General features: G+C 49.5%; 1 protein-coding gene and 1 long non-coding RNA gene across 2 annotated transcripts; both read right to left on the bottom strand.

Moving 5' to 3' along the window:
* Positions 1 to 5,327: 5,327 nt before the first annotated feature.
* LOC147000463 (uncharacterized) lies at positions 5,328 to 40,665 on the bottom strand. Its single transcript, XR_015045938.1, has 4 exons — positions 39,596 to 40,665; positions 8,767 to 8,949; positions 6,188 to 6,288; positions 5,328 to 5,624 (listed from the first exon to the last, which is right to left on the bottom strand). It is a non-coding gene; the product is annotated as an uncharacterized LOC147000463 (long non-coding RNA).
* A 2,868-nt stretch (positions 40,666 to 43,533) lies between these two features.
* On the bottom strand, positions 43,534 to 46,442 carry Dusp1 (dual specificity phosphatase 1). The gene is made up of 4 exons (XM_021186417.2): positions 45,894 to 46,442; positions 45,509 to 45,654; positions 44,922 to 45,141; positions 43,534 to 44,582 (listed from the first exon to the last, which is right to left on the bottom strand). The coding sequence occupies exons 1-4, from the start codon at positions 46,258 to 46,260 to the stop codon at positions 44,212 to 44,214; spliced, it is 1,104 nt and encodes a 367-aa protein (XP_021042076.1). The 5' UTR covers positions 46,261 to 46,442; the 3' UTR covers positions 43,534 to 44,211.
* Positions 46,443 to 57,005: the final 10,563 nt, after the last annotated feature.

The following is a 57,005-nucleotide window of genomic DNA, read 5'->3' as shown; positions in this document are numbered from 1 at the left end:
GCTCCATCAGGGATATGCTAGACCACAAGTTCTAGCATATGAAGTTAGGAGCCACACGCAGACCTAGCTCTCACCTACAGAGCCAAACAACTGGGTCCCAGAGCCAGCCCTGGCTTATCTCCTCAGCAATTTCTCTCACAGTAGGACCCTCGCCTCTGTCAAAACAGCCGCCTCCACTTCCAATCCTCTCCTGGCCTGGAGAGGCCCCATCCAGAGTACGTTAAACTGTGGCCATTGCCTGGAAGGCAGCTCCTCCTGGTTCCTGCTCAGGGAGTGTAAATTGCCTCTCTGTCATGCATATCTTCCTCTTCCCTGCCCAGCTTTGCTCCATCCTCTCCTGTTTTGTCTAGCTGCAACAGCCTTGAGTCACAGCGACCATACACCTTCAGCCCACCAGAGGACGCTATAACACGGGAAAGCACCCAGCTGATTTCCTTTCCCATTGCACCCTCTCTGGCAGGTGACAGTCCAAAATCCACAGGCCGCTGGAGAGCCCTGACTGTACTACTGAGTCTGTAGTGCAAGCTGCCCAGTGCAGCTTCCCAGTATGTATGCCTTTTCCATCCCTCCACAAACCCGGGGCATAACGTTTGCAGTTTGACATGTGTCATGATTAGCCCCAAATTCCTTTTCCTCCTTTGAAGCTTCAGGAGCAGATTTCTTCTTGCGGAACCTTAGCAACAACCTCAGACTGTCTTGTCCTCACCGTATATGAGTGTACCTTTTCACCTGAAGGGAGCTCTCCACAGCCCTGTGAGGCTTCCAAGTCGCAGCCTCATCTCGTCCAATTATTAAGTCTGAGAAGGGTCATCTAATGGGAGCACTGGCAGGATGCACAGTTGATCTGAGCACCAAGACCGTTCCTCAGTAACTGGTGAGCATAGCCCACAGCATAGAACTCGGCCAAGAGGTGAGTCTTATCCCAAGTGGTATAGAGTGGGCTAGTGTGAGATTCCAATATGCTGCTCTTGAGTTCCGCTTTCTGAATATAGTAACTGTAAGTGAGGGCTGGAGTCTAATGGAGTTGAAGGGATTCCACAATCAGGAGGAGAAGCTAGGCTCCTGCGGTCTCCTCCTTCAAGGATAAGCATACTTGGTAAATAGAGACCAAGCCATGGCTTGACCCCTCCCGTGCTACCTCCCATCCATGCCCAGAGGACAGCCTGTCCCTCAAGGGGGTGGAAGGATCCATGAAGCCCATGAGAACTGGGCCCCGGACACATCGGGGAAGGAGCATGGTGCTAGCTCAGCAAACATCTGTGGAAAGAGCCAGATGGCAGGGGAGTTCTGATCCCTCCTGTGCCCTGAAGTCCTTACAACCCTCAGCAGTAGGTAGCCTGCTGTTCTTCACATTTGCAGATAAGAAAGCTGAGCCACAGCAGAATCCGGTAGAGCTCCAGGCCTCTACCCATATTTTCTCTGTCTGACCACCAACCCTGGAACCCGGCTTCCTCCATACCAGTGATTCTCCAAGAGTGGTCGCCAGGCAGCAGCAGCAGCAGCAGCAGCAGCAGCAGCAGCAGCAGCAGCAGCAGCAGCAGCAGCAGCAGCAGTGTCTATACTTGACAGAGTCTAGGGCCTAGATGGGCCACACAGTTCATGCTCCAATGTGCAGACAGCCATGTGAGCCTCTGTTCTGTATCAGCCCTCTCTGGGATTTGGGAAATACACTTGTGAGTGGAAAGATTCCAAGGTTCTTAACAAGTCAAGCTGCTGCGGGAAGTTGAGGCTGGTGGCCTTGGATGAACATAGCCCTATGGCTAAAAACTCCATATAAGCATTTCTGTTTCCATGGTAACTTGAGTTTATCAGGCAGCCGGAAGGGCTGGGAAAGACTGGAGGATGCTCAGGTTCACGCCAAAAGGTCAACATCCAGGTACTCAGACCAAACCCCTCACCTCCAGGGTGGGACCTGGGAAGCTGCCGTTTGGACAGAACCTGTTACCACCCAGTGCAAGCTAACACTGGGGACCTCTGTATCCATAGAAGGCTTCAGACTAGGCAGACTCATGGGGGCTGGTTTTGTGACCAGGTACAAAACTTACCCCCACTATACCCTGAGATTCCTCTCTACAGAAGGTAGTCCTGGTAGATGAAGGAGTTGGATTCGGGAATCAGATTAGCTTGGTGCATCTAAAGGGGGAAATCAAGATAGATGCCGGGCAGCAAAGGTTAAGCCATAGACTCCGCAGACCACGGTTTTCAAGCCCTGGGGCAGTAGGGAGCCATGGAGGAAAGGAGCCCCAAACCGGTGCCATCAAGTTTGCATTTTCCAGAATTACAGCCTGAGTGGGGCTGAGCTGAGGAGGAAGAGGGAGAGGCTGTGCTGGTTAGCTCAAGGCTACACTGTGTAGGTTCAAATCCCTGCCCCACCCAATCCCACAGTGGTGGGAGCTCGGACTCTTGGCTTAGCCTGTTGTGTGTTGGTGGTCTAATCTGTAAAAAGGATGTGAAAGTCTGATGATAAGAATTCAAGGACCCATATGAAGCCCGCAGCCTGCGTCAGTGCTCCATCGGCAAAGGTCTTATTGTTCTTCCGTGAGCAGAGAAGCCGGAAGCTACGTACCATGGCCAGTGTAAACACTCTGAGGACCAAGGCAGGTCGCGTGGTCATTGAACACCCTCCGAGTAGCTCTGGAGACAGTATGGCCCTCTGTCACATTAGAACAGAGACTCCCAACCTCTCAGAAGCATAGACCGCCTGCTAGAACTGTAGAGCTGGCGGGAAGCATGCCCCTGTCCCCCATGAGCCCTCAGCCCAGGCCTGCCCACATGACCCAGCTTCCTGTTTGTGATACCAACATTGGAGGGAGGAAATCAACAACCCCACCCAGGGCTAGAGGGCAGGAATGTGGATGTACTGACGTCAAAACTTGTCCCAGTTCTGAGGAGATGGGATGGGAAGGGCTTCCTGCTGAGCCTCTGAGCCAGCCTGCTCTGAGGGAGCTGAGGTGACCTGTGACAGCCCATTCAGCTTTCTCTGTAGGGTGCTGCAGGGGTGAACTCATGTCCTGCCACAACACAGCTGTAGAACCTGGGCAAACACCTTGCAAGTCTCAGTCCCCTTGTGTATAAGAAGGGAACGGCAATGCTAATGGAGCAAGGGTACCCATCAGGTATGGGAGAAGCCCTCCCTCAACCGTGAGCCTTCTCACTGAAAGAGCCACAGGAGAACCTTGTCTTCAAGAAAGATCCAAGCCCCTCCTGGGATGAAGCATGCCCTCGCTTCCTTCAGCTCCTGCCACCACCTACCTGGCTGGCAAGGCAGGGAAGGAAAGGAAGCCAATCACAGAGCATGAAGCATTTCCAGGGGTGGTGAGGAGGAGTTTGTCCAGCATTTATGCTGTGACTCAGGCTGAAGCCTGGACTCAGGCACTTCCTGGTCTAGTGACTCAGTTTCCCTTGTTATACAGAAGCATCACAACACAAGGCCTGCTTTCCAGCTTTGAAGAGGCATTAAGGCAACTATTGAGTGTTGGTAGGGCCCTTCATGCCCTCCATGCTTGGAGGGCCTACTATGTGCCTGAGGATCTATGCACATTTGATCTTGATTCTTTTTTTTTTTTTAAGATTTATTTATTGATTATATGTAAGTACACTGTAGCTGCCTTCAGACACCAGAAGAGGGAGTCAGATCTCGTTACGGATGGTTGTGAGCCACCATGTGGTTGCTGGGATTTGAACTCCGGACCTTTGGAAGAGGAGTCGGGTGCTCTTACCCACTGAGCCATCTCACCAGCCCTTGATCTTGATTCTTGGCTGAGCCTAGAGAAATTAGAAATACTATTGACCACATTGTATGGCGTGATAAGCAGGCCAAGGGAGGAGAAGGGACAGCCTAAGCTCATGGAGCCGGGGACCAGCAGAGTCCAACGGAGCGCGCAGGCCTCACGAGCGTCAGGAATGTGCCTTCCATTGGAAGCATGCCCTAATAGTATTAGGTCATGCCCTTGACCCCAGCAGCTGGCTGTTTCAGGGACCCCTCCCCACCTCTACCCCATAGAAGGTCTCCTGGTCCACTCTCCAGCCTGACCCTCTGGTTTCAAATTTGTCCACATAGGCTGTAGGAACTTAGCTCAAGTCTGGCCTCCTTTCTATAATAGACTGCTTGGAATCCAAAGCTGGAGTCCTGCTGTCCTCTGTCCCACATGCCTGGAAAGGCACTGTCAAGCTTCTTCACCCTATGAGACTGGATTTCCAAGCTTGGTACTGAAGGAGAGCTGGCATGGAGGACTGACACAGGGTTGGCGGGTCCACAAACGCCCCTAGGAAGGCAGAGCCCCCTACAGCAAGCACCTGGGAGGGAAGGAACAGGAGTGGGGCCACCATAGGGCCAGCTGGGTCCTCACTGGGCTGTCTGCCCTCCTCCATTCTCTCTCATTTTCCTCTCGGACATCACTTAGCCCCATTTTGGAGCCTGGATTAGAATCGAGGTTGGCTGCCCCCAAAAACTTGCAACCTGGTCCATACCCATCTTTCCCCTGAGCCTGAGTTTCCCGGTATGCTACAAAATTTGGGAGCCCCCCCCCCCAGTTACTGATGAAGACATCTCATCTTTAAAGACCCTAGTACATCTCACAAAGCATCAATAAACTGGCATCCAGACCCAGGAAAGGGTCCATGAATGACCCTGAGAGCCCCTTCCTTGAGTGTCCAGCAGGTGGCAGCATCAGTCCCTTGTTGGCAAACAGACTTTTGCTCTCAAATGCTTTATAGATTTTGTTAGCAATTCCCCCCACTGGGGTTCCACCCTGAGCTACACCCCCAAGCCCTTACAGAATTTCATGCCATTGGTGGTGAGGAACTAGATTTAGAAGTTGATGCTCCTGGAGAATGTCCTGCCCACTAATCCCATAGGCCCTTGCTCCTCCTAGCAAGGCTGCTGCGGGCCAGCCCTGTGGGAAGAAGCGGAGGGAGCCTTACCCTGGAGACCCCTCCTCCTGCCGCCCTGCCTGCCTCTCCACAGCCCTCTGCATCCAGGGCTCTCTCACTTTCTCCACCCTCTTCCTGCTTTTCTTCCTCTTTGTGTGTATTACAGGAACAGTACACAGGTTCTTTTCTTTTTTAAACAATTTTACTTTCTTTTTAAATTTTATATATGAGTACATGGTAGCTGTCTTCAGACACTCCAGAAGAGGGCATCAGATCTGGTTACAGATGGTTGTGAGCCACCATGTGGTTGCTGGGAATTGAACTCAGGACCTCTGGAAGAACAGCCAATGCTGCTAACCACTGAGCCACCTCTCCAGCCCACACAGGTTCTTTTTCAGGGCCAGTATGCAGCACACAAGAGGAGTCCTTTGGAGTGTTCAAGTGATGGTGGGAAAACAGTCAATAATAAAGGAAGAAAGGAACTTCTTCACAGGCCCTGGCAAGCATCTGTCTGGTGATATGACAGGGTGACCAGTGGGAGGCATGGAGGAGGCAGGGAAGTGGCCAAGGACAAGGGAATCCACACAGAGATGCAATCCTCAAAGGCCCTTGGGCAGCCAGGGATGTCTTGGGAATCCAAGGAGGCTGGTGCCATGCTTTTCCAAGATGCCGACTAAAGGGTGCATCAGCTTGCCGCAGCCCATATAGCCACAAACACAGATAAGCAGTTCCTGGGTTCTCAGAGGAAGAAACTAGGAACCTCAGCCAAATCAGGGACCATGAGCAACCAGGAAAAGAAAGAAAAGACAGAGTTTAGCCTGTGCAGAGTGCAGGTACCCTGTTGTGCCGTAGCGGCTACTTTATGTAGATGAAGGAATGAAATGGGAGTCTCAGAAGGAAGGAACACACCTAGGGTCATGAAGAATAGCAGAGCTGAGCCTTGTACCTGAGGCTTCCCCATGGAGGTAGCTAGCGCCCTGTGCTCTAGATACCTCAGAGCCACCCGGAGGGCCTCTCCTTCCTTGGGCCCTGCAGCCATCCTGCTCCTTAGGGTCCCTTGAGGTCAGCCAGCAAGTCTTATTCTCACACCCCTCCCCTGGCACTCCACGCTCCTGTAGCAACACTCTACCCTCTCCCACCGCTGCCACCACACCACACCACATCACACCAACCCTGTTGCCTCTCCCTGGATGGCTCTCTGTGTGACTAACACCTAAAGTCACCACATTGTGTCTGTCTCCCCCACCAGACTGCACCTGAACCCCAACGAAGGTCTCTAGTCTCATGAATCAACCTTTAAACGGCCCCCACCTACCACACTGATAACACGTATTCGTTGGTACTCAGAGCTGCATGTGTAGAGAAAGAGCTCTGTGGACTGGAGACCTTGGCTTGAGCCTGTGCCAGGACCTTGACCTGCAGGAAGAAGGTCAGGGAAAAAAATGGCAGCTGTGACCTAGGCCAAGTCGTCCGGTGTGGGGCCATCTGGGTCATGAGTAGTGTTAGTGCTGGAGACAGAGCATCAGCAGGCCTAGAGATGTCTCTTGTGCACAAAATAGAGATGAGTGAGCCCTAGAACGTGACCTGGAACACCTAGGGTGTAGGGAGGGTGGAGTCCCTGGAGCTCTGAGCAAGGTGGCAAAGTGTGTGAGGGTCTGACTCAGCCAGGAGCTATTGGGGAACATGGGAAAATGGGGACAGACACCATTCTTGCACAAGCAAGGTTTGGGGCACAACCCAAGGGACTGTCACTTGCTGGGCCATTCTTGAGCCTCACTGTGGTCCTTAAAGCAGGTGGAACTCGGTGTGGGTGAGGAAGCTAACACTTCCAGAAGGAAAGGTACTCACCTAAGAGTCCCTAGCCAGAAAACAGGGGAGCTCTTTTAGGGGACTGGATCAAGATGACCCAGTGACCTGGTCTTCACTTAGTAGCAGGTGCTCATAGCTGGTTCAGGAGTGAGCCAGTGATGCCAGAGACTCTGAGAGGACAGAGGCTTGGGGTGCAGGGCCTATGGAACCAACCCTATACACTCCAGGACTGGTTCTACACACAGCCCACAGAGGCCAAGAATCTTCCCAGACATAAGCTGACATTCCAGGCTGTTCACCGTGACCTTTCAGCAGATTCCATCCTAGACTGACTTGGCCCTGGAGTTCTTCTCTCCTCGTTCCTCCCTCCTCCTTCCTCTCTTCTCCCTTTTCCCTCCTCATTCTTCTGTCTTCCTCCTTCATTCTCCATTCTCCTCCTCAGTCCTCCATCCTCTTCCTCTGTCCTCCATCACCTGTCCCCCATTTCCCATCCCACATCCCACATCCTCCATCCTTTGCAGACCTCTCCAGCCTTGTCTGGTTCCATATCCCCAAGATGAGAGTTTACTGAACCGACAGCATACCTCCCTGCTAAGGTCCACATACCTTTACCCAGGCTGTGCCCTATGTTGCTCTGCCAGGATGACCCCCAGAAGGCTCCTCTAATACTACAAGTGCTACCGCTTTGTGGCCTCTGATGATCCACCCACTAGGAGACAAAGGGCACCCCACTCTGTCCTGTCCATAGGTTCTACTGAATCCCACTCTCTGTGAGTGGTCCTGTTCTCTCTCTTGCCCAGGCTATCAAAGCAGCCTCCTCAATGGCTGCTCGTTAGCCAGCCTCAACTAGACAGTATGTCAGTGCCTGGCTTAGCACCTCCCTCACATAGGTGTCTACAGTGCTGGCAGCATTGAGCTGGCATGTATCGATGAATTAGTTAACCACTTTGGCTCCTAGTGGGCTGTGCACACATGTCTCACCCACCCAAGAGATCTGGAACTGTGGGTAAAACATACACACCACATACACACACGCACACACACACACACACACACACTCACGCAAGCACGACAACTAATTTTGATATAACTTGACTAGCTCTATGGCTGAGTTCTTCTAAACCTCCCCACAGCTAGCACATTCTCCCATTCGACAATTCCTGAGTCAACTTGCTAAATCTATAAATCTTTCATCTCTGCTACCCCAGACCTACTCGGAGGAGTAGCTCCTGGAGCCACTTTCCAGAATTCTAACATGGCGGGGTGCTTTCTTTCCTGCAGCTCTTATGTCTGTTCCTCCTGCTTCCCTGTCAGAGTGATTCTCCCCCTCTCTCCTTCCCTTCATTCCTCGCCCAGGGAATTCTAAAAGCCCTGCCTTTTTCACCCTGCCCAGACATTGTCCATGGGTTCTTTATTGATTGATCAAAAACTACCTAGGGACAGGGACCTTCAGTTTGGACATGCCAATTCCTGATTTGGGGAGCCAAATTAAGACAAAGCATTAGAAGCAATTCCCAACACTGACATCTCTGCCTTTCTTCGTGGAGGGATGGAAGGAACACTTTGTAATCTGCCACACCTGCCGTGGCGTTATTCGACTGAATGGCTGGACAGTGGGACATTCTAGGGAAAAGACCAACACATGAAGCCCAACAGCAAGGCGAGACATCTGCTGTGCAAAACCCAGGAAACTTGGATGTAAGCATCCAGAGCCGAGTATTCCAGGGGCAAGGCCCAAGGTGCAAAGGTCTGGGATAGCAGACTGCAGGCACCCGTAAGGAAGAGAAAGGTGAAGGCCCCCTCACACCACCTCAACTCATACACTAACAGGGTTCACCGTCTGCTGCATATGAACACTGAGAGTGGGCAGCCTCACCCCAGAGGCTCCCACACACCCCCATAGTGCCTATAGAGCATGTGTCTCCTTGCAGGACAGGAGACAGATCCCAGCATCCACATGAGAGGCCCTTGGTAGTTTCTTTTACTGGACAATCTTTTATCCTATGACCATCCTCCAAACTAATGTCTATAAGATTGATTTGAACAGTTTGGGTCACATGGTCACCCCTTACCAATGCCTGTTACCTGTTAACTGGTTCTAGCCAGCAGAGCTGTGGTGTTCCTTCTAGGCCTTCCGAGCTGTGGAGGAGGGTTAGAGGCTGGAAGGTTCCGGTGCCTGCGGCCCCTGTGGTGTTTTAACTCTGTTGCTGCCTCCATTATGTTACTTGGCCCAGGACACTGGACATCTCTGGGTCTCAGTGTCACTGCCTGTAAAATCAAGAACACCCTGTTTCTACCAGAGTGGCCATGAAGACCCCTGCATAAGCCCTCAGGGTAGCATCTAGTCCCACCCTCTGGCTTCCATGGTTCCAAGGCTAGCCCACAATCCTCTCACCTGTGGACCACCTGTGTAGGAAAAGTTGAGATATAAAGGACATTTCCCTTCTGTGGGAGAGGCAGAAGAGCAGGCCATCCCAGCTAAACCAGCAAAGCCACTCTGAGGCAAGAAGGGTGTTTCACCCCACCTTGCCTTATTCAGTGATACATTAGGCCCCATACTCAATCCCTGATCCAGTGCAGACCCCCCTAGAATACCTTCCCAGCTCCTTTTGTGTCTCAGCCTCAGTATTCCACTCTGTAAAATGGACTTTCCAGGTTCTGGAGCCAAGAATTCAAAGTGCATCCAGACTGGAATGCAATTTGGGGCCAGTAATTGACCTCTCTGTATCTTGACCCTTTCCTTCAAAACAAATAATATGTTTCCTGTTTCATGGGTTTGTTGCAAAAATCTAAGTACATCAAATATGTGTAAGGGAGGTGGGTGGTGGAGGGAATGGTGTCTGCGGGGTGTGGTGCCAGGCAGAGGGTCAAAGCCGAAGACTGGTTTACGTCATAGGGCTTTGCTAATCTTTGCACCTACATCTGTGGGACACTTCATTCAGACTTAACCTTTGTTGTTAATTGGGGCAGTGAAGCAAATGAGCCTCAAAAGGATGTGTCACGGCCCCGCCTGGTGGGAAACTGGAATCACATCCCATCCATGAAAATTCAAAAAAAAAAAAAAAAAAAAAAAAAAAAGTTGGGCTGGAGGGTTGGCTCAGTGGTTAGGAGCTGGAGAGATGGTTCAGTGGTTAGGGGCTGGAGAGATGGCTCAGTGGTTAGGGGCTGGAGAGATGGCTCAGTGGTTAGGAGCTGGAGAGATGGCTCAGTGGTTAGGAGCTGGAGGGTTGGTTCAGTGGTTAGGAGCTGGAGAGATGACTCAGTGGTTAGGAGCTGGAGAGATGGCTCAGTGGTTAGGAGCTGGAGAGATGGCTCAGTGGTTAGGGGCTGGAGGGTTGGCTCAGTGGTTAGGGGCTGGAGAGATGGCTCAGTGGTTAGGGGCTGGAGAGATGGCTCAGTGGTTAGGGGCTGGAGAGATGGCTCAGTGGTTAGGGGCTGGAGGGTTGGCTCAGTGGTTAGGGGCTGGAAGGTTGGCTCAGTGGTTAGGGGCTGGAGAGATGGCTCAGTGGTTAGGAGCTGGAGGGTTGGCTCAGTGGTTAGGGGCTGGAGAGATGGCTCAGTGGTTAGGAGCTGGAGAGATGGCTCAGTGGTTAGGAGCTGGAGAGATGACTCAGTGGTTAGGAGCTGGAGGGATGGCTCAGTGGTTAGGGGCACTTGCTGCTTTTGCAGAGGACCTGGGTTCAGTTCCCCTTGCCCACATGATTGTTCGCAACCATCCTAACTCCTGTTTCAAGGGATCTGACAACCTCTTCTCAGCTCCCCAGGCACAAGGCTTGCACATGATCACATATATAAATGCAGGTGAGAAACCTGTGTTATACATAAAATAAATCTTAGATTAATGAGTATAGCTGGTACTCAGGCCTCTGCAGACATGAGCTAATGTGTTCCATAAAGGACCCTGGTGGTGCCGCATGCCTCTAATTCCAGCACCAGGGAAGCAGAGGCAGGCAGATCTCTGTGAGTTCGAGGTCAGAATGAATTCCAGAACAGCCAGGGCTACACAGAGAAGCACTGTCTCCAAAAAACCAAACAAACAAACAACACAAAAACAAAACAAAAAAAAAAAACAAGCAAAAGGAAATTCCTGTTAAGCTGTTTTACGGGCAGGGAACTGAGACACAGTAACCTAAAGTAACTTACAGGTGCATGTTAACTGTGGCGATCCCTTGTCTTCTGTGTGAATACCGTTGACTGCTGACAACTGGGCCGGTGGTTTCATCTCTTCATTAAAGAGTATTACCAGGGGCTGGGGAATGTGGGCTCAGTTGGTAGAGTGCCTGCCTGGTATGCACAGGCCCTGGGTTTGATCCCTAGTGCCACATGAACTGGGAATTGTGACACGAGCTGAAATCTCAGAACTCAGGAAGTGGATGCAGGAAGATCGGGAGTTCCAGGTCAGCCTCAGCTACACAAGGAGACTAAGGCCAGCCTGGGCTAACTATCTACACAGGGGAAGATCAGTAAGGGCAAAGAGGCATTAAAGCCACAGCCTCAACAGCTTGTGTTTCTCCCAAGAAAGAAAGGGTTGCTCACTGAGGAATTTACCATTCTTTAATGAAGAGTCTAAGGTCAGAATGGCCCTGCTCTTGCAGAGCCCACAGTGGGAACCTGAAGCAGAAGCAGCCCCTAGACATAGCAGCAATACTTCCATCCATCCCCCACTTCTAGCACAAGATGTTGTCTCTGTTGAGCAGTAATTCTCACCCTTCCTAATGTTCCAACCTTTTAATACAGTTCCTCATGTGAGGATGTCCCCCTGACCATAGAATTATTTTTGTTGCTACTTTATATCTGTAATTTTGCTACTGTTCCGAATCATAATGTACGCATTTTTGGAGACAGGTTTGTCAAAGGGTTCCCAGCCCAGGGGTTGAGAAGTGCTGCTGTTGATGGCGGTGCGGAGCCCAGAGGGGAATTAAGAAAGGTGTGAAATCCAATCAACAAGGACAGGTCATGTCCCATGCTCTGTCTGTCCATGCAGTACTGGGCCAGGAGGAGGAGTGTCAGAGTCCACTGAGGCAGGCGAAGCTTACTATCACTGTGCAGACAAGCCTTCCATTGTGGTGAAGAAGCATGCAAGCAAAGGGAGCTGAGAAAAGGAAAGATTTAGGTAGCTCATGTTGGTGTGACCCTGTGTTTAGGTTTCCCCATAATGGTGGAGGCTTGTGATAGAGTGTGTGATGGAGCATGTGATGGAATGTGTGATGGAGCAAGTGATGGAGTGCATGATGGAGCACACTGCACACCTCATGGCTATAGCAAGTGCAGAGAGAGAGAGCAAGAGCACAAGGAATCACAGGCCTCTTCAAGAACATGGTACCAGGCTCAGGACCAAACCTCCACTGTGTGGGCACATGTTCAGACCATAATCAGAGGATGGGATCAAATTGGCAATGGTAGCTCACCTGGCCTGTCACTGACCAAAGCATACAACTAAACTACCATGACCACCATGGTACTGTGACTGCTTCATTCATGCTTCAGTCATGAGTCCTGTCAGCACAATCTGACAACACACATACATGCACACACACACACACACACACACAGCCTTCAATCAAAAAGCAACAGAACCAGAAATAAAGTCTGGGAGGTCTCGACTTCAGCATCTTCAGATATGTGAGGGTTCCCTCCCGGCTCTACCTGCAACAATTGCCACCAAGTCTATAACAGCCAGACCTGGGTCTCTAGCTGACATTTCCCCAACACAACACACAAGCCCATCGAGGGGCACAGGGTTTCCGTAGCTGAAGCAGGAAGGGTCTGGAAATGCTAAAACATGAGAGTGGCACAGGCACCATCTAGGCAGCCATGACTCCCTGACAGCCTGAGCTCTGACCCAGAAGCGTAAATGGAAACAAGGCAATGCACTGAACATGTGGAGCTGGGGAGATGGCACAGTGGGTAAAGTTCTTGTCATGTAAGCATGAAGACCTGAGTTCAAATCCCCAAGCCCATGTAAAAGCTGGGTCTGTAATCCCCATGTCCCTACAAGACAATTAATATGTTAATTCATGAAGTCATCCTGAGCAAGACAAAATGGGAAAAGGAGAAGGAGGAAGAACAGAAGGAGGAGAAAGCCTTTCCTTGTGTGTTGTGTTGGGAAAATGTCAGCTAAAGACCCAGGTCTGGCTGTTATAGACTTGGTGGCAATTGTTGCAGGTAGAGCCGGGAGGGAACCTTCACATATCTGAAGATGCTGAAGTCGTGACCTCCCAGACTTTATTTCTGGTTCTGTTGCTTTTTGATTGAGGGCTGTGTGTGTGTGTGTGTGTGTGTGTGCATGTATGTGTGTTGTCAGATTGTGCTGGAGACAACAGCACTGCTGGAAGCTTGTGAGCTAGGTAGCCTGAGGAATGCAGCATCAAACAAGAAAGAAGACCCCGTCTCAAACAAGGTGGAAGTCAAGATCAGCCTTCACACACACTCCGTGGTGTGCACTCACCTGCACTCACGAACATGAACACACACACACATTAATATGTTAATTCATGAAGTCATCCTGAGCAAGACAAAATGGGAAAAGGAGAAGGAGGAAGAACAGAAGGAGGAGAAAGCCTTTCCTTGCAGAGAAATGCCAGAGGTGTGCAGGAAATGAAAACACAGAGATCATTATCAGCACAGAATCGATTCACCTTCAGCCATCAGGTCAGAGTCACGGTTAGAGCACAGCCGTCCGTATCTATATGAACCCTGAGAACACATGAAGGCATCCTCACTTCACAATGGATAAAGCAGGCTGGTCCAGCCTGTCCCAGAGCTTGGGCTGGAGGTCTCCAGGGTCTCCGCACCCCAAATATAGAACCTGGCCAAGCCAGACTGAAGACCATGCTACACACAGTGTGCCTGTTCACTGAGACAAGTTCATTAATGGAAGCAGCTATTATAGGTTAAACAGAGAGAAGGCATATGACAAGTGAAAGCCATCTGACCCCAGCCTGGTCCCAGTGCCAGAGTGAAAAATGTATAAAAGGCTGTCCCACTATGTCAGGGTGAGAGCATCACTGTGGCTGAGCTGGGGCACAGGAATATGGAGAGGTGAACAGTCATCATGTCTATAACTTTTCTCAAAGGTTGTGAAATACCTGTACAGAGGCTTCTCTTACTGGGAGGCAGTTAGAAATCAAGATCTGGCTGTTAGATCCCAAGGGCTGGGAGATGAGGGCCAGAATATGCACAGAAACCAGGCAGTTGTGGTAGCTGCCTGGAATCCCAGCAAGCTCTGAGAAGGCAACCAAAACCATAGCAGACAGTGACAGAGGAAGACGCCCAGGGTAAGCTACGGGCTTCCACACACACATGTATACACAGATGTATACACACCCCATACACATATGCAAGTGACCACTTATGTGTGAACACACACACCTATACCACACACACACACACACACACATCTGGGCATACATATGATACGTGTGTGTGTGTGTGTGTGTGTGTGTGTATGAGGAACAGAGAGACAGAGACAGAGAGACCTAGAAAGACACATATGGGACAGAGACAGAAAGAGATAAAGAGACAATGAGAGAGACACAGAAACACAGAGAGATAAGAGAAGGAGACACAGACGTGGACACAGAATACACAGAAAGACAGAGACACAGAGAGATGAGAGATAAACAGATATGGAGACAGGGAGAGAGAGAGACAGAGACAGAGACAGAGAGAGACACAGAGAGAGAGAGAGACAGAGACAGAGAGAGACAGAGAGACAGAGAGAGAGACAGAGACAGAGAGACAGAGAGACAAAGAGAAGAGACATGAGCAAAGCCAAAGGAGACAGCGGCAGAGATAAGTGTGGCTGTTCTCACTTTGGCCCAGACAGTCCTCTGATGTGGGACTGATTGCTTGCCTTGCCTCTATTCACTGGATGCAGCCACACCTCTGACTATAACACTTCAAATGCCCCGACCATGCCCTGAAGGGACCCAGCTGAGTGCCAGAGTCTAGGCAAAGGGCAGAAGCATACATCTATTGATTGAGTCTTGAAACTTTTAAGATTAATCCAAATACAAATTTAAGAATCCACTCCACCCCACAGGAAGTGGTGCTAAGTAATGGGTGACTGACAGCAGGGGGCTCCTCCCCCAGTGAGTTTAACATGCCTGTGGCTATCTAGAGGGCTGTTGGGCATGCTAACTGCAGCCACATATGTTGGTGTTGGGCAAGTTAGCAACACCTGTATCTACACCTGGGCTCAATTAATGGACCACCACATGGAACATGTCACCAACTGACATGCCAACATCAAGAGTCAGCCAGGATGGAGAAGAAAACAGAAGGCCAGCCCTGATGGGCAGTGTGGGCAAGGTGGCTTAGGTCTGAATAGAGAGGTGGCAAGGTAGTTCAGAGCCAAGAGGCCATGGACCATCGTGTAAACTGGAGAGTGAGGGAGCTCACCCAGGAAACTGGGTGCTCTTTAAGTACCACCATTAGATGGTGTTTCAGCACAGATGAGCAAAGCTGACAGAGTAGCCAGCCATGTCTGGAAATGATCATTGAGGCAGAGACCTGCCAGTGGGAAGTGTCAAAGCAGGACCTTACCAGGAAAGCCAGGGGTGGGGTGGGGTGGCCTGAGAGGATGAGCAAGGGACCATGGTAGGAGACAAAGCAGGGATGTGTTTCTGTGGTAGGAGACAAAAGCAGAGCAAGTGTTTCTACCAGAAGCCGCATAGGACTCCCCCCGCCCCCCGACTCCTGCCCCGACTGTGACTGAAACACAGAAGCACGGCAGTAGGAGAAGGAAGCGTTGCACTGAGAGCCAGGCCAGGAAGTGGCTCCTGCAGCATGGTGGCTCTGAGCAGGGCTGACTTGGGAGAGAAAGGGTCGATTTGGATAATATTTGAAAGCCAGGTGTACTGGCCAGTCTTATGTCAGCTTGACATAGCTAGAGTGATCCGAACTGAGGTAACTTCACTTGAGAAAATACTTCCCTAAGACCTGGGTGTAAGGCATTTTCTTAATTAGTGATTGATGGGAGGCCCAGGCCACTGTAGGTGGGGCCACCCCTGAGCTAGTGGTCCTGGGTTCTTTAAGAAAGTGGGACGAGCCAAGTCATAGCGAGCAAGCCAGTAAGCAGCACCCCTCCATGGCTTCTGCATCAGCTCCTGCTTCTAGGTTCCTGCCCTGTTTGAGTTCCTGTCCTGACTTCCTTCAATGATGAACAGTGCTGTGGAAGTGTAAAGCCAAATAAACCCTTTTCTCCCCAACTTGCTTTTTGGTCATGGTGTTTTAGAAAACAGTGATAGAAACCCTAAGACACCAAACCAGGTAATCCTCCATTCCCAGGGACAGATCACATTTGGGTGTGAGAGACAGAGGCATCAAGAATGCCTCTGAGGTCCCCATCTGAGTTACACTAGAACAGTCAGATGTTCTCGGAGAGAAAAACCAAGGCCAAGACAGTGAAATAGCCTGCCCACAGTTACATGCCACTTGTTGATTTGAATCCAGAGCTCTGGCTTTGAAATCTCCTTGTTCCTACAGCTGCTCCCTAATCTAATCTGTGTGGTTTGTTTTGTTTTGTTTTGTTTTGTTTTGTTTTGTTTTGTTTTGTTTTGTTTTGTTTTGTTTTGTGATGGGATCTCACTATGTAGCCCAGACTAGCCTAGGACTCAGAAATCCATCCTCCTGCCCAGCCACGTAAGTACCAGCCTGTCCTACTACATATTTCACTAAACTTCAAAAGGAATATTTATATGGTATGGCCAGAATCGCAGCTAATCCCCTGCCTGACCTGGTGTGGTTTCTAGGCCAGGAGGAAGGTGAGACTATGGAACATGCAGCCCTGGACTTATACAGTACTCATTACCCACCAGTCCACCAGCCCTGGAACATCCCTGGTCGAGCTCACGCAAGAGTCAGGGGAGGTGACAGGACCCAGGCTGGTTCCACATGACCCATGCGCTCCTACTAGTCACCTCGTAAGACCAGAGCTGACACCCCTGTCCCACTGATAAGGACCCTAGTCAGACAGGCCCCCAAGTCAAAGCCAGACATGCTAGGGACTGGAGCAGAATACACAGCCTTCGAGTCTGAGTCTTAACTGCTCCAGTAGGTGCTGAGAACAGGACAGCCAGCAGTATTCAGGATCCCTCACTCCAGGAGTGCCTCTCCCTCCCCCACTGCCCCACTGTGGCCTGGCCACCTCCTTTGACTTGGTGTTGTAGGCTTCACTAGGTCAGACTCTTTCCTCAGTATCTCAGGGATGGTGACGGTACCTCAGGATGTCTAACACAGATCTGCTCCCTCGCCCCCATCCAGCTTGGAACGCTGTTGCCATGGAGAGACATCAACAGGCCTGCACAATATTTGGGCAACACAAACTGGAAGATTGCTCTTCTTCCCGGAGCCCAGGCCCAGACATGCCAGGGTGTGGGCTGGGGGTGGGGCAGGGAAATTCTGGGGCACCACATGACAGTCCCAGACTAGAGTCAAGCCAGTCAGCTCTCCCTGCACATAGTCTCTGCTCTCATTCACTGCAATGGATAGTCTGGATTCACTGCTGGGGAAACTGAGGCCAGTGCTCTTGCCTCTGCCACAGTCTCTGCTAAGCCCAACAAACGGCTGGGTGTCTCAACCACAGATCTTCTCCCACTACTTCCCGAAAAACCTAAAGGCTCCTCATTGATTTCACCCTAGGACCTTAGTCAGGCCACTGGCCGGGCTGCTCACTAGCAGTGAGGTCCTGTCTCTTTGAGCACCAGCTAGTCTGTCCCTGTAAAGTGAGGTTGTGACCACACCTCCTTTCCATGTTGAGTGGGTACAAGCAACCATGGAGTTAGGGGGCAGCATATGTTTAACCAGCCTCCCAGGGGATTCTGAGGTATGCGTGGATCTGGGCATCATTATACAACATCCACCAAACCATGCCACGTCCCTGCCTTAAGGTCCTCCATAGCTCCCCATCCCCTCTGGGTGAAGTTCAAGAGGCTTGTGTGGGTAGCCTGTTTCTTCTACTTTTGTGTGTCCATACATTGCAGTATAAAATTATTAGCATGCTAATTTATGGGAGTACCTCACTGTGTATGGGTAAGAAATGAGTTTTCCTCTAAAATCGGATAAACCCAGACTTCTGAAGCCCTGTCCCCAGGAGTTTGCCAGGACCCAGTGTGAGCACTTTGCACAGGTGATCTTGTGCCATCCTCACAGCTACCCAGACGCATGGCCGCCCTCCCTGGAGACTGGAGGACACAGGGGTTCGGTGGGTTTGGGGTTCACACAGCCAGAGGCCAGTCTTTGAGCCTCTGACCGTCAGAGCATTCTGCACCATCTACCCTGACTGCTTGCCTGGAGGGGTGCCAGACAACAGACCCAAGGCATGCATCACAGCTGTGTCTGATGGGGAAACTGACTGATAGCTCACAACACACAGGGCCAAAGGAGAAGGCCCACAAAGCCTGTCAGGACCCTCCAACTTCATCCCGGAAGTATTGAGAATACCCAAGATTGAACATAGAACACCAGGCTCACTTTAGAGTTCCTGAGTCAGTTGGGCTTGAGTACGGCCCTTGGTGGTGGTGTGGAGACTCTACTGTGAGAACTGGTACCAAGGAAGGACCACACAGTGGTGAGGAGCAGTGGTGGGGAGCAGGAGCAGGGAGCAGGGTTGGGTACCTGGGTTGTCTATGGCAGTAAGGGCTACCTCAGCTAGGAGCCTGGGGACCAAGGACCTCGGGTTCTGTCCCCTGTAAGCTTCATTGAGTGAATCAAACAGGCCCTGAATCCATGGGACAGACAGGTGCTCCTCACCCCTGCTAGGAACAGCCTGCCCTCATTCTCTGTCCCCACAGGAGACGAGAGTGCCTGACAGGAAAGGGTTGTCAGAACAAGGCCAGGGTCCTGTTTCTGGCAATCCCATGCCCCAAAGGCTGTGTCAGGAAGAGGGTCTATTTTCCCTCTGGGTCCAAGTTCTCAGCAGGCTTGTCCCAACAACCCATTAGAAGGGCCCATTCTGGAACGTACCCTTCCCTCTGCATCCTTCAGAAAGGAACAACACTGCAGGTCCAAGGGAACTGTCCAGTGAAGGAAGGGGCTTTGACCTCCATTGACCACAAAACGCTCCACACGTCTGTCCCAGAGACTCTATCCCTCAAGGGCAGACAGATAGAAATCTCCAAATGGCCTAATGCCTAGAAAATCATCTCTGGCAACCAAAGGGCCTGGAGCTCAGGATGGTCTATCTTCAGTAGCCCAGGATGGCCTATCTTCAGTTTCCACCTAGCCAAATCTCTCCATTTCCCTCTCTCCCTCCCCTCTTCTTCCATTCTCCTTCCATGACTCCCTTCCTTTGCCTCCCTCCTTCCTTCTCTCATGGCTTACAATTTATAGGGAAGGGCAGTAACTCACACTTTATATATAATTGGTTTACATATTTTACAAACAAGTTATAAAATTATTTCAGGTGTCAGGAAGCATGCTGAGGCGAAACTAAGGAGAAATGGGGCTAAAGAGGAGACTTAGGGTGAAGAGGAAGCTGTGGGGCAGGCCACTCTAAGGCACTGATCTCTGAGTAATGACCTAGAAGAGGAAGTACCTGGCCCTGGGAGCAACTTGGGAAGGGCAAGAATCAGGAGCCTCTGCACCCTGCCCAGAGGTGGGCAGGAAAGCCTGAGAGAGTGGCCAAGGAGTGTTAGAGGGCTGGAGAGCCCAGGGTCCCAGCTGGGCGAGGCAGTGGTGGGGATGTAGCAAGCATCCTCTGGTGGGGAGGGGAGAGCAGGGAGTGAGGATGGCTCATGGGTTGGGACTGAGGGCTGAAGGAAGCCCTCAGTGAGGTTCTGATAGGGAGATGGAGGGGAGAAGCTCTGGGGGCCAAGACTAAGAGGTAAGCGTGGACTCCAGACACACAGAGCACCAGATCCCAGAAGCAAGACTCAGCCCTGCTCCTGGGCAGGTCCTAGGAAAACAGAGCAGTTCCTGGTGAGGCTGGAGCAGGGAATTCTGGGACAAGTGATGCATGTCCCTCTAAGGAGCCTCCTGTTGGAGTAGCCTCTCTCTTATTAAGTTGCTTCTTATTAGAGCTCTGACTCAGTTTCTTTAATGTTTTTTACTCTGAAAGTTTTTGCTGTGTACCAAGTACCAAGTTCATTTCTGTACATAGTGACAAATATGGTCAGTCGCTCACACACATGTATGTTGTACACACCCACCCACATATGCATGCACTCAGGCATGATAAAGGAGCCTGGGATCCAGAGCCAACCTCATTTTACCTCCAGTTCTGAATTCTATTGTTCTCTGGATTAGGAGGGGCCAGCACAATGAGGAGGTGCCTGGGAACCTGGGCCAGGCAGAACACGTCGTACCAGCACACAGAATGTCCTGACTGCTCTTGATCCCGTGAGGCCTGAAAAGAGTCACCCTCTGTCCCCAGCCTTCCTTTTTACCGCCCTATAGTGGCGACAATGACATCACCTGTGGGAACTGTCACAGAGGCTCCATGAGACTCTTCACAGGATCCATCCATAATTGCTGCCTTCTCCATGTTGAAGGGGACATGTTCCACCACTACTCATGGAGCAAAACTCCTTCCCAGGCTGGGGTGGCAGTTTCAAGTACCTGGTGATGACTGAACTCTGGCAAGTTCTTTTGCATCTCAGAGATGCTGGGGAAAGAGGGCCGGCAGTAGGCTAAGTATGAGCGGCTTCGCACCCCAACCCAACCACAGTCACTGCAGAGGTCCCAGGCCACACAGATTTCCCACTGTCACTTGACATAGCAGATCTAGTTCCTGTCTTAGAATCTGTGCAGGGGTGGGCAGCCCCACCTTCCTCCTGCCAGAGCTCACACATCTGCTCCTCCGTTCGTTCGTACCCAGGCCAGAAAGCAAGCAGGTTCTGGGCTCAGCCCATCCGCTGGAAGCCTCCCTGACACTGGCTTTACCACAGCCCAGTAGGGTGAGGGAGGCTTCTCCCAGGCAGAAGGTATGTTCCAGAGCCGCTTCCTCCTATTGAGCCCCTGCCCCTTCCCACAGCATTATGCATCCACAGACAACCGCATCTCCTAGAGAAAAGCATGACATAACAGACATCGGGGATAATTCCATAGAGACACTGCAGTGTGCAGCAGCTCCTGCCTCAAGCTAGCTGTGTTTAGATTTATTTTCATAAATTTCCTCCATTGGAGATGAACTACTATCAAATCACAAGGAAGGAAGACCCAGGTTTAATTATTTAAAGTTAGTTGTTTTCTTGAGACAAGTTCTCACTATGTAACCCTGGCTGTCCAGGAGCTCACTATGTACACGAGGGTGGTCTTGAATTCAGGAGTCCTGCCTGCCTCGGCTTCCTTCGTGCTAGAACTAAAGGTATGTGTCCCAACACCTGATCTTAAAATACCTTAGTTTTAATATTGAAAAGCAAAAGTATTTATATAAATTTGCACACGTAATCTAGGTGGAACAGAACATGACTTGTGACTAAGAATCACCCACATGTGTGTGTGTGAAGCACCTGGATTCAAATAAGAAATCATGAGTAAGCCGGAATGACATAGAAAGGCTCCCAATTGTCCCAATTCATCCAAAGATACAGTACCTCAGATTCTCTCAGTGGACTGTCCTGAGAGACCAGGAAGCTTGTGTGTCCTTGTGTAAAGAGTTGGAATTTGCTGGGTGTGGTGGCGCACGCCTTTAATCCTAGCACTCGGGAGGCAGAGGCAGGTGGATTTCTGAGTTCGAGGCCAGCCTGGTCTACAAAGTGAGTTCCAGGACAGCCAGGGCTATACAGAGAAACCCTGCCTCGAAAAAACAAACAAACAAACAAACAAAAAAGAGTTGCAATTTGAGAAAGAACACATGTTTCAGAACGGGTACATAAACACTCCCTTTAAAGATAAAGATGCCCCTGCAACTGTGAGCAGAGAGCATGCTGGGAGTAGCTGAGCAGTGTGCCCCACGTGTGTGTTAACACAGAGCTGCATTCCCATACAGGACCCTTAGGGTGTCTCTGGTGCCCATGATACCTGCTCTGAGTTGCCAATGGCACTGTGGTCTGCCTGCCAGGTCAAGGTTGATAGAACTTTGTTCATGTCTGCAATCTAGGCTTCAAGCTCTACTAGGACAGAACTCGGGAGGACCATGGGACTATGGGAAATAGTGAGAAAGGACAGTGGGCACAGGGCTTTTTATTCCTGGAATGAGAGAAGTCCTCAGTATATAAAAGAGAAGAGGAGGAAACTCCAAGAATGGGCCCTGAAGGTTCAAGGTCCCCCTGAAGAGACAGTCTTTTCCCTACTGTCACCCTTGTCCTGGGAATGAGAGACATCACATATGAGGTATCTCAATAAGGAAATGTCCAGAGTAAGGGGAAAGGATGTCACTGCTTCCTTCAGAGTTATAACAAGGGTCTCATGTCTGACTTCTCCTCTAGACTGAACTTCTGATGTGCGGGGTGACTAGGGCTTCTCCATCTGTGTCTAGGACACCCAAACAACACCTAAGTACCTGAGGCAGCCTACCGCACCTGTGGGTGAATGAAGGAGTGAAGGAGAGAGATTTGCTGTCAGGACATTTCTACCCTGGACCTTTCACTGAGAACACCAGAATGAACATCTGGACCTCTGTTCACTGAGCTTCTAGTATGTTCCAGGCCCAGCCGTTGCTTTCACCAAAGTCACGTGTTCTAGCATAACCATGCTGGCGTTTCAATCCACTCAGCCCCGCACAGATTTTGACTGGGGGAGGGGTTCCTTTTAAAAAGAAACTTAAAAGTTGACTCCTAGGTGTACAGGTATACAACCAAGGGAAACGAGAGCACGAAACCACATGAAGACTTGGACATGAACAGTCATGGCAGAGTGATTCATCAGAGCCCAAGTGGAAAGAGCCCAGTCAGAGAGGAACAGTGTGTGCATAGCCACGTAATAGCGTATTACCATTCTATTACTAATAACAAATAATGATTTATCAAGAAAGTGCTGACACATACTACACCATGAAGCTTGGACACAAGAGGAAACCCACCCCCAAGGACCACATATTATTAAGTCTATTTCTATGAAAGGTCCAAAATAGGCAAGCCGCAGAGAGGGAGGGTAGATTCTCCCTGTCTAAGGCCAGGAGCGTGATGTGGACAGGGGTGGCGTGGGAAAAGCATAGTGATCACTAACAGGTGGGTAAGTACAGCTGTGAACACATGGAAAGCCACCACATCTTGCATTTTACATGGGCAAATTATGTGGCATGTGACTGTTTCATTGAAGCTGTTATAAAACCCAAAATAAAGAAATGAGAGAATTCCCCCTCTCCGAGGAGGAGCCCGCCGAGAAGCTGGTTTCACAATCCAGTGGTGGCTCTGGCTTGCCAACGGTATTTCTATTTTTCAACAGTCTTGTGCCTATTCTGCAAAGTAGCTTTTCTCAAGACTCACGCTGTACCCCAGAAGCCCCAAGTTGCTGGTTGCTGCCTGTCTCCAGTCTGGATGAGCCTGTCTCTTGTTCTCGCCCCCTTGTCTATGCCCACCACTGTCTCTCCCTCAGCCCCTCTCTGCTCAGGAAAGTTAGCTCCAAATGCCTGGGCTGCCTCAGGAACCTGGTGACACGGGCCTGTTGTGGTGTGTTTGGGCACAGAGGCCTCCGCTGCCAGTGTTGCCAGGCACAGAGGGTGACTAAGCCAGCCAGTTGTGTTCAGGTTTTAGTGCCAATCCAGGAGCAGGGGGAGCCGAGGGCTGTTCAGCTGCTTGGGGGAACGGGCTTGTTTCTGTTCAGCTATGCATGCTATACTTGGGCTATCCTTACACACACCAGAAAGCCAGACATCCGATGACATAGAAGTGCCCAGAAGAACTCTTGGGAAGGTAGAAAACAAAACAAAACAACTCAAAAAGTGTAGAAGCTCCAGAGAAATAAACATCAAAGTGACTGTCACAGCCCACTAGCTGTACCAATGAGTTCTACATGCATAGGCCCAGCCAATTGTAGATCAAAAATAGAAAAAATTTAAATTGTGTCTGAGTCAAGCAGGTAGCACATACCTGCAGTACCAGCACTAGGGAGGTATAGTCAGGAAGATGACGTTTGAGGCTAGCCTGGGCTACAAGACAGAGGCTGCCTCCAAAAATAATTATGTCTATACTGAACACGTGTGTTTTTCTTACCATCATTCTATGGTAAGAATGGTAAGAATTCTATGGTAAGCTGTCATGCCATGTGCAGTTTGTTAGGAATGATATGTCTTCCAGAGCTGGTTTAAAGAATATGGGGAGGGGAGTTGCCCAAGCTCTATGCAGACACTGTGCTGTATGGGTGGACTTGATCTCTGTACAGTCCTGGAATGATTCTCCTGTCCCCATCCCCAGGACATCTGAACTCAGAACTCCCAGTCTAGCTAGGGGCTAGTGAGAGGGTAGCCTCTGGGACAGGCTTGGAAAATAACTACCCATGTGTCAGTGAGGGTGACCAGCTAGAGGCAAGGCAGATCACCAGAGCAGAGCAGGCTGGAAGTCAGCCTTGGGAAAGTATCTTTAGGGAAGGCTGGATCTTCACGAATATCTGCATACAGAAGTCTTAGGGAGTCACAAGTGGGCAGCAGGATCCACTCTAGCTTCTCTTTCTCAAAGCCTCTGACTGATGAATGGGGAAGAGACAAGTTGAGGGGATCAGGAGAATTCTTTTGTCCTCTGTCTGTGAGAGGCCACTGGTTGGCAAGTCCCTCTTATAGCAAAAGGACATTGAACACTGACCTTTGGTACTTGAAATTTAAATTTAAGCCGGGCGGTGGTGGCGCACGCATTTAATCCTAGCACTCGGGAGGCAGAGGCAGAGGCAGGTGGATTTCTGAATTCGAGGCCAGCCTGGTCTACAGAGTGAGTTCCAGGACATCCAGGGCTACACAGAGAAACCCTGTCTCCAAAAACAAAAACAAAAACAAAAAAACAAAAAAACAAAAAAAAAAAAAAAAAGAAAAAGAAAGAAAAAAAGAAATTTAAATTTACATCAAGCACTAATCATTTCAGTCGATTTACCATTGTAATTAATTCTAATTCAAAGCTTAAGGAAACAAAGCCAGGGGCTGGAGAGATGGCTCTGCAAGTGACTTGTTGATCTTGCAGAGTACCAGCACCTCCATGGCACCTCACAACCACCTGGGAGACAGGGCATTCTTCTGACCTGTTTTGGCATCAGGCATACATGTGGTACACATACATGATACAGACAAAACTCTCAAACACATAAAATCAAATAAGTAGATCTCTCTCTCTCTTTCTCTCTCTTTCTCGCCCGCTCGCTCGCTCGCTTGCTCCTGCTGCTGCTGCTGCTGCTGCTGTTCACATTAGTTTAAAACATAACTAATGTAAAATGTTGGTGGAGCACACCTTTAGTCTGGAGGCAGAGGTAGACAGCTCTCTGAGTTTAAGGCCAGCCTGGTCTACATAGTGAGTTCCAGGACAGCCAGACTTGCATAGTAAGACCTTGTTTTTTTTGTTTTTTTTTTAAGATTTATTTATTTATTATATGTAAGTACACTGTAGCTGTCTTCAGACACTCCAGAAGAGGGCGCCAGATCTCGTTACGGATGGTTGTGAGCCACCATGTGGTTGCTGGGAGTTGAACTCTGGACCTTCGGAAGAGCAGTCGGGTGCTCTTACCCACTGAGCCATCTCACCAGCCCAAGACCTTGTTTTTAATACCAATAATGACGACAATGATAATGATGAAAGTTTTGAAATGAGTAAATGAATATGGACCTAAGATGACAGAGGAACAGTGAAGTATAAATTATTAAAAATTTACCAGGAACACATGGGTTTGTTGTGGTTGGCTGGTTGGTTGGTTTGTTTGCCTTTTGTTTTGTTTTTTTGTTTTTTTTTTTTTTTTTAGTAAACACTCAGTTTTTGAAATTTAACCCCCAAACCAGTTCAAACCCTGCCCTGTGGGTCTGGAAAGCATCTTTCTGGGTCACTGGCCAAGCTGTGAGCTTTCACCTCTTGTCCTCATTTGGTCTATGTTGCTATGACAAACTTGATGGCCAATCACAACTTTGAGAGGAACTGCAGCATGTTGCATCTTACAGCTCACAGGCTATCACAGCAGGAACCTGGAGGCAGGAGCTGAAGCAGGCACCACAGAGGGGAGCCGCTTACTGGCTTGCTCCTCAGGCTTGCTCAGCCTGCTTTCTTACACAACCAGGGCCAGGCACCACCCACAGTGAGTTCACACTGGGTCCTCCCCCACCCATCATTAATCAAGAAAATGCCTCCACAGACTTGCCTACAAGGCAATCTGACAGAGCCAGTTTTTTTCTATCATGGTTACTTCTTCCCAGATGACCCTGGCTTGTGTCCAGTGGCACAGCATACTAATCTGTATTCCTCTGGAAGGTTCTGGAAGGTTCTGTTGCCAACACCAATCACAAGGGCTTACTAAAGCAGTTTTTGTGGAAGGTTGACCAGAAGGAGCTCTCTCTAAGCACGGTCTTCCTTTAAGCATAGGAGGTGCAGTAGAGGGTCAGTAGGGCAATGAGGCTAGCCCCGGGTCTCCTCATTCTCTGGAGCAGGCGATGGAAGCTTAACAGAAAAGAAACCAACTTCTGCAGTTGAAAGAGTGAGCCCGAAGCTTTCTTACCTGTGAACTGGGCCTATGGTTCTCCTATCTATAACACACACCCCGCTCAGAGGTAAAAGGACGAAGGGGAACAATGGCCAGGTATAGGCTAGCAAGAGGGTCTGAGAGTCCATCTCCATGGCTCTGCCCCATCCAACTAGCCAGTGGAAAGGAGCCACCCAGCTGTCACAGGAGCAAATCAACCAGGCCAGTGTAGTGTGTTCTCTCCCAACCCCTTCACACCCCACGCATACCCAGGAGCTCTTCCAGGCAGACTGGCTGAGCCTGACTTCTCACAGAGGGGAAGGCAGAGTGCTCAGGGATCCATATTCATCCTTGGTAAGAACCCTTCTGTCGTTTCTTACCACAACCCCTCTGTCCCCAAGATCACTTGGCCAGCCAGGATGTCTCCACAGGCAGGTCTCAGAGTCCCCGTCCTCCCTAATGCACACCAGAGTGTGTACTGTGAGTTTAAGAGTCTCCAGTGTCTCCACCTTGATAGCTGCCAACCAGCCCTCCTATCCCCCCAACCTTTATCTATACCCATCATTGGGAACCCCTGGTCTCTGGAGACCTTGCCTATGTCACCCCTTTGCCTTTAACAGGCTCCTCTCTCCTCTGGGAAGCCCCTTCCTTAATACTCTTCCTCCCATCAGACCCCTGTCTAGTAAACTCTTACTGAGTCTGTGGAGCCCTGCCCCACTGCCCCTTCCTCTAAGAAGTCTTCCTTGATTCTCATGTCACAGTAACCTTGCACACTGCAGTGTGAATGACTCCCCTTAGAGGAGGGCATAGAACCATCCAGACCGTTGGTGCACCTACTGGGTGGTGGAGCTTGAAGGACACAGGCTTTGTGCTCAGACTCACTCAGTTCAAAGCTTAGTTTTGCAACTGTGAGCTATGCACCCTGAGGGAAGAGGCTTAACCTCTCTGATCCCCTGTACTAAGATGAGAACAAGTCTCCACCCCTAACACTGAGGCAATAGGAAATGCCTAGCATAGCACAGGCTTAAATAACTCTTCATTCACTTCCCTGGACATCAGGAACTCTGGATGCTCTCCCCTACCATCCAGTTGTGTTCACATCAGCACTTGTGTTAACAGGCTAGGCCAAGATCTTTCCTGACTGACTGGCTGTGAACCCTGGTTGTCCTTGCTCCCAGGACCAGCTCCAACCAATATACTAGGACCCTGTGCCTGTAGAAACTCCCTCGTAGGTGCCCACATACACGTGTGAGAATCTGCTCTGAAGCGTGGCAGGTGGAGCCAAGTCCATCAGAAACATTAAGGCCGTTCTGCAAGGACAGGAGCCAGCCGTCCACAGCTGCCCTGGATCAGGGACACACTCAAGTGTCCCAGCAGCCGGTGTGTGTTGTTTATGCTGTATCCCAGGCAGCAGAATCCCGCAGCCCTAGCCAAGAGTTCTAATTTTAAACAGCGGGTTCTGGGCAGGCCGAAATAAAGGTCAGATCCTGAAGGGCTACCCAAAAGATGCACACACTAAAAAAAGATGACCCTCGGCGTAAAAAAAGACGTCCTACCTCTGTCCCACCGTCTACACTGCCTGACATGGCAAGGACACACCTGTCAGGATCACTGGGGAGGCAATAGCCACAGCCAGTTCCCACCTACCCTAAGGCAGGGGTCTCCAAACTGCTGGACTCCAAGAATCCCTCCTGGAAACCCCAGTTCAAAGCAGATGGGCAGCCCCAGACAGAGGATTCTGGGGGCTCTCCTGAAGACTTTCATCTGTTAGGGTCCTTTCAACTGAAGTTGTCACTGCGTCCCTTGCAGTAATCCTGTGGCCCACATCTGATGCCTGCTGACAGCGGCACATCTTTGGGGTGTCATTTCCTGAGGTCCTTTGTCAGGTGGTGGCTCCTGTCTAGTGTTGGGAAATGGAAGGGGCTGATGGATCCAGGTATGACATGGCGAGCTAGCTGAAGGGACGTATCTTGTTTTCCCAGACAAGGCTCAGGGGGCACGCTGCTGTATTTTTTTCTATTGTGAAAGCTGACATGGCTGCTCAAGGCTTCCTCAGGTCCTGGGTTATTAGAACATTGAGCCTTTTGCTTATCATTTTTATACCCTTTTACATTTATAAGCAGGACTGAGTCTAACACACCTCCCTGATCACCATCTAGTTATATACAGTTTACTTACAATGAGGCGCAATGACCTAGGATCCCCCCCCCTTTTTTTTTTTGGTGGGTCACTCCTGTCTCTGGACAGAATCAGGGCACAAAGGCAGATCTCCATGCATCCTGGACCCCACCCTGCCCCCTGCCTGGTCCCTCAGGCAAACCCAGGCGGCGACTCTATTGTTCTGACCTGCTCCGACCTGAGGCTAGTGAGAACTGGAGGTGCCCTGGCCCTTCCTGCCCCAGGCAGGGCCCTCTGGAGGAGCTGTGTTCCAGCTCTGGGTCCAATGTTAGGGCAAGTGGCTGGCTACTGCCTAAGGCAGTAGGGGGACGCTGGGCTGGGGACTGCCCATCCTACTTGCCCTCTGCAAGACACTGAAAGCCACCTGCCAGGGAAACCTCAAGACAACTCCAGGGATCGGATCTCATAGCAAGGTGCTTACCATTCCCAAAGGTGCTGCAGGATACCTTTTATCCACAAGCCGTCAGATGGGTACTTGGCCTTGGTACTAAGTGACTGAATCTAGACTTTCCTAGGACAGAGAGCATTATTTCTCCATAGGGAAAAATGAGGCCCAGGTGCCCAAAAAGCAGGAAATAACAAGCTCCAAGCCTCCCCACAGTGGAGCTCCTCTCTCGACCTCAGTTTCCTTATAAGATGGCGGCTACAGCAACACCTACTACACCAGCTGTGAACATTGGCAAAAAAACTTATCAGTTGATCTTTGTTCCAAAGTAACTTCTAAGACCCAGAGGGACTAAAAGAGAGCCACAGTGGCCAGCCATCCCTACAGGGTTTCCTGAATATGAATCTTTGATGCTAAACCCTGGACAGCCTTGGCATACCAGTGAGATAGTTTCCATCACCAGGCTGATCTGGTAGAGCCCAGGCAGAAAGAGGCCCCAGCCTTTATGCTCAGAGCTACTGTTTCTCCCAGAAGCCCTTGGGCCCTTGATCCTGGTCTCTGCACAGTGTCCTTGCTTAGCCACAGGGAGACCAGACGTTCTTAACACAAAAATTTTCCATATCCTTCAGGGCAATCTCTTGATGCCAGAAATAGTCGTCAGGATTTGGGAGCTAGCCCAGGCCACTAAAAATAGTTCCACTGCCCCCTGGAAGGCCTGCTTCATATGGGCCCCAGATGCCCTGCACCTAATGAGGTGGCTGTCCCTAGCTAGCACCTTAAATGAACAAAGCTCTTCTGGGCTAGCTGGCTGGGTACACATAAGAGGTGAGCCTCACTCAGCTTCCTCAGCTCAAACATGCCACTTTCTCCACTCGGAGAGCAGGGCAGCCACACGAGCTGCACCGCCACAGACCTTCACACACTTACACACACACACACACACACACACACACACACACGTACCAGCCACAGATGCTCACCCATGCCTTTCATCTCAGAGCTGAGCTCTTGCCCTCCAGCCTACATCCCCAACATCCCCAAGGCTGGGTCCCCACCTTTGTCCCTCCCAGTTTCCACCTAGCCTTCAAGAAGATAGTCTTATTTGTTTGTTTGTTTGTTTGATTGTTTGTTTTCGAGACAGGGTTTCTCTGTATAGCCCTGGCTGTCCTGGAACTCACTTTGTAGACCAGGCTGGCCTCGAACTCAGAAATCCACCTGCCTCTGCCTCCCGAGTGCTGGGATTAAAGGCGTGCACCACCACGGCCTGGCAGATAGTCTTATTTTAAATAATTTTATTCTTTTCATGTGTACATGTGAGTGCCTATGTGAGTTTATGTAGACCACATGCATGTAGGTACTCTCAGACACCAGAAGGAGGCGTTATACCCTCTGGAGCTAGAGTACAGGCAGTTGTGAGCTACCTAATGTGCTCGCTGGGCCTCCGTCCTAGGTCCTCAGCAAGAAAAGTAAATGCTCTTAATGGCTTTTTTCTCCTGGCATCAAGGATTGAACTTAGAACCTTAAATATGCTAAGCAAGCACTGTGCCCCTAATCTATAACCCCAACCCCTTTTTTTTTACATTTTGGGTTGAAACATAGTCTCACTAATTTATACAGGATACCCAGGGTGGTGACTCTGGAACTCTAGGTCCCCCAGTGCCTTGTGCTGGCTCTTGTCAGCAAGGGCTCTGCCAGGTGAGGGGCTATGGCTAAGAATGTACCTCAGGTTCCGCCGGGCACCTTCTGGAGCTGGAGCCAGAGTCCTTACACTCCCTAGGGCTGCCTGGTCTCTGAGAAGGAAAAGGCAGAGCGGTAAACTCTAGAAAGAAGTCCCCCCTGGGGCTGGTGAGATGGCTCAGTGGGTAAGAGCACCCGACTGCTCTTCCAAAGGTCCGAAGTTCAAATCCCAGCAACCACATGGTGGCTCACAACCACCCGTAATGAGATCTGATGCCCTCTTCTGGTGCGTCTGAAGACAGACAGCTACAGTGTACTTACATATAATAAATAAATAAATCTTAAAAAAAAAAAAGAAGTCCCCAGGAGCCAGAAGGGAGGGTGTGTGCCTATTGTACTTTCGTCCCAACTCACACAGAAGTGAACACTGATGTGAACTCCAGCTAGCCTCAGAACAAGGCAGCTGTTGTCTCAGGACAGGCTGTGTGCAGATGGAGGCTGGTGTTGCCTCTGAGCAGACAATCATCGCATCCAAATGTTAACCATGACAAGCCCCAGCTGTGACCCTCAGAGCCATGGTCCTGAGGCAGCATTCCATACTCCAGCAAGTGGACTGGACCATCACACCCTCCCATACAGCTTGTTCCAAGGAGAAAGCAACTCACATTTCAAAACTTAGTCTGCAACAAAGTAACAGGGTACTGCTAGCCATCCAGTCAGCACCCCACACGGGTGTCCACCTGGTGAGACCTTACAAGCTTGCCTGCCTGCCCAGCAGCCCAATCCCTTGTCTGGGTGGCACTTCCCTTCCGTGTGCTAATTCTTGGTAAGCTCCTTATTATTACTATTATTAATTTATTCACGTTATATTCCAATCACATCCTCTCCTCCTAGTCTCCCCTCCCACGGCCCCTCCCCCCACTTCCCCCTCCCCTTTCCCTCTGAGAATTAGGAGGTCATCCCTGGGTATCACCTTGCGCATCAAGTCACAGCAGGACTAGGCACATCCTCTCCCACTGAGGCAGACAAGGTAGCACAGTTAGGGGAGCTAAAAGAAAATTAAAATTGAAGGTCCATGACTCATGTGGCTTGCTAGTTAGGAGGGCTTTTTGGGGTCTAGAGCAAAGAAAAAAGGCTGTAAAGTCATCCCAGGAACTGGCTAGCCATAAAGATAGAGAAGACATAGAAGAATGTCCGGACTGGCCTGGCACCAGCCTATCTCCCACCTTTCTGACCTGGGTTAAATGTTAACCAGATGCTCTGCTGTTACCTTGCAGTCTGCACATACAGTTTGCTGATGTTTGAATGAGCCAATCGTGTGAAACCGCGCCAATTCCCCCAAGCTCCCGACCCTTTTCCTATAAAAACCCCTAGCTTTTGAGTCTCGTGGTCAACAACCTCTGTCTCCTGTGTGAGGTACGCATTGGCCCAGAGCTCCATCATTAAACTACCTCATGTGTTTACATCAAGACGGTCTTTCGTGATTCCTTGGGTGCGTGCCAACTTGGGACATGAGTGGGGGTTTCCCCACTAGGGTCTTTCAGAGCCAGATCCACAGACAGTCAACAGAATCCACATGGAGACCAAGCTGCTCATCTGCTAAATATGTTTAGGGGCCGGGAGTTAAGAACATCCCAAACTGAGCTCAATGATGCTGTCAATTCACACATACCAGGGGCACTGTCGTGGGCTTCTTGTAAGTAGAAGGGTGGGCACTTACAGGTGCACAAGATAGACACAGTTCAGAGCTAGAGAGACAGTTCTGTGGTTAGGGGCACTTGCTGGCCACTCATGAGGCTTGGAGTCTGGATCCCATAACCTGCATGAACAGGCTCACAAGGGACCCAACCACTTCCCTCTGGCCTCCGCAGCACCCAAGTGCTCTCACATAGACACACATACACACAAATAGAATAATTTCTTCAATTTCATTCATATAATGCTCAGGCACTCCACGGCTTCATATAACTTGGTGGTGGGGAGCATAAAAAACAATATCTGTATAAAGATGAGACCACTGTATAAAGCATAGCCCTGCATATAAGGGTGAACCTAGTACAGATATGTTCATCAATCCCTTGGGGGGAGGTCCTTCCCACCTTTGACCATTTATGTTCCTGAATAAAAGACTTAAGCAGCACAATAGCTGGGCAAGTGGCTACCCTTCATGCTGTTAGAATCTACTTCCTATCCAGAACCCCATTGTTACTATGTTTCATCTGGACTGCTACTAGCTCCAATTGGCCATCCTATCCAGAACCCCATTGTTACTATGTTTCATCTGGACTGCTACTAGCTCCAATTGGCCAGCCTATATGACCACATTGTGATTCAGCTAACCCATGGCGGCACCTTTCTCCTCTCCTGCACACTCTTCTAAGACATGGTGACCCTAGTCTCTCTGCTGCACACTCTTCTAAGACATGGTGACCCTTGTCTCTCTCCTGCACACTCTTCAAAGGTTTGGCTCCTCTCTCAGCCCTGCTCCTTCCCAAGCCCCGGGAAAACCAAACCCTGCCTATATCTCTTCTCCCCCAACCATTGGCTGCTGGCATCTTTATTTACCAATCAGAATTGACTGGGGGGCAGGCTCTCTCAATGTCTTACTTGAAAACTCTCCGAGCTAATAGTTTTGAGGGACTCAAATTAACATTACAAGCAGCATTTGGCCAAACCCACTACAAGCAAACAACTCCAGCGCCATAGAAGCTCTTAATTTAGGAATCAAACCTATCCTAATTTGTATTGCAGAAACCCAGAGCCATTGTTTTGGTTTTCCTTAAAATAGAATCTTGCTATGTAGCCCAGGCTATCTTTCAACTCCTGATCCTCCTGCCTTGGCCTCCTAAGTCCTGGGACTATAGGAAAAGGCATTATCTTTATCACCCTGGTCAGGAAACAAATCTGACCCAGGCTGTTCACCAGCAAACATCCTTGAAAAGACAGCTCCAGGATGTGTCACAATGCATAAGAAACTCATTCATTCCCATAGTCCACAGTGTCCCACCCAGTGTCCTTCTGTCTTACGGTCCTGTTGTCATTCCTAGTGTTATGTTATGGGTCACAGTTCCTGCCTCAGCTCCTGGCATTATCTGTTGGATGGAAGCAAACAAAGCACTGCCCTCTTACTGGAGACTCCTTGCAAGTGCAACACATCTTTAGCTTGATCTACTGAAAATAGGCCAGGCCAATAGCAGTGAAAATATCTTCCACCCTGTTAGACACAGACTCTAGCCAAAGACACTGGAAACAGGTCTCTTGGGTACTATGCTTGACAAGCAATGTCCCTAGTGGGCTATCAGGTCCTGTTTTGCTAAGACTATCTGCAGGAAGGCCATATAGAAAAGATGAACAGAGCCAGTCACTGGAGCAGCCAGAAACTGCCAGGTCATAGTCAAGGTGTGTGAGTGAGGGCCCTAATGGTTCTCTTTAGGCTGGGTACAAGGCCATTTTAACTACATTGGATATTTTTCAATCTCTGAAGGCCCTTGATGAAGGTCCACAGTGAACCCATCTTCTCAGTATTTAAGGATTAAGAATTTGAAGCCCAGAAAAGTTATGTGATTTGCTGAGTGTCACACAACAAGAAAGTGGTACAGTCAAGGCTAGAGCATAAGCCTCCTGTCCTAGCTCCTCAGAAAGTGGTAATTGCTGAGTATGAGGATGTATGTTATGTAGAAATTTCCTCAGAATTCACATTACATTTTAAAATCTTCGTGTGTGTGCATGAGTGTGTGTGCGCACACGCGTGTGCGCTAAAAGATTGAACCCAATTCTACAGAACTCAACTGTTCCTTCCTGAATGGAAGAGGCAAGCTTCTACTAAGGTTCAGGAAGTACATCTTACAAGGCTTAGGAACTTCCTGAAACTCATAAGAGTCTCAAGGCTCCTTCCCAAGGTTATGTAAGCAATAGCTATTGCTGGGGAGAGAGATACTTTTCTTTCTAGCTGCATATCAATTCCACGGATGCTTTTCAATAATGCAGCTGCCACGGAGTCTCTCATGTCCTGCAAATAACCGCAATCAAGCTAGCAGTTTCACCTAGCTAGCTGTGTGTGAAATTGTTTCTTTGGTCTGTCATTGGTGCCCTGTCCAAAGTGAACAGACACATATTTAGGTTTTCCCAGTAAGAGTCAAGCAGTGATAAGCTATAGGAGGCTGGCTAGCAAAGCCTTCGGCAACACCCCAATCTGAGTTAGACAAAATGGTAGAAACTACATCTAACAGCAGTACTAAGAGAATGCAGAGGCCACAGTCCTAACCAGATCAGCTTTCTTCTGTCTTCTCAGGACACTAGCTGCCCATTCTGTGATGTATCCTGGGTAGGAAGCACACTGCTCTGCTCCACCCTTTGTGAGAGCTGAACAGGTGCACTCTTGGGATGCGGTTCTGGAGAAGAAGGGGTCCAGGAACAACTCCAGGAACCCTTATTCCTTACATAAAGCCAAGGCTCCAGACTCTCTACACATTCTGGGACTAAGAAGCCCTTCCTATGCCATGTCTCCAGGAGTCTAAAATGAAGGGTCGCCTCTTCCTCCATGTAGTCTTCCTACCTGGTCTCCTCTGGCGGCTCTCTGTTCCTGGGCCACTATCCCTCGTACACATTCCTGAAGCAATGTGGTCTTGACTACTTACCAACGGCAGAGAGAACCAGAAGTTAGAGTCACCCCTATGTATCTCCGTCTTTCTATGGCTAGTGTCCAGCAAAGGCATGGCACTTCTCACTCAGGAAGGGTTGATAATAGGAATGGAGTCCTTGTCTTGGTCAAGTACCTGCCGCGGTATCTCTAGCAATACTCACAGCAGACCACCATCACCTGCTCCCACCCCACAAGCATAGTGCTTACCCACTCTAGACAGGTGCCTCCAGACTCTACCAAATGTTCCTTCAGCCCTCCAACCCAAGTGTCATGCCATCATTTGGGTGGGAGCTAGAAAATGGCTGTTCTCACCCCCTTCCCTCAGCATCCCACACAGATCAACTCTTTTCTTTATTGAGGAACTGACAAAGAGCCCTGAATGACAGGAAGGTTGGCCAAGAGCTGTATAGGAGGCCAGAGGAGAATCCCCAATGGCCACTAAACAAAGGACATTTCCAAGAGGAGATGTGGGCTGTTAAGTCTTCCTACCAGACAAGAAGCTATGAGTCAGAGCCAGGAGCGTCCCCACTGACTTCCCCGTGCATGAGTTACTACTCTCCACCTCATCAAAGGCCCACAGGCAGGGGAATTCTCTCCTGAACAAGAGGGAGGAAATAAGGAGAAGTGGTGGAACGCAGGGTCTCTGAGTGGTGTTCCTAAGGCGGATTTCTTACTGCAACCCTCCCCTGACCCAGTGCTGATCCCTGTAGGAGAGCCCCAGCATGGCCAGGGCCTGGCTGGCCAGGGAGCCGCCTGCTTCCTGCTCACCAGTGCTTTTAGATGCTCTACTTTGTTTGCATGCCACTGAGTATTGTGGGAAGGTCTCCAAGGGAAATTGCCTCATGTGGAAGGGAAAGAGATGGCTGAGCAGAAAACAGTCACTTCCCCTATACTGGTGCCCAGGACTCACGGGGGGGGGGGGAGGGCGGGGGGGGGTAGGCATGTTTAAGTTCCTCCCTTCACTGCAAGTGAGGAACACCCTTGGTGTGCTGGGCTGTAGTGTAAGACTGGGTGTCAGGCAGTAAGAAAGACAGATGAGGCTACTGTCCTCACAGACCCTGACCACTAATAAATGTCAGGTGATGGGTACGTACCATGGGAAAAAGGAGAGACGAGGAAAGGACAGGGCTTGCCATGGTTGCGAAGCAGCCTGGTTTAAATGGTGACAGTCAAAGACCATCCAGCCTTTCCATGGCTGTTAAAGGGAGAGCTGAAAGAACAGGGGATGGGCAGGAAGTCCAGGTTCAAGGAGGTCAAGTCTTTGAATATGGGTTGGATAGAAGTCCAGGTGTGTTCTGAGAAGGCAATGGCCTCCTGGTATGCTGGAAGTTTCTCTCTAGACTTGTACACTCCTGATTTCTTTTAATTGATACATAAAATATTGAAATTATGTGTATTAATGGGTACCATGTGGTATTGTACACGTATGCATTGTGTAATGTTTAATTCAGACTGAATAACCTGCTGCCTAAGTCAGTGGCCATTTCTTATAGAAAACCCGTAAGACCTCTTATAGTATCCTGAGATGTGCAGTGTGGAGGGCCCTGGCTGCGCTGCAGCAGCTCGCATCCTCTTGCTCTGAGCTGCCTGTAATTCACCTACCCTGTCCCATCCCTTCTGGGGTCTGAGACTCGCTTCCTCTACGCTATGGCCCGCTACAACCTCATTAATGAAAATGCAAACTAGATGAACTCTAGTACTGGGGGCCTCTTAAGATATTATCTCCTAACTTTAAAAGGTGAAAAATGAAATAAAGACTAAGAAGTCAAGCCTAACTTTGTAAAGACTCATGTGTCAAACAAGACAAAAATAAAAGTCTAGTGTTCCTCAAGGAGGTTCCTGCTGACCCCTTCTGAGCTCTTGGCTGCTCTCCAGAGGATTTTAACTCCCTGGATTCCAACTAAACCAATCATCACGGGCTCTAAAAGCCATCTCAAAGTTGCCAAGGTCATCTCATGCTCTGACTTGATTAAGGTTATCCAACTGCCCAAACCTCTAAAGATAAAGTCAACTGTCTTTTGAGGCTCACATTAAGCCTCAGTTGACGGCCAGTATTTTTCATACACCATGTCTTACACTGACCCAAAAATAAGTAAATGAGCAAGAAGCATAGTCAAAATCAAGAATGGGGATGGAGAGATGGCTCAGTGGGCCAAGGAACAGGGAAAGGCAGTGGAGTGTGGGGCAGGGAAAGGGGCTTGCAGCCCAAGCCTAGAGGCCTGAGTTCAATTGCTGGAAGCCATGCAAAAGTGAAAGAAGAGATCAGCTTTACAACGCTCTCTTTTGACCTCCACAAATGTATGGCTGTGCGCTCACCTTTCCTCCCTATACACACACCCATTCATAGCAATAATAAATACTTTTTACAAATCATGTGACTATACTGGTGCACACTTTAAATCCCAGCACTTGGTCAGCAGAAGCAGGTGGATCTCTGCAAGTTCTAGGATAGGTACATAGACAGACCCTGTTTAAAATAAATCAATTAATTAGTTAATTAATTAATTAAAGCTGGGCTGAGACAGAAGAAAACAAGCCCAAGGTCAGTCTGGGCAATTTAGTAAGACTCTCTCAGAATAATACATTTTAAAATGTAAAAAATGAAGACTGGAGATCTAGCTCAGTGATAGAGCACATGCCTAGTATGTGCAAAGCCCTGGGCTAATCTCCAGAGAGAGAAACAGCAAGACTCAGAGAGTAATTGGTCACCCAGTAAAATAAAAAAATGATGTTAGTATCTAAAGAATATATAAAAAAAAACAATAGCAAGGCTTTCCCAGAGTTTTAAACAGCATTAAGTTACAGATCTCAGAGCACAACACATAAGTGATATGCAGAGAAAGAAACCTGCAGAGACACATTCTATCAAAATTTCTTACAAAGATAAAATCTTAAATCAAAGAGGAAAAAGTAAGAAGCTTACTTCCCAACTGTGACAAAGAAAGCCTGAAGACAGTGGGCTATATCTTCAATGTAATTAAAGAAAGGAAGGAAGGAAGGAAGGAAGGAAGGAAGGAAGGAAGGAAGGAAAGAAAGAGAGAAAGGGAGGAAGGGAGGAAGAAGAGAAAGAAAGAAAGAAAGAAAGAAAGAAAGAAAGAAAGAAAGAAAGAAAGAAAGAAAGAAAGAAAGAAAAAGAAAGAAAGAACAAATTACAATTCTTTGTTCAATGAAATAATCTTGTGTAGTGGGCTGGTGCTGCTATGTATTCAAATGCTAAATACCGTATCCCAAGACCTGGTTGTTCCAAGTCAAGAGGGTCCTCATATCTACCAGCTCTTGTTGTGTAAACCTTGCTCTCCAAGTTATTCATGATTGGTTAATAAAGATGGCTATAGCCTGGAGCTGGGCAGAAGAGAGGTAGTCAGAGCTTTGGTTTGAGGCAGGGACCATGAGGAAGCAGAGAAGAGAGTAGGAAGAAGGAAGACGTCACCATGGGGTAGGGGGATCATGACCACATGGCCATGAGGGCCAGCCTGTGGGAACAGGAGCAGCCCAGGTGGAACATGGCAAGTGATACCCTGCAGTGACTGACAGGGAAGTAGACAAAATATCATAGAGATTCACGTCTGCCCAGTTCTAGTGCTTTAGGCTTTATTATAATTACAGAGGTTTTGTGTCCTTTACTTGGGAATCACAACATTTTGGTGCCCAACATGGGGCAAAAGTAACCAAAGGTTAAAGAAAAGGTAAAGAGAAACATTTGCAGGCACAGTAACTGGGAGATCCTCAGGTCAGCACTAAAAGCAGAGACCAGCTTCCAGCTGAGTGTTCACAGTCTGGCTGAAGAGCCCAGGAGACAGCTGGGGTTACTTCAGCAACACAGGCAAGGTACGAGGGTGGCCATACTACACAGGCCGTTTTAGAAATGATAGGACTGGTTTATTTGGGAAATGTATATGTTTGGAAGATAGCCCTGTCTCAATTTGCTGTTGACTTAAATATGTTGTGAGCCGTGGTTGTCACAGGTGGAATGTCCCACAGACAGAGCCTGGCTTAGGGGCAAATCCCAGGCATGCATTTGGAAGTGCTGGGTTTGGGTGCCCATAAGACACATGACTATTTCTAGGGTGCTATTGAGTACTTTCATTTCCATCTAGACAAACACCTAGAATGGAGACTAAAGTTGGAGGCTGTCGGTGTACTGTACTCTTTTCTACCTTTTTCTTATATTTTTGGTTGTGAACCTAGCCTTTAATGGCTGAGCCATCTCTCCAGCCCGCTACCTTTTTCTTATGAACCGTTAAAAACAGGAATGGCCAAAGTAGCTAATGGGTAACACTTGGAGGGTCAGATGCCTGCCTGTTCAGTGTCTGCTTCTCTTGATTTTAGCACCTGCCTGAAGCAAACCCATGATGACTCTCTTACAGAAATGTCGGGACTGAGACCTTGAGGTGAGACACGTTTCATGGACAACCAGATACCAGCTGGTAGATGAAGCCCAGAATTCCTTCTCATTTTTTAATTCTTTGAAAGCTTAACAAACCAAGTACTTAGTACGTACTTACTGAAGGGAAGGGTGAGTGACTGATGCCAGTTATGGTGGTGATTCATAATTCCATCTTTATGGTGTGGTCCAGGGCATGGCAAAGACAGGCCTGGGACTTGGGAGTAGGTGGTACCTTCCTTCCATAGATGCTTTGGGGAAGCCCATTCTCGGGACGGTCAGTCACGTTCATTACACTAACACTTTTCTAAGGTCCCCTCCATGTGCCATCTTAAGAAACATCTGACTTCTAGCCTGTGGCTTCTGCAGCCAGCCTGAACGAAGCCTAGGACTGCAGGCTCCCTGGCCTTGAGGATGGAGGGGCCTTAGGCCCAGGAGAGGAAGCTGGATGACACTTCAGGTGCCTCTTACAGATGAGGAAACTGTCTCTGAGAGGGCCCAGGCCAGTGGGGCAGGGCGGAGTGATCTCAGAGCAAGGCCACTTCTTCTGTCGAGGCTTAGTGACAGGCATTATGTGAATGCAGGCTAGTGTCATTGACATAGGCAGGACAGCTCACCCGTTTCCCTCTGCCAGGGCACTCTGCTCAGGGAGGGGCATCCATGCTGTGACAGAATGGGGACCAGCTGACTCACAAGTCTCAATAATGTGCTTTTCATTAAGTTAAATCATGAATCAAAATTGCCTTTAGAGCAAGGGGTGATTGGACCACATTAAAGATGGGGAAACTGAGGCTTCAAGAGTACTGTCAAAATCCGGGACTCACGGGTCTGATCGACTCAAATGTTCTATCCCCTGTCCACAAATGGTCCATTCAAGGCTCCAGTTTTGCTGCCCTTTGGGCTAAGCTTCTTTCCCAGTGCGCCATTCAGGCCTCAACGTGGCTGGTGACTCCTGAGCAACCTGTGTCTGACCAGCCACACTGGAATGTCCTCTTTTACCAACCTGCCTTCATGGCTCCATCCATATCCCATGGTCCCCTTACACACACATCCCAGTTTGAGGTCCCTTACCAGCGAGTGCTTGGTCTTTCACCAAATAGAGGGCATTGGAGGCATAGATACTTATTGGCCGGTTGATCAATGAAGGAGGCAATGGATGAGTGGGACGGCTCTTAGATTTAAAAGCTCATTAGGAGATGGGGTTTTGTTGTTGTTGTTTTTTGTTTTGTTTTGTTTTGTTTTGTTTTGTTTTGTTTTGTTTTTAGGTTCTTTCCTCAACAGAAGTTCTCTGCAAGACAGCACTTCAAGGCCAATACTGTGAGGATCCTTTGTTATTCGGAGAAAAAAAAAAAAACAGCGCTAAGCAGACTCCAGAGCAGAGCGAGGCTGGATTCAACTGGGTTGTTCTTGAACAAACTTGCCCAGCACAGCATCAGAAAAAAAAAAGTCCCCAGAGGTGGGCAGCCCTCCTACCTGCTACCCAGAATGCATCCTTTGGAGACAAACAGCCCCAGGTGACCGGGATCCACCCGACTAGGGGGTGTGGGAAAGCCCGCTCCAGCAACGCAGGCAGGCGGGGTCAGCAGGCTGGCATTGTTTGCCTCTGTATACAGCAACAGAAACCAAGCAGCCAGCACTTCTCAGAGGCACCCCGCCCCCCTTCATTTTAATCTCCCAAACTGACTTGTCAGCAGCAGGAAGTGACATGACAGCTTTCCTCACAAAAGGGAAACTCCTCACTGTTACCATGGGAACGGAGGCCACGGCGGGATCACAGATTTATATAATCTTAAAGGTGTTGGCACCATGATGTCATTCTGGATAAGTTGAGACCACGGACGGGGGGGGGGGGGGGGGGGGGGGGACGGATGCCAGAGGATGCGAGTACAAAGCAAGAGAGCTTCAAGCTGCAGAGTACGCCGGAAAGGAAGGAGAGGATGCTGAGGAGGTGGTGGGGGCTGAAGCCTCATCCGATGGATGCCGATGGATGCCGGGAAACCACAGGAAAGGACAGGACGGGCATCTATTCCTTTCCGCAGCCTGGAATTAAAGAGCCAGGATGAAACCGACCCTTCAGATCCAGGGCAAACCGGTCATTTCACTGGGTGGGAAAACTAGAAGTCACTGTTGACAAGGGGATCCAATTGTTGCTCCACAGTCGTCAGTCAGCACAGGAAGCAGCTTTTGTTGTCTTTGTTACACAGAGGAGGAAACTGAGGCCTTGAGGGGTTGAGCTCCCCCACCCCCAAATTCTGGGCTAGTGGGGAACACAGCTAGTAAGAAAACTTTGCATTTAGCAACCCCGCTCGAGCTATTTTGGCTGGTCTTCACTGAGACTCCAGTCTCTGCGAGACCACCTAATAATTAGGACACTGACTCAGAGGTCTCTTTCTCTGGGAAACAGATGTGATGGTAAAGATTGTAAACACAGGCAAAACACTTAGGGGACCCCAGGACTCAGTGGCAGCTCTTAAACTGACAGTTGTCACTGTCACATGAGCCTTAGACATTAAGTTGTATCCGCATCAGTTCTCTCTGGGAAACAAACATTCTAATGGAATCGTTTCATCCTGAGATACTGATTTTGCCTCAAGCATTGACGTTTTCTGCAGCATCTCAGCAAAGGTGACCGTGAGAGGGATTGCTCCTGGTCTGGGCTGTGAGGAGACATGAGTGAACTGTTTTCACTGGCAGCTCCCTGAGGCAGCCTCTGTATTTTTCCATTGACTGGCTCACACACTGGAGATTAATTTGGGTTCAGCCAGTGACTGCCAAGTTGAAAGCAGAGGCCCAGACCCACGGGAAAGGCAGTCCCTGCATCTGCCCCGGGATCGCCATTGCTGGTACATTTCCACGAAGGGATCAACTCACAACAGCAAATATCTAGGGCTTGATTAAAAAAAAAAAAAACACTGTTTGTTTTAAAAAGTATGCATCCACTCACCCCAAACCCGGCCAAGGATTTGAGCTTGCCAGCACAGGACAAGTTCTTCTGTCTTAGAAGACAAGGCTCTTCAGACCCGGATGTCACGTGGCAGGGGGGAGATGTCAAGGACAGATTCTGTGTCAAGACTTGAACAATGGGGCTGGGTGAGGACCATGGCACCAGTCAAGATGAATAGGATGTTTCCTCTTCCACTTCACACAGCACTTAGTCCACAAATGAGCTGCAGAAGAGCAGGCACCCAGGGGCCTGAACCTTTGCTGTTACTTCATTCGACATTACAGATCAGATTATCGCTCGGTAGTCAATTATACCTTCTCAGCCTTAGTCTGCTTGGCAAGAGGGAAAATTCAGAGTCCTGCCCTGCAGCAAGTGTGACTTAATTGCCTATGTCTAAAACACAGTTATGAAGAACAGCAAGTGACCTGAAGGAGACAGCTGCCAAAAATGATGTTTCTATGTAGAGGTCGTTGTACAAACCCTCCAAAAAGTAAGAGGGGGTGCAAGCTATTTCTTCCCTGTGCATGCATAGAGAGCTTGGGTTCTTTTATTATTATTTGATGCATTATTTTTAAAGATGTAAAAGCCTTGTTCAAGGTACACACACACACACACATATGATATAGACAAGCGACAAAGTTTAAAGGTCATAGGGCTAGAAAGCAAAACAGTTTCCAATTCCCTGCTCAGCTGCTCAGCTCTCAGAGCCTCCCATCTTCCTCTGCATAGCACCTGAGCTGCTCTGAGGGTCGGCTCCTCCCAAGCTTTGTATCTCCTGAGAACGCATTAATCCAGGTAATCTGCACATAGTTCAGGAAGAGGGGGGATCCTGCCCATGACTCCTAAGGAAGAAATTAATAAAAGAAGGTAATTCAGGCAAATGCTTCTGCAGACACTCAGGTTCCCTGGGTGGCATGGCATCGCCTGTGCATGTTAAAGGACCCTCTGCTAAGATCTAGTGCTTCACACAGTTCTCCTGCAGTCCTCCCTCGGAACCCATGGGTCAACCAAAAGGAGCAGGCTCCACCCCCACCCATGTTGGCAGCAGTGGTCCACTGCTTCCCTGTGCCACTTGCTGAAGAGTGGGGCCACCAAAGAAACAAAGCACGGAGAGCTCAATAGAAACGTCATAATTTATTCTGTTGTATAAAAAAGTCATCCCAGTAACAAAATGTCTTCTCAGAAGAAGAAATATATTACTTCAGATCATAAATAAACAGACAACTGTTGATAACTGAAAGCTACAAACCTACACTGGCTTTGTCTGTCAGTGCCGAAAGCAAACCTGCTCTGGGTCTATTTACAAGATAGTACAGTACGCAAACACAAAATTGAGGTATTTGGTTCTTCTATGAGTAGACAATGACATTTGTGAAGGCAGACCACCTACCTACACAAAAATAAATAAAGGTAAAAACTCTCATACGCGCATGTCATCGGGAATGGTTAATACTGCTAGGTATGTCAAGCATGAAGTTTCTAGAAAAAAAAAAAACAGACAAGCGAAGAAACTGGCTCAAACAGAGTCCTTTCTCTTCTGCCCTGTTTTGTCAGAGGGACTTGATGTACCCACAATACGTTGGTCCCGAATGTTCAGCAAATGTCTTGCGGTCAAGTCATTGTTTTGACTGCTTAGGAACCCAGTGGAACTCAGGAGGAGTTGGGGGGTGAGGGGGATGTTAAATAAATAAGGACCAGCTCCCCTGAGCCTCTTCCAGAGTTATTGCATTGCTCCTCCCACAGGAGGAGTGGCGACCCGGTGGCAAGTGAAACTCCACACCTCCCCTTGCCCTTCAGCAGCTTGGAGAGGTGGTGATGGGGCTTTTAAGGTAGTTCAGGGCACTGTTCGTGGGGTGGACGGGGATGGAGACAGGGAAGTTGAAGACAGTGGTAGTAGAGGTGCCTCGGTCAAGGACAGCCATGGCAGGGCTCCCAGCTTCAGCAGAGCAGTGAGGGGCTAGCACTTGGGACTCAAACTGCAGCAGCTGGCCCATGAAGCTGAAGTTCGGGGAGATGATACTCCGCCTCTGCTTCACAAACTCAAAGGCCTCGTCCAGCTTTACCCGGTTAGTCCTCATGAGGTAAGCAAGGCAGATGGTGGCTGACCGGGAGATGCCGGCCTGGCAATGAACGAATACTCTCCCTCCAGCATCCTTGACAGAGTCTGGAAAACAAAGTTATGGGTTACTCAAAAACTCAGGAGAACAGCTGAGCCCAGATCAAGGATGGCTAAGAAATGTCATGTGTGTCCTATCCAGAGATGGCCAGGGTCTGCCTCTTGCTGTCATGCAGACTCTATGTGTATACTATGCAAAGGATAGCAGGGGATTTAAACCCGGACTGGGTATCTACACTTATAGTCCTGGACAAGACAGTCAGTTCAACTGAGTCTCAGTGAGGAGGAAGGCTTGGGTGAGGATCATTTAAGCTGCCACCCAAAAGGCTGGGCTCAGTGGCTACAGTAGGGATAGAAGCAGAGGCTCCAGGTGGTTATTCCATTTACCTATGAAGTCAATAGCCTCGTTGAACCAGGAGCTGATGTCTGCCTTGTGGTTGTCCTCCACAGGGATGCTCTTGTACTGGTAGTGACCCTCGAAGTGGTTAGGACAATTGGCTGAGACGTTGATCAAGGCGGTGATGCCCAAGGCGTCAAGCATATCCTTCCGGGAAGCATGATAGGCACTGCCCAGGTACAGGAAGGACAGGATCTCCACTGGGCCCCCCTGAAGTCCAAAACAATCCAGCATTTGTCAAGCTTGTTCAGCGTGAGCACCAGTACCCATGCCCACAAAAACTCCCCGCTGAAAAAGGGAGTTTCTGAAACTGGTGACCTCAGCACTGTTGTTGACATATTAAAATATTCATAAAGAATCGAGCCCATTGGCCTGGACAGAGCCAACAAGCTCTTCCGTGCCAGCAACTGGAAGACTCGGCTCCATCCAATTGCTTCATGATGGAATAAAGATCCTCGTGTCCCCTCTAGTATAAATGAAGCTGCAGCCGCTTTCTGTATCCTCCTGGCACAACCCTCCCAGACCTCTGCCAGCTCTGCCACCTCCCTGCCCTGCAAGGACCCGGACTCCTACTAACCTGATCGTAGAGAGGGGTACTACAGGAGCTGCATCCGGATTCTGCACTGTCAGGCACACTAGTACTCAGGGGGAGGCTGAGCCCCATGGGGGTGGACTGTTTGCTGCACAGCTCAGGGCAGGAAGCCGAAAACGCTTCATATCCTCCTGAGAATACAAAGGTACATATTTTCTCATTAGCACCACCGACACAGTACCTGGAGACAAGCCACTCACCCACCAGGGGCTGCGAGTTTACAAGGAAGGCTTAAGGAAGTCTTTGTTATGGGAGTGAAACAAAGCCACTGAAAATCGCCCCTGGAGACTGGACGCAGGCGCCCCCATACTCCAGGTGGGACGCCCCTTCCCTAGCTGATGGCGTAAGTCCTGCCAGAGCTAGAGCGTACCTTGGAGGAAGAAGACTTGAGTGGAGCGCGCCTCTCGGCAGAGCGCGCCCGCGGCCAGGGCCAGGGTGCCGTCGCGCTTGGCGCCGTCCAGGGAGGTGCTGCGCTCGTCCAGCAGCACCACGGCGTGGTAGGCTCCGGCCAGCAGGCGGCCACGCAGTTCAGCGTTGGGCACGATATGCTCCAGGCCCATGGCGCCCTTGGCGCGGCGCCGCACGATGGTGCTGAAGCGCACGTTCACTGAGCCCGCGATGTGGCCGGCGTTGAAAGCGAAGAAGGAGCGACAATCCAACAACAGGCACTGCGCGGCGCCCTCTCGCAGCAGCGCGCGCAGCCCCCCGGCGTCCAGGATGCCCACCTCCATCACCATGGCCAGCCCCAGCGACCCCAGCGTGCCCGTTCTGCGGCTCTCCAGAAAAAGTCGGTCGATCTTGTGCGGTGTCCTGTGGCCCTAAGTCCCCAAGAGCTCGCTGCTCCTAATCTGGCTTCACCGCGCGTCCCGCCCGCCAGTCCTTCGCTGCGCGCTGGTCCGGAGGAGCGCGGTTTTATGTAGCCTCTCGGGGGGGCGGTCCCGGGCGCGGCACAGAAGCAGGGGGGAGGGGGAGAACGGTTTGTTTGTTTGAATGGTGGACACGTGACCGGGTGGTGACGTCACCCGCCCCGCCGAGCTTGGCGCCGCCAAAGCCAAAAGCAAAGACGTCATCGGCCTAGGAGCCTCTCCGCTCTGAGCGCTGGCTCGCAGCCCGGCCCCCACCCTCCTGTCCTCTGGGCTCGCAGGCAGGACGGCGCGCTGCCAACCGGGTGGCCAGAACGCGCGGCCTGAGGACACCTGCCCTGCTCCCCTCCGCGGGTCTCCGCCGAAGGAGCGGGGCCATTCCTGGTATCACGTTCTCAGCTGGCCCCGCTCCCGCTGCTGGAGTGGTGGGCGTGGCGAGCTGAGCGGGAAAGGGCAGTGGGTTGTGAGAGATGACTAACTCGTGCTATAGCCCTCTGGCTATACCGAGGACAAATGGCGAGAGTTGAGACGTCCTTCTTGAATGTCACTTTAAAAGTTTTACGCTGAACAAGGGAATGCTTCCAGTTAGTCCCCACCCCCCACCCCGGAGTGTTATCTTTACCGCGGTGGTCCCTAGAGGACTTACTTGGAGCAAAGGGAGGAGGGTTGCAAGATCTGTGGAGCCCAGGGGACTCCCCATTGGGGGGACTTGGGTAGAGCTCCACAGCGCCGCCTAGGGACGGCCGAGAACATTGTCGTCGCGTGGCATCAAAAGGATGCTGCGAGCCGCCGCTCCTCTGTCCCCCAACACAACTTTTGTTTTGTTTTGTTTTGTTTCAGAGAGGATCTTGCTGTGTAGCCCTGGCTAGTCTTGAACTCACAGAGATCCTCCTGTCCCTGCCTTACTAGGGATTAAAGGCATCTGCCCTCGTGCCTTTCATCTCCACTGAACAGAAGCTGAGCACGCCAAGGACTCAGGGCCAAGAGCCTTGAATCCGCCACTCTGTGGGACAAACTGTACTCATCACACCTGGGAAGACCGAAATGGTGTGTGTGTGTGTCCTTCCCCAAAACTCCATGACTACAGGGTAGGCAGTGAGCCCGCCGCAACACCACGGAGTTGGATACACAAACATAAACATTGCACCACTCTGAAGGGGTGCCGAGTCAGGAACATTCTGCGGTTTCTTCCTCTTTGCAAGGGGAGGTGTCTTACTACCATGTGTCTTTGTCCAGCAACGTCCTCTTTGGCCTCTCTTAGCTCTTGCGCTCTGCCTAGATTCTTCTATAAATTCAGAATACGTTATTTTTAAAGCACGTTTTTACATTCCTTTGAGCATTGATCCTAAAAGAACAGCAAAGAAATCTTCAGATGACACCACCCTCCCTACATCGCAGAAGAGCGACAGAAAGAAAAAAAATTATTTGTTTATTCTACTTATTCAGCTGAGGACCTCAACATATTTTTTGCATTGAATCATAAAATGTTACAGCTGCTGCCTTTTCAAACTGCATACCAACTTCAATTTTTACTTTTATTTTTGTTTTTGCAAGGCCATTCATTATACCCTTCTCTACCCAAACTTTTCAAAAAGACCTTTTTATACGAATACAGTGGCATGGTTGGGCACTGAAGTCAGAAGTCTGCTGGTCACTGTGGAGTTCTGCCCTCTTCCCTTCCTAGAAGGAGCCTAAAGAGCAGGAACTGCTGTCAGTAGACTGTTGGGGAGCCAGCCATCCTCTTCCCGGATGAGCCTGCAAGGTAGTTTCAGTACAGCTGGTACCATGCGTGAGTCGGTGGCATTCCCTTGTGAAGCAGAAGGGGCAGAACACCCAGACCTTTCCCCTCCCGTGAGTCACCCACTCTCAGTTTTTTCCTTCCCAACACAATGATGCTTAGATCACATGGGCCATGTGCTGTGTGTTTCAGAATCTTAGGGAATCACACCAGGTGGGACTTGAGAGATATCTATAGGCATTGATTGCTTGGAGCCCCAGTTGAGAGAAAGCTCTCTCCAGGTGCCATGGAGACTTACACTAAGATCCACTTGTTCAGAGAGCATTAGCAAAGGTATAGCCACCGCAGGTCACAATCCAGGTAGTGAGAATGCCTTGGTGTCTGGGGCAGAACCAGAGAGGCTGCTGCTGCATTGGAGGCTTAGCTGCTGAGGGCCGGGGACAGTGTGAGGCAGTAGATTTCAACTCTAGGAGAGGCCTCGCTGACCTGAGAGCCTCCCCATTCCAGGTGTGCTTAGAAGCAACGCTAGAGGCCACACGGGGTGATAAGAATCAGCCAAAAGACTTAGCTTGCCTCTCCCCTTTAACTGTGTGGCCTCTCCTCATTCACTTTACCATGCCACACCTGTGACTGGGCGAGAAGCATCAGCTTCTATACGGGACCTGTGGGAACAGTCGGTGTGCAGGCTTGGCACCAGCCTATGAACTTGTCACTTCCTCTCATTTGGATTCATCTTGGTGTTGGGGTGGGGCTAGGGGAGGAGCTCCTCAATAATGGCTGAAAGTACGTCCTTTTTACTGTCTACTCCGTAACCTTGGGTTAAGGACTTATTTCTGAGCCTCGGCTTCTCTATCTATAAACGGAGAATAATGCCCATCTAGAATGAAATAGAATGGCAGGAGAAAGTCCTGATGGGATCCCTGCAGAAGAGCTGCTGCCAGAGGAGGGGTGATATCCCTCGATCATCTTCCCTCGTTCAGAGACTTTTCCCTGTCTTTCCAGGGTCAGTCAGCTTAATGCCATTGAGATAAACAGCTTAGGAAGGGAAATGGAGGCCGGCTGGTGATGGCTCATGCTTTCATTACCAACATTTGAGAGTCAGAGGCAGGCAGATCTCTGAGTTCAAGTCCAGCCTGGTCTACAGAGCGAGTTCAGGACAGCCAGGGCTGCACAGAGAAACCCTGTCTCAAATAAACAAATAAAAAGGGGTGAGGGATGGAGGTGCCAGCCCAAGGTTACTGAGCAGCATCACAGAGGGCCTGCGGTGAGGAAGATTGTGGTAGGGAGTTCAAAGGAGAGCAAAGAGGAAGACAAAGGGGGTCACACGGACCTGCTCCCTTCAGTGGGCCCCCTCCTACAGCTTCTACCTCTGCCTTGTAGTCCTTCAAACTCTGAGCCGCTCTCATATCCATTAATGAGATAAATGACACTTTCCCAAAGTTTCTCTCTCTGCACTGCTATAGGGGACCAGGGCTTCCATACACAAGCCTTTGGGGGTACATTCTAAATCCAAGCTACAAGGTGCTTCTTGTTCAGCAACCTTCTGTGACTCCCACCCCCACCCCCCCAAATCCAGCAGCACACCAGTGTGGGTCCCCAGTCTTCTTAGCCTTCTGGCTGATTTCCACTTGCTTTGATTTTGCTCTTGGGTTCCAAGAAAACCCAGTGAGCCTGTGTTCCATGAATGTTCTAGGTCTCTCCCACCCCCAGGTCTTTGCTTACACTGCCCTGCCTGGCCCTGCCTTCTGAGTTTCCGGAGACTCCTCTTCCCTGCAGACCCAGCAAAGGAGCTGTGTAAGCAAATGAAGAGTCTGGCTGGCTCTCCCTTTCCTTCCCAGGCTCTGGAAGACTGCTGGTGAGGAAGCCACTTAACCCTGACTTATGATGTCTGCAGATTTGCTGGATGCGGGGCAGGGCCTGTGTTTTTCTCCTCTGCGGTAATAATGCCCAGCACATAGTAGGCCCACAGTCTGTGAGATAGCAAAGTGTCTATAAGAATGCTGGTGAGTTTCTTCAGCGCCAGGTGCTTTACAGGTGCCACCCCCTGACCTCAACAGTCCCGGAAGGGGGTGGTCACTAAGCTCAGAGAAGGGACATGCCCAGGGTCAGACAGCTGGGAGTTGTCAATGCAGACCTGGCACAGGGCCATGTTAACTCATCTCCTGAGGCCTCAGTTTCTGCAAGCTGGCTCCCAGATGGCCTGGAGCTTTCCTCAGAGAGCAGAGATGCCTGCAGCAGCCCTGGATAGAGTTTGAACCCACCTAGGTCTTCTGACCCAGGCCCTCCTGTCCCTGATACCTTTAAGGCCTGATGGATTGGCAAGGATAATGTCACCCGCCCCATCCAGGCATGAGAACAGAGCCAGCCTCGATTGTGTAACTGTTGCACACAGTTCTCTGATCAGGCCTGGGAGAGCTGAGCAGCTGTGGCCTGTCATCCAGACCCCGCCTTTGAGAGAAGTGAGGCTCAGAGAGGTTAAGCAACTTGTCCAAAGTCACACTGTGTTCAGAACATCCTAAGGAGTCAGTGTGGTACCAGCTGCATGTTCAAGCTAACAGTGCTTATCTCTAGGGGTCAGTGCTCCTTGCATCCTCTTCCTTAGAAATACGGACAGAATGGTGGCTTTTACTCCAATGTGAAACATTTGAAAGCAAGGGGGAAAAAAAGACAAAAGCCTGGGAAGGCAGTGGCATCATCATTACCACCAAGTTCAAGTTGCTGAGCCTGGGCCAGGAGCCCAGCTCATGGGCTTTGTGTTGGTTGGACAAATTGCATTACTTCCTTCACCGTTTGCACATCTAATAGGAACAGCATCTGTTCTGTAGGGTGATATAGCAGCAGAGAGACAGAGAATGACACAGTCCAACCCAGGAATCAGAGCGAGCCCCACCTCTCTCTACAGAGTCTCGGTGGCACAAAGCCCAAAATATTTACTCCATTAAAGGGGAAAGGCTGCCCAGCCCCTGACACAGGCTGGTGGCTGGAAGGCCCAGGAACATGTTCAGTTGACTTGTGCTGTTGCTACTTGGTGACTATTTATAAACTCTTCCCTGGGCATGCATCATAGAATGCTACTTGCTTTGCTCCTCTATTTCAGTGTGTAGAAGGCACATTTGTCATGTCGTAACAGTTCTTAAAGTGGGAATTAAGCAGAGGCCTGCCCTAGTTAACAACTGTCAGGAACTTCCTTTCTGATCTGTGCATGACTTAGCGAAGTAGGCATTAGAGTCCAAGACTTTTAGGTCCAATAAAGTAACAAAGCTTATCATAGAAAAGAATTAAAATATACTATCAGGCAGCCACAATGATCAGAGCTGGAAATGGCCTCAAACAAGCAGGGGGACCTCAGGAGCTCCCTGCTCATGGAAACTGAGGTGTCTTGTCGTGGGGCCTCACTGTGGAAAGTCGGCAGAGGAGTGGGTGCAAGGCAGGGCCTATGGTTTTCTCCTCCGTAGTAATAATGCCCAGCACATAGTAGGCCCACAGTCTGTGAAATAACAAAGTGTCTTTAAGAATGCCTGTGAATTTCTTCCATGCCAGGTACTTGGAGAACTCTAAACGAGTGTGGGTTAGAAGCACACTTGGCAGATGGCTCCACTGCCTGCCACTTTCTCCCCGGGAGCTCCTCTGTACCCAGTTACCTGGCAGCAGTCATAACCCACCCGACCACTGCACAGAGATGCGTTGGTCTCTGGAACAATACCTCCTAACGTTCTGCTGTAGGAACATTTCCCCATGAGGACCATCTGCCCCTCCTTCCTGCTTGTGAGTTTGGCCATAGGTCATTACTCCTCTTGGTTCCCAGTACAATGCTCAAAGCACAGTTTGTTGGGCAAACACTAGACCAGTCCAGGAACCAGCAGAGGGGCAAGGTAGTGTGACTTTGCCATTTCCACAGGCCCTTTCATGACCTGAGGGCATAGCCCATCAGCCATGGCTGGCAGAGTCCCTCCCTGCCCTGTGCTGGCTGAGGGAACTGGCGCCTGCAGGAGAGGTGATGACTCTCTCCTGGTTTCCTTTCTTTTAACTGAATTCAAGTTGAGATATAATTTCCTCTTCACAATTAGGAAACAGTAATTAACATCAGCAGGAGCAAATGAGGTCATGCTTTGTCTATTCCAAAATCTCGCCAGAGGGCATGGAAAATTGTCATCCAAGGAATGCACAGGATCGAGGTGAAGACTTGGAGATAGTGCAACCCAGGGTTCCTGTTTTCCCTTTGTGGGAAACGCATTTGGAGGCACTAATTCTCTGTCTCCTGGAGGGTTGCTTGCAGGCTGCCCTCTGCCAGGAGCTTCACACTGACACCCTAGTGTGATGGTGATACAAACCCACAAGGAAGAGACCCTCACCGCCACTATGTGACGGCCTAGAGAGATCAGTGACTTTTCCTAAAGATGCACTCCACTTCCCCCCATCTGCCTTCTAGGACCTTTGTCCTTATCTTTTGGGACACACAGTAGGTGTGGCACATGGGTGGGGTGTTTCGGTATTCATTTGTCAAGGATGATAACTTGCAGGGGCCACTTCTAGATGCTTCTGGGTTCCAAAAGAAAGGGGAAAGCGAATCTACTGGCATCTCGGCCCTTGGAGGCCCTCACTGACTCACTGACCACACTGGACAGATGACTCATTCGCTAGCCTTGACATCAATGGGTTTTGCCACCCATGGAGAGTGAAGTCACACCTCCAGTGCCCTGATACACTCTTCTCAGCCAACTCCAGGGCAGACAAGGAACAGGCTTGGGTGGGCCTGCCTGGGGTGAGAGACAGGAAAGCCCACACATGCCTCTGTTGATCCTGACTGGGCTGCCCAAATAGGCCTAAGGCTTCCTTCCCTCCAAGGGCTTATTTAGTGGGCTATGGCCACAGGAGAAACTACAAACCAAGTGCTTTCAAGAACAGAACTTGGTCAGCAATCAGCTCTGAAGGCCAGAAGTGTGGTAATAAGGTGACCACAGTGTCCTCGCAGGAGAATACAATCTTCAACTCTCAGCAAGCTGTTGCTGATGTTTGCTAACCCCCCACTGTGTTCCTGCAGATGACCCCCCATCTCTGCATTCATATTTACATGAGGTTTTCTCTGTGCCAAATTTCTCCTCTCTACAAGGGCACCATCCATGTTGGATCAGGACCGCTCTGCCCACCTCACCTTGACTTGCTTACTGTATAACTGACCCTGTTTCCAATGGTGTGCAATACTGGGGAGAGGGGGACATCCGTGTGTCACATTGTCTTTTGTGTTTTCAAAGACACTCTGTCCTAAATGTTGTAAAGATATGCTTTCTGGATATGAGGGTCACCCCCTTCACTCTTGGACATGATAACTCAATACCCTGAACATGTCACTTGACCCATGGGATATTTATTTAACATGAACCATGTGAAAAGACTAAGGGTGAGTTGCTGTGTTTGACTTTGTGTCATTTAACTCCCTGGAATTAAGTACATTGATATGATATAATCAAACATAGCCAGGAAAGACAGATGAGAAATTATGCCCTATATGACACTAATACATTCCACCAAGCTGTTGTAAGAGGCTGAGCTTAGAACCATGGAGGCAACAGAGCCCAGAAAGACAACTGCAACATCTCAGCTCACGGCGACCATGACAGACATTGGAGCATGGTCGGGATGCTCTGTGACTTGAGGATGTAGCTGAGTGGGGCTCTAACTTAGCACTTCAAGCACTCAAGGACTTCAAGCACTCAGACTGGAGCAGCAATGAACAAACAGGAACCCTGCCTCACACTGAGCATCTGGTTCCAAACTTGAAACCGTACGAGTTTTACAACAAAATGTGGGAAGATTCCTCCATAACCCCATAGTTAGGATCCTTTGAGTCAATTTTAGAGTTCAAAATTTAGAAACAATCAAAGAAAAAGTTTTATAAAAGATAAAGCCATTTTTCTTGTTTTTTGTTTGTTTGTGGTTTTGTTTGATTTGGTTTGGTTTTTATAAGATCTTCATGATGTGAAGCTCTGTAGGCCAAAGGGCAAAAGGGGGGAATATTTCTAACTTGAAGACAAATGCTGATCTCACCAATAACAAGTTCTCTCCCAACTCCTGCCTCTGCTTTGTTTTGAGACAGGGTCTCTCCGTAGTCCTGGCTGTCCTTTTTTCCTCTCGTCTGTCTATTGTTTTGTTTTTCAAGACAGGGTTTCTCTGTGTAACCTTGGCTATCCTGTAACTCACTCTGTAGATCAGGCTGGATACTCATGGGTATCCCTTGCCTCTGCCTCTCAAGGGCTGGGCTTAGAGATGCACACCACCATGCCTGCAAGAGAATTGTTCATGGCCCTCTCTAAAGCAGAAAGTTTGGGAAGCGCGTTCCTATGAAGAACATGAACTTCCTTGGAGGCAGCAGCAACAAGGCTCATAGATAAAACTTAGACTTTATAGGCCCAGGGTCACAGTTGACACTGTAAGTTGAAAGGTTTGAATAAAAAAGAGCTCACAACTGAAGCAACTTGTAAGACGGTTTTAAAAATTAAAATGCAGACAGTCCCCAGTTAGAAAGGAAAGAGTGGGGCCCTGCCCCTTCCCTGGGCTCAAACCTCTGCTTGGCTAGACCCTGAAAGGATGGTGCTGTGAGGAGTCTGTATCTAATCTCTTACCTGGATACCACAGTGGCAGCTCCCCCTCCCGGGACTCACTGAACGGTGTGGAGAGTGACTTCATGCAAGTCACAGAGGGCTGTGCCTCTGGGGCTCGCCAAGGCCACAGCTCCACCTCACTTGCTCTCCTGCACCTCTCACTTGCTCTGTCAGAGCCTCCCACCTAGGTGGGAAACCAGGGAAAATGAAATTAAATGAGCCAACCCCATCCCAGGGATGCCATTATCCTGGGCAGAGAGGAGCACACCAGAAATGGTCTACAACCTCAGGGAACTGAGCACAGGAATAGGTGTCCAATTCAGGTGAGGAAGACAGCAGAGAGGAGGGGAAGGAAAGGATACCTCTGAAGGATACTACCTCCCTGCACCCAACCCACCCTAGACTATGGGCTCACCTGGTCCCACTCTTATCCTTTCCTAGTTCTAGGGCAAGATAAGGGTAGAGAGGAAGTGTAGAGGGACTGTTTCTCAGTTCAGTTGAGAGCCAACTTTGTTCATTGACTACCAATGACTAGTAAGAGATAACTAGATAATTAGATAACTAGATGAAACTGTATAAATACGCATACCAAAGTGTATGTATGAAGAGAGAGAGAGGATACATATTATGCATCATCTCATATCTATAGGGGTTCAGTTCTAGGACCTCCCACAGACACCAGAATCTACAGATGCTTAAGTGCCGGCTGTTAAATGGTAAGGTCTATGTAGAGAGCATACACACACATTCTCTTGAAGTCTGAATCAACCCTAGGTTACTACTCTAGCCAGTACAATACAGATGCTGCTTGCTGGTTTTATACCGGCTGGCGCTCAGGGAACAATAGTAAGAAACAACACGGCGTATGTGCAGTACCAATGCATTTTTTCCTTTCTAAATATTTTCAATTCCTGGTTAAGTCCATGCAGCAGAAGCCTGAAGGGTTGATCCTGTGTGTTTGTGTGCACATGCCTGCGCATGTGTGCCCAAGGGAGATACATAAAGTGGGAGAGAGGGCTAAAAAGGACAGGAGGCAGGGTGTTTGAGGACAATGTTTCAGGAAAGCCTCTGTGAGAAGCTGACATTTGAGGAGCCATCTAAAGAAGAGCCAAAGTGAGCTATGAGCATCTAGAGGGAGATATTTGAAGACACCTCAAAACAGAAACTAGCCTCCCAGAGACAAAGAAGCAACCAGCTTAGAAAGGATCAGCTTAAAGCCATCTTTAATCTCAGGTCACATGATCCCACTATAGAAGGGCCTAGAGAGTCTAAGGATAGACTACTCAAAACAGAGCAAGGGTGCTAGAGAATTGATTCAGTACTTAAGAGTGCTTGCTATTCTTCCAGGGGACCCTGGTTCGATTCCCAGCATTCACAAAGTGAGTCGCACCAACTGTCTGTGACTCTAGTTCCAGGGGATCCTCTTGGAATGTCCGTTTCTGGTCTCGGTGGGCACTAGACACGAATGCAGGTAAAACATTCATATGAATAAAATAAGTCTAAAAAAAACCAGTTTAAAGAAGAAAGAAAAGAAATGTGGTATGCTGAAGGAGTGCCCGTCTCATTTGCATGAGGCCCTGTGTTCCAACCTCATCACCCACTTAAGAAAAAAGAAACCCAGAATGTATAAGCGTATCGAGGTCACAGCTTATAAGAACAGCTACAGAAGTCACGTTATTTATAGATACAGGGGAACAATCAGAGAGCAAAACTAAAACCATGACTCAATTCACAACAGAAATGCACAGATTAAGCCGGGCGTGGTGGCGCACGCCTTTAATCCCAGCACTTGGGAGGCAGAGGCAGGCGGATTTCTGAGTTCGAGGCCAGCCTGGTCTACAAAGTGAGTGCCAGGACAGCCAGGGCTACACAGAGAAACCCTGTCTTGAAAAACCAAAAAAAAAAAAAAAAAAAAAAAAAAAAGAGAAATGCACAGATTGCTACTGAATAATATCCCAGACCTTTGCCAAGAAAATAAAGGCTAAATAAGTGGAGTGGTCTCCCATGTTCTTAGATTGGAAGATGTAATGGTTTGTGACAATGTCCATTTTCCTCAAATTGGTGACAAATCCACAAAACTCCTCTTGAAGTCCTATAAACTTCTCTTCGGAATCTGCTAAGCTTGACTCTGAGATTATAAGGAAATTCAAAAACATCTAGAATGACCAAAAGAGTTTAGAAAACACCAAAATTATGGGACTGTCACTTCCTGACTTCAGATGTTACCATATGGCCACAGTAGCCCAGCAGCACCAGTGGTCAGGGCAACATCAGTGACCAGG

The sequence above is a fragment of the Mus caroli genome, unplaced genomic scaffold, assembly GCF_978045245.1.
Source record: "Mus caroli unplaced genomic scaffold, Mus_caroli_1 scaffold_18, whole genome shotgun sequence".
In the NCBI taxonomy this organism is placed as follows: Eukaryota; Metazoa; Chordata; class Mammalia; order Rodentia; family Muridae; genus Mus; species Mus caroli.
This window is presented reverse-complemented; position numbering and strand designations above follow the sequence as displayed.

Bases quoted from the DNA above. Each gene is read 5' to 3' on its own strand.
- Dusp1 (XM_021186417.2), bottom strand. From the start codon at position 46,260: ATGGTGATGGAGGTGGGCATCCTGGACGCCGGGGGGCTGCGCGCGCTG. The intron at 45,655-45,893 runs GTACGCTCTAGC...TTGTATTCTCAG, and splicing joins TCAAGTCTTCTTCCTCCAAG to GAGGATATGAAGCGTTTTCG. The intron at 44,583-44,921 runs GTAAATGGAATA...TTTGTTTTCCAG, and splicing joins CGAGGCTATTGACTTCATAG to ACTCTGTCAAGGATGCTGGA.